The 72,089-nt window shown below is 45.0% G+C and overlaps 3 protein-coding genes across 3 annotated transcripts; all 3 read left to right on the top strand.

Annotated features, from left to right (window-relative positions):
- The first annotated feature begins 15,968 nt into the window (after positions 1-15,968).
- On the top strand, positions 15,969-51,406 carry LOC119379232 (succinate--CoA ligase [ADP/GDP-forming] subunit alpha, mitochondrial-like). Its single transcript, XM_037648465.2, is given in 9 exon segments — positions 15,969-16,140; positions 17,237-17,337; positions 20,702-20,818; positions 22,554-22,766; positions 26,512-26,583; positions 26,585-26,732; positions 32,912-32,985; positions 37,271-37,459; positions 51,268-51,406. Coding segments are annotated over 9 exon segments (978 nt in total). The 5' UTR covers positions 15,969-16,103; the 3' UTR covers positions 51,295-51,406.
- An 8,759-nt stretch (positions 51,407-60,165) lies between these two features.
- On the top strand, positions 60,166-62,709 carry LOC119379231 (proline-rich protein 36). The gene has a single exon (XM_037648464.2). It carries the CDS (start codon positions 60,697-60,699, stop codon positions 62,620-62,622), a length of 1,926 nt encoding a protein of 641 aa, XP_037504392.1. The 5' UTR covers positions 60,166-60,696; the 3' UTR covers positions 62,623-62,709.
- A 460-nt stretch (positions 62,710-63,169) lies between these two features.
- Positions 63,170-69,376, top strand: LOC119379230 (DENN domain-containing protein 10). The gene is made up of 7 exons (XM_037648463.2): positions 63,170-63,331; positions 63,564-63,769; positions 63,832-64,060; positions 64,128-64,239; positions 66,767-66,975; positions 67,089-67,183; positions 69,096-69,376. The coding sequence occupies exons 1-7, from the start codon at positions 63,292-63,294 to the stop codon at positions 69,267-69,269; spliced, it is 1,065 nt and encodes a 354-aa protein (XP_037504391.1). The 5' UTR covers positions 63,170-63,291; the 3' UTR covers positions 69,270-69,376.
- Positions 69,377-72,089: the final 2,713 nt, after the last annotated feature.

Raw genomic sequence — 72,089 nt, 5'->3', positions numbered from 1 at the left:
ATCTAGTGATGAAAAGAAATGCCTACCACTCCATTATGGCTTGCCCGGGCTTGCAGGAATGTATGCTCCTATCTTGTACTGCAATCTGTCCTCTGTGTTGGTGCCATGAACAGCTCTCATCGCTGATACATGCATAATAGATACCACAAGGAAATGTTGATTTTCACTCAAGACAAACCCAACCACACACAGATAGTGAGTACCAAACATGTCTTCAGGCAAGTCTATATTCATATATTAAAGAGATCGATCCTTGAATGAAGGGATCAGGGTGCAATAAGAACAGGTATTAGTGGACCAGCCACTTGCAGACTATTGAAAGAGTGCCATTGCGTGTTCAACATTCACACATGTACACAGTAAGCAATCAGTCATGGGCACGTTACCAGTAAAATGTAACAGTGTTACAGTTACCTAAGCCAAAAAAGTGGGATAGGTTTTTATCGAAGGCACCTTGTCATCCTTGGCGTGTTAGTTTTAAAGGGTTAGTGTTGACATCATGTCTAGCGGTGGTGCTTGTCGCTGTTGGTAATTGCTGCCTGGAAAGAGGAAAACTAGAGAGAGGAGTGTAGCCCTTGCCACATCATTTCAAGAAAGTTTGCAACGGCGCTCAGGCCTCTCATCTCAGAAGTAAGGGAGCTGCAAAGAAGGAAAAAAAAAGCAAGAAAAAGGAGAGAAAAAAAAGAAAAAAAATGGAAAAGGGGGGGGGGGGGTCTACTGAGCGAGAGCCGTCAAAGGCAAAAAAAAAGAGTGAGTATGAAAGCCACTTGGAAAGGCTGCAGAAGGGCGGCACGTCTAGCCCTCACAAAGGGCTGCAGAAGATGGTGGGTAAGGCAACTACAGGCGGGGAAAGCGGGCGGCGTACTTTTAAAAGACCACATGTGGAATTTAAGTGATATTGAGAGGGGTGTCTGAAAAACACGTGCTTGATGGGTGAAGTCATTGCTCTGTTAAAGTAACTGTTACAGTTACAGTTACAGAGTTTCCAAAAGTAACCTGTTACAGTTACAGTTACTGTGACAAGTAACGTCGTTACTTTGTTGTAGTTACTGTGACGAAGTAACGTCGCTACTTTTCCGCTACTGTATAAAATAAATAATAGATTACAAACCAAACGATAGAATTCATTTATTAAATATGTACGAAGGCATGCGGGCAGTCAAAATTGCACGTGGTAAAACCCTAGACGAAGTAAACCTAATAGGGGGCCAAACACAAGCATTTGTTGTGTACACCTCATTTGTTGCATCAATTTTGTTGTTCATGCACCGTTGGTGAAAAAGGGAATTTATTTGCAAATAATAATAACAAATGTCCTCTGATACTCAAAATGGAAAATGTGGTTGATGCACTAGAACGACAGCAGTATCGTAGGATGTTTATTAACGACACCCAGAAGCGCATGCGAATAGCAACGGAGAGTGTGTGACGAATGAAGACGACGTCCATTGTGTCTGTTCCATATATATGTTCAAGGTGTATCAGACCCTGTTCGGTTAGCTTTGCGTCCGCTGGGCATACAAACCGTTTCTAAGTCCCGTTATACTCTGGGGCATGTGTTCGCGAAACCCAAAGATTGCACACCTGCAGACGATCAGAGTAGGGTGATATACAAGCCGATGCGGGCATTGCGACGCAACTTGCATCGGCGAAACGGGAAGGAAAGAATCAACGAGGCTTAAAGAAGGCAAACGGGATGTTGTTAAAGCAACTCATGCAACGCATTCTAAGATGGAGCTTGTTTAACACTTCCGGAGAACAGGGCATAGCTTTGACGTAAACACTGTGACGACGCTGGCTCATGAACGAAGGTGGAGGGGAAGAAACTCCTGGAATCGCGGTTCATTCGCCGCGACGCGTCGCCTTGCAATATAGTTACTGTATATGGCACCTTTAGGAGCCATGTCGTAGCATATACAGTAACTATAGTCGGATACAACTTAAGAAGTCAGGAGAGACTAAAGAAAAGAAATAGTCCCGCTCATGCACGCGCCAATGTTCTCCAAAGGCGAAGCCACCGCCATCCCGCTCATGATGTCCGTCCCGAGTGCGCGCCCATTGGTGCAGGCTTGTGTTCATCTGCCTTTGAGGAGAAAATGCCGCTGACTTCTAAAGTTGTATCCGACTATAACATGCAACAACCACATTCCCCTACTGGTTTACACGGACGTATGGGACACTGGTCGATCTCCGCCAATTTTTTTTTCTTTCCTTTTCTTTTTCTTGTTGCCAGTGTATACTGAGGATGTCACATGCCTAGGAGGCGAAACGTCCATGTGATTTTGTTAATAATTGTTGTATTAAGTTGGAGTAAACCTTTTACAATTAGTTTCAAAGAGGTTTGAAAAATTACTTAGTTCACGGTATTTGTGCCTCTCAACCGTTTCGCGCTCTGCTGCTTTCTAGCCGTCAGTCAAACACGATTATTGCGCAGCCTCGGACGAAGGAGAATATAAACTTGGCGTCGTGATGTTCCACCGGTACACCAAGAACCGAGCTAGAAGCTCAAGTGACAAAAAGGATATATATACGCCGGAAAAAAAAAACTACTTGAATTTAGCAAGTTGTTCAGTTCCAACATGATTGACTTACGACATGTAGTTTACAAGTAAACTTAAGTTGTGTTAAAGACTGACTGCTGACCTCGGTCTTCTGCAGGGTAGATAATTCTCTAAGCGACCTCCACCCCTAAATTGGTAGGGGAGCCGTGCTGTGGAAAGATGAAAGGTGGAGAGGATATGGGAAAGTAACTGTAACGGTATTTCCCATTACAGTTACTCTGTAAAAAAGTAACAGTGTTACCGTTACAAGTTCCTATAAATTAAAAGTAACTAGTTACAGTTACAAGTTACCGAAAAAAGTAACTAGTTACCGGTAACGCATTACTAGTAACTAGTTATTGCCCAAGACTGTAAGGAATACCCGAAATATGCACATAGCCCTATGGGCGATCCACATGAAAATAACGATATGCACACTTTTATCGAAATATAAAAAAATGAAAGAGTGTGCGTGGTCCATGTGCACTTGGTGTGAGGTGGGAATGAGCCATGCATATTGTATTGCATCATGAATGTAAGCCATTCAGGGAACAAACTTTGGTTCTCTAAAGCGAATTCCCGTGTAGTTTGTCTTGTAGAGTTGAGCTGTCAATTTGATTTCATTTTAAGTTATGTAAGGCCTTCACAAAACCGATAATATTTTCCAACTTTCTGTGAACTTCTGGAAACATATATGAGAATTGAGATCTTTTTCTTTTAATTTATGACCTTACAAAGCTCAATAAACCCTAAATCACTGCATACTAAACCTTGGTTATGCATTTAAGTAAGAGGGCAATATTGGTACTATGCTGAGTAAAAAAAAAGCGTGAAAATACAATAACTTAAAGCACCACACAATAAAGCAACATTCTTGCAACATGAGCACAATCTAAGTTATTTGTGATAGAGAACCTCGTGTGCTTAAAGATGCTAAGAAAAAATATATAATGGCAGAACACGAGCTCACGCATATTTTCTCAAACACACAATATTGAAACAAAGAGTAGCATGTGTTAGCTTAATTAACCTCATTGAATTGACATATTCGTCTACTAACACTATTTGATATAAACATGTGCTTCTTCACATTAAGTACACATTTGTTGGAGTGTGCACTTAGTACCAGTACGTAACATAATTCACTCAAATACATTACTTCGAGTGAGCTCCTTTAAAACATTTATGAGGCAGCTAGGTTAAAATCCTAACCACAAAACAACTGCATGGATTTCCGGCGAAAAGCTCGGGGACGCAACCACGAAAAACATATCCATCATCGTGTGCGCGTGTCAGGGCTGTGTGTTTTGCTATCACGTCAGGGGCGTAGCCAGAAATTTTTTTCGGGGGGGGGGGGGGTTCAACCATACTTTATTTATGTTCGTGCGTGCGTTTGTATGTGTGCGTGCCTATATACGCAAGCAAAACTGAAAAATTTCGGAAGGGGGGGGGTTGAACCCCCCCAACCCCCCCTTGGCTACGCCCCTGTATCACGTCCCCAGTCTTGTGATAATTTTGCGTGTTATTGCCGAGTTTGGTGAACTCTCGCATCACCACAGTGAAAACATTATGGACGACCCCATGTGTTTAAAAGCACACACTTTCTAACGGCGACAAGGGATTCTAGAAACACTCTCAAGCGATGATCTCGTACAGTAAACAGTCAAGGAATAACAGCACAACGACACGAGGCCTGCATGATCGAAGCATAAGATTGCGTAGCGCAATGCGCATCCTTCAAACATGTCATTTATGGTGGTGTATACAAGTGCACCCAAAGCACAAAACATACCTGCCTATCGGGTATCTGTTGATCATCCTCGCTGTGCCAACACGACGGTTCCTGCAAACAGTTTTCATGCAATGAAGTAACAAAGTTACGTAGTTCAGCGACCTTCTTCAACTTACCCAAGTTTGGCATTGGCACTGTTCACAGTCGCTCGTCAAAAGGCTCAAGCTTCCGCTCCTGTGGAACCGCGGTCGCCGCTTGTCAAAACACTCGGACGCGGATTGTCTTCGGAAGTACACTCGATCACTCGATCAACGTGAGTAATCGATGAACGAAGCAAGAAAGCACTTTTGAGCGCGGACACAAAGCTGTGCGTCCCGTGAGGCTGTGTTGAGTGGCAACGAACAACGACCATCATCCGCCACTGGATCAAGGCAGGAGAACGCCCCAACACGCGGAAAGTGCCCAGTCGACGAATGTCGCGTACGATGAGCACGCAATAAACGCACACAATACACGATAAACATGTAAGCGCGGCACACATGTGAAGCTGGCGGCGGCGCTCCGACAGTACAACGAGACCTGTTGCAACTGTTAGTGCTGTTAGCTTACAGTCTAAACCAAAAAGAATGTAGGTGGCAGCAGAGTCGTCATATGCTACAGGTCATATTTTTTATTAAAAATTTGTGGCTTTTCACACAGGCCAAAGTCAGGGAGGCGCGGCTGTATCTTGAATTCACCGGCCGCATTCGTCGCCAGCACAGGAAACACTACGCGACGTCCAACGTGGACTTCGAACTTTGAGCACGCTCGCTCGGCGCTGTTGCTAGAAGTTTCTCTCTCGCTTCTCGCCGCGGCGCCGATTTCAATTCCTGCATAAAACAACGGACTCTGTATATATAAACGTTGCGTTCGCTCGAGCCATTTTCGCGTCGGGCTCCATATAAGCGTTGCGTCCGCTCGAGCCATTTTCGCGTCGGGCTCCATATAAGCGTTGCGTCCGCTCGCGGCCGCATATAGCGGGCCCAATCCGTCACCGCAAAATTTGTCACGCTTAATGGCGATTGAAGGGCCGCTTATATGCAGTACCTTGTGGTGGAATAAAAATGGGCCGTTTATGTGCCGGACGTTATACGGTACTTGAATAAGAGTGTAGGATGTAACCAGTCTTACGCTTTGACCTGCAAGGTGGTGCCGGTGGGAGATTTTTCCTGTGCGTTGTTGAACAATAAAAAATTCGCAGCGTTAGCTAAAAGCCGACTTCTTCTGTCTCTCATTCCCATTAGCAGCCATTCTTTACCTCCAAGGTAGTGCCTGGTGAGATTTCTCCTGTGCGTGATTAACAATAAAATTTTGTTCAAAACGCCGTTGATTGGTGAAATAAACCAACAAAAGACGCCAGATGTTTTGTAAAAGCAAAACGAAAGAACGCAGATGTTTTCTAAAGCAAAACGAAAAGACGCCAGCTGCGTAACGAAAGACGCCAGATGTTTTCTAAGCAATGGTTTTCTAAACAATGAAAATTCACAGCGTACATGTAAAATTAAAGTGCGCTGCAAGTCGTCATAACTCATCGAACCTTTAGTATAACGCGCCCGATCTCACGTCGGTGATGATGTACTGGGCAGAATTCACGGAAGATTCACGGTTTACCGATGAACCTCCGCAGCTTTCGCCCACTCATCATCATTCACTCCGTGGATATGCTGTGATTTTTTTGCAAACGCACCACATGAATATCTGCAGAAGCATGTCGAAAACGCATCCAAATGTTTACAAAAAATTAGCGAACAATGGGTGGTGCGTAAGAATATTTTAGCAATGAATAACTATTCTTCAGCTGTAAGGAACAAAATCCGTTTTTGTTTCATAAAATTAGTTAAGTATTACGATAGTTATGAACATTTCTTGATATGTCGAGTACTTTTCCCCCCACCCCGCATTTTTGTCTCACGGACGAGTGGGCCTGATCCACACATAACGCTATCGCATTAAAACACCAGTCTAAATATCGGCACAAAGGTGAACATTTGACAGCGTTCTGTCTGGTTGGGAAGAATATCCTTGAAAAAGTTACACCAACCAACGAATTATAAAAGTAAAACTTCTTTTACTTAAAGAACCCGACGTTTCGGATCCAACTCGGATCCTTCCTCAGGGGTGACCGTGGGGCGCCAGAGAGCAACAGAGTTTAAAAGGAAGGAAAGAGCCTTCCTCTCTTTAGGTCGGGGGGTCACGCTTGGTTTGAATGACGTGCCGTAGTCCATTGAAATACACACTCGGCAGCGCACCTGCAGACCGGTTCACGTTGCCGGGTGTTGCCTGAATGTGCCAGGATTCCACAAAAAGTCGTTTGAGATAATTTGCCTCGAAGTCGACGACGCGGGAGTTGTCAAAGGCGATGCGGTGGTCGTTCACCTCGCTATGCTCAGCTAGCGCACTCCTTTGTCTGTCGAACTTGCCGACGTCGTTTCTGTGTTGTCGCAGCCTTTCTGGGAAGTTCTTCGTTTCCCCCACGTATGAAGCGCCACAATCCGCACAAGGAATAGAATAAATCACTCCTTGCGCTTTTTCCTTGGGCGGTCTGTCTTTTGGGCGCGGGAAGAAGCGGCCGAGTGTGGAAGTTGGCCTGTGCGCAACTTTTATGCCCTGCTCCGACTAAACGCGTGTGAGCGCTTCGCTGGTGCCCTTAACGTAGGGAATGCAGACGCGGACAGGCCTGAGAAGCGACGAGTCAGAGTCCTCTTGAAGGGGTCTGCGGGGGCGGGCGTGGCGGCGTGCAACCCTCTCAATGAAGCTTTGGAGTAGCCGTTCTTTAGAAGGTCGCATCTGATCTTCCGTTCTTTATCCATCCGCTTATCGTCCGACGAACAAACCCTCCGTGCACGTGTGAGTAGTGACGATACCACCGCTGATTTATGGTGGAAAGGGTGGTTGGAGCCAGCGTCGAGGTAGCGACCGGTGTGGGTTGGCTTTCGGTATACCGAGAATTGCAGCAAACCACCCATCTTTTCCACGAGGACATCGAGGAATGGCAAGCAGTTGTTTTTTTCCCGTTCCACGATGAACTGGATGGCCGGCTCAATAGAGTTCAGATGGGCTGTGAAGGCGTCTACGGCAGACGTTTTTAGTATACAGAAACAGTACTCGACATACCGCAAAAATATTTTTGGGGTGATGCCGGCCGTCTGCAGTGCTCTTCCCTCCACTGCCTCCATCACGAGGTTTGCTGCCGTTACAGACACAGATGCGCCCATTGCAGTACCAGTTAGCTGTTTGTAGTATTCTCCGTAGACGGAGAAGTACGTGCTGCTGAGACAACAGTTCAAAAGGCGGCTCAGCTCGTCGACGCTGAGGCCTGTTTTTGCCTCGAGGTTTTCGTCACACTCCAGCACTTCACGCGCTGTGGTCACTGCTAATTGGACAGGTATACTTGTGAAGAGGGAGACTACGTCGAATGACACGAGGCATTCATCTTCGCAAATCGGTATCGGGGAAAGAAGCTAAACAAACTGGCTGCTATTTTCACGTGCGTCGGCGTGTTTTCCTACGAGAGGGGCCAGAATCCTGTCTAAGAAGCTCGACAGGGCTCGAAGTGGCGAAGATGTGAAATCCACAATCGGCCTCAAGGGAAAACCGGGCTTGTGGGTCTTGAGACTCTCCCACTACTCCTTTTCCTCCTCCTCACTATCACTTGTCTTCCCACCACGTTGCTATACTATACTATACCAGGCTATCCTATGCTCTGCTAGCGCACCTGGATAGCCGAGTGGTTAGGACGCTCGCCATCGAATCGTGGGCACGCGGGTTCAAGTCCCGCCTGACCAAGAATTTTTTTTGCCAAGAATTTCTATCTTTCTCTTTCTTTTTCTCTCTGAACTCGTTCTCTCACCCATCACAGTTGTTCCATACTGCTCCGGAGAAATCGGCGTACGTGTTTTTGGAGCGGAGCAGAAGATGAGGAAGAGGACTGAGAAGAAGAAGAGGACAAAGAGAGCGTGCTACCATTCCCACTACGAGGTGAGACGACGTCAATACAAATTTAGACGTGATCGATTCAGTTAGCTGAATTATCGCTACTTTCAGGGAAGCCGAGGACCACACGCAAAGTCGAGCCGTAGTACCCTTTAAGCTTTCATAATGGCCCGGTATAATTACCTATAGGTAATTATATTGAGTGGCAAGGAAATAAGCGCGCCGTACTTTTCATTACGAGAGCACGTTGTTTCTTCCGGCCGTCCTTCAATCTTACTTTATATTCGCACGTTAACCGTGGGTGACACACCGGCTTCGGTTGGACTGCGAAGCCCTGTTACTCTTCATCCGCCTCGGTCTGACATCCCGTTCGGAAGAGAACATGACAGTTTGATTCTCCCGCTCAGCCAGTGTCACCAGCGCATGCCGCTTGTCCCACACTTTTCGAAGCAAGAGCGACTTTCTCCTTATTTCTTCATGCACCGTGACAGCCTCAAAACCCCGAACGACGTGGTAGCGGAAGCGTAACCTTGGCAGAGGTTTGATCGCGAAACCAAGTGCGTAATGCGAAAACGCAGTCCTGTTTCGTTGAACTAGCGTCACGGTACGCATGCGCTTGGCAGCACTGGCACCAACAACCTCTTCCTCGTGCGGTGGTCCTGCTCAAGTATACCGCTTGTTAATTGACCAAGATATTGACGTGTTAGCCGTCCAGGAGACAAAGGTGGAAGGGGAGGAGGAGACCCGGAGCATGATGCTGCGTTTTACGTCGAAATATTATGCCGTTGTTAGTCACGCAAAGGGAGCTTCCGCTGGTTGTGTGCTTTTTGTTAAAAAGGTTCCGGGGTTGATCGTGCAAAACTACTTTTCTTGTGACTCGGGCAGAATAGGTCATTTGTGATTTCATGACCAGCGAAATTGAATGGCGCGTCATCTGTGTCTATGCGCCGAACGTTGAGGCAGATCGAGAAAATTTCTTTGCGATGATTAAGCAACATCTACGTGCACCAAAACAGCTTGTTCTATTGGGTGATTTCAATTGTGTATTGAGCGCGAAGGATAGAATTAATAACCGCCCTGTTCGAGAGAGAAGCGTTGAAATACTCTATGAATTGCTGAATGAATCCAACTTAGATGACGTAGCTGAGTGCCTCGAAGCAGGACGTGAAGTTCGTTTTACGCATTTTCAGGGAACCAGTCATGCACGTCTCGATAGGATATACATGGCAGGGGAGACGATAGCTAAAAGCAATAGTTACGCAGTGGTACCTGTTTCTTTCTCGGATCATTGTCTTGTACAGTGTAACGTTGGACTGAAACAAAAGCACAGCAAATTTAATTGGGAATTATGGAAATTTAACGCTAAATTACTTAGTGATGACACTTTCAATAACTACGTCAGTGAGGGCATTAGGAATATCAAATTGATCAGTGGACTGTAATATTGGCGAGCAATGGGAACTGTTTAAGCAATACGTTAAAATGAAAGCCATTTCGAGATCTAGTGCTTTAAAACATGAAGAAAAAATGAAAGAAAGTGAACTTAAAGCGACGCTTCAGAACTTGATAGCACTAGAAAGTAAAGAGCCCGGTGCATTTAAAGAAGATATACGAGCGATAAAACGGAAAATTGAGCTATTTGAACAGGAACGCTACAGAGAGCCCTTCTTCGTGCAAGAGCAGAGGCGTGGGCGATGGGGGAGACACCCACAAAGCGCGCGCTTGGAATCGAGAAATCACATGCGCGTCGTAACCAGATAGAAGTAATAGAGGAAAATGACATCCAACTAAATACTAACAGTACTATTGCAGATGCGTTCTTCCGGTACTACAAGGGTCTCTTTGCCGCTGCATTAGTTAACGTAGAAGAGTTCAAGAACACTTTCCTAAGCCGGATGCCGCAGTTATCTCATGAAACAAAGGAGGCCTTAGAGGCGCCTATAACAGTTTCCGAAATTGAAAAGGCAATAGACAATCTCGCTCCTGGAAAGTCACCTGGGCCAGATGGTCTAGGTGCGATGTGGTATAAAGCGTTCAAAACAGAACTGTCGTCAGTCTTACAAGCTGTCTTCAAGGAAGCTTATACAACCAAAGCTTTGCCTCCGTCATTCGCCGAGACGCACACTATTCTAATACCAAAAACCGACGAAAAAGCAAAATTAAAATTAGTTACTTCATATAGGCCCATTTCGCTAACCAACACTGACTATAAAATACTAATGAAAGTATTGGCAGGCAGATTACAGTCAGTCATTACAGAATTAGTTGGTGAGCACCAAACATGTGGCATCAAGGGGCGCTCAATATTAACGAACACACACACGATGCGCTGTGTCCTTGAGTGTTGTGATGCTTTTCGTTCTGCTGTTGCAATCCTCCAGCTTGATTTAGAGAAGGCTTTTGACTGTGTACCGCACGATGTGTTATTCGCTATACTCGAACATGTTAATGTTGGATCGGTGATTACCGAAGGAGTAGTCCTGGCGTATAAGAACTGTACTACGCGGTTAATTATTAACAAGATCCCGGGGTCTCCGATTAAGCTGGAACGTTCTGTACGCCAGGGCTGCCCAGCAAGCCCACTCTTGTTTGCACTGTACATTGAGAGCTTATGCTTGGCCATAATACATAACAATGCCATTCGCGGTTTTAGACTACTTGATACAGAAGTAAAAGTTTTGGCATATGCTGACGATGTAGCAGTGTGTTGTGCTACCAGAGAAAGTGTACAAGAGACAGTTGCCGTTGTTAAGAAGTTTGGAGAAATTACAGGAAGTCGGGTGAATTGGGGAAAGTGTCTCGGACTATGGCACGGAGAATGGTCATCAACCCCAGATATTTATGCTAACGTTCGGTGGTTTAAACATCCAGTAAAGTACCTAGGTGTGCCTTTCGAACACTACAAAGACACCAATGAATACTGGACTGAACAAATAAGACAAACGCGTGAAAGAACAGCGCAATGGAACGGCACCTGTCTCTCAATGTTTGCTAGAGCCACTGTGTGCAACATATTTTTCATGAGCAAATTATGGTATGTGATGCAGGTGTTGTATTGTACACGAGTGAAGGTGCAAAAGCTTCATAGGATATTCGCTGTGTTTGTATGGGGCTCCTCTTGGGAAAGGTGTAGTAGGACGACTCTGTTCAGAATAGTAAAAGAGGGTGGACTCAGCCTGTCGCATCTATTTGTGCGGCAACTTGTTAATCGCTTTATTTTCTTTCGGGATGTTCGAGACCCCTTCTTCAGAACAGTATGCCAGTTGCGCCTTTGTCGTGTGTTGCCTAACTTTGTTGTTAGCACCGCAAGCATGCCCGGAGTCACGCGAGGTTTCTTTAAGGAAGTTGTGGACAGTGTCCGCTTTTTGTCAGTTAGGTTTTCAAGTGAATACCTGTTTTCAGTCGGTCGAAAGAAACTGCATAAAGACATATGCGACATGATTTTTCCGGTACCTATGTATAGGGTAATAAATAGTGGGGGCAAGGGTAACGATGTTCTCAAACGTGTTAAGAAAATGCAAATTCAGGCAAGCGCAAAAACCTTTTTCTTTAAGTTACATTCGGGCACCCTGCCGGTTCGGACCTTCTTAGAAGAGCGAGGTGTTTATATGCCGTGGGGTTCCGACTGTTTTATCTGCAGAAAGCCAGAAACAATAGATCATGTATTTTTGCATTGTTGGGAAGGGGTTTATTTCTGGGACGTTTTACAGAGAACGCTCAAAAAAGAACTTCCCTTGCATTCACTTGGAATAAGATTTTTACCAATAGAAAATGAGGATGGACTGCCTTTCGATCTAATAATGCTTCTTGGCCTCCATTGTCAATGGCGGGCTAGGATGGCCGGTTTCCACTGCGACCCTGACAGGAGACCTGCACGCGTGCTTTTTCGCGAAAGCATTTGTCAATATGTTGATGTACTCAAACAACAAGACTTTGTCCCTGACTGGCTTTCCAGGGTTGAGCCCCTGGCTTATCTAAAGGAATTTTAGGCATGTAACTAATCATAGGTGTGCACTGCTTTGACATTGCTTCAGTCGTGTCTATTGTTGTATTTTCTGCTGTTATTCCTGTGTCGTGTTATGAAACCGGTAATAAAAAAAAAAAAACCGGCATGGCTCAGAGGTTGAATACTGGGCTCCCACGCAGAGGGCCCAGGTTCGAGCCTCGTTCCATCCTGGAATTCTTTTCTTATTTCGTTTTTTTTTATTTCGAGCGATACTGGTTACGGACACCGGCGGCGGCGGCGGCGGACAACTACGGCGCCAAAAACGGCCGCTGAAATGATCTCATAACAGCTTTCGCTGTAAAAAAATTTCGGTGGGGGGGCACGCGCCCGGTGTGTTTCATCCTCGGAACGTGTTCATCCTCTGCATGTTCAGATTTACTATTTGTTCAATAGTAAACCGATGTTTTCTTAAAATGTACTGATGGGCTAGTTGGTGAGCCATGATCGATTCTCGAAGACGCAAACACAAGCGCTGTACAACAGTTCTTGTGTTTGCGCCTTTTTTGTGTACGTGTTCGTTGCCCTTTTGTGCGCTGCCTGTTCGATGTTTTCTATATGAAAACTGGATATATGTGGTGTGCTGAAGTAGTTTTCCCGGCACATGGCAGTGGCACATGGCACGTCGACTATTTATAAATGCCACAGTGAGGACATTGCTGGATCAACAGGTATGTTAGTGATGTTGCTCGATTGGTCACCTGCACGGCGACTGACATAGGAAATGGAAAAAAAAAAAAACAGGAAAGAGCTCCCGCGGGAGCTTTTTTCAGTCCCTGTATTATCTAAATTCCTATGGTAGCCGTCAGGCTGCCGACCAAACATGCTGCAATGACAGTTATAGTAACTTTTAGCGTAACATTAGCACGGCTATCCGACGGTCGGATTGTCGTCTGCGGCTACAGATTGTCTTGACCAAGACACCTATTAGCCCTTTCAGCTATCCGATCAAGACGTTTTTGTAGCGTTAGCCACACTGGCCGAGGCGGAGCAGGTTCGCGTGCCAGTATGAGAGCCGTGCTGCGCATGCGCAAGGAGCAGTGACGTCACACCGGAGCCGCCACCGCCTCGCCGGTCTGCGATTCCAGAGGAGTGACGTCATAGCCGTGGCAGACGCATTGGCGCCGGCGCGCACCCAGCTGTGTGCCTCCGCTGCGCAGTGGCCATCTGACGCTGCGCCGGAGCCGCTTGATAGCGCCTCTCATTTTGCGTGTATACACAGACGTATCAGTTGGGGTATACATATAGCGGGGAGGACGAGGAGGAAAAGAAAAACGGAAGGACAGGGAGGTTAGCCATTTGTCAGACCTGCTGGCTGGCGTTTGCCAGTGTGGTATACCACACTAGCCATGGAGAAGGAGAAAGTGAGTGTTGCTAAGCGGCGCAGAAAAGCGGAGAAGCTTGACAACCAGGAAAGCTAAGAATAATCAGCTGAACATTCTTGGAAACATTTCGGCGCGCACACAAAAGACGAAAACGAAAGGCGAGAAGACAAACGGGCGCTTTCGTTTTCGTCTTTTGTGCGCGCGCCGAAATGTTTCCAAGAATGTCCTCAAACCAACTCGCCCAGCTCTCCATACTGTTAACCGTGCTGCGCATGCGCGTGAATTAGGGGTGTCACACAGGGGTTCCGGAAAAAACGTCCCCGGAATAAATGTCCCCGGAAGAAACGTCCCCTGAATAAACGTCCCCGGAAAAAATGTCCCTGGAAAAAATGTCCCCATTTGCATTGTCGGAAAAAACGTCCCCATACGGGGGCCCTCAAACGTTGCGCCTTTAAGACGCCAAGTGTTCATTTCTCACTGAAAAAAAAAAAAAAAAAAAAAGAAAAGAAAGATCCGCGCGAAGATTGCAGTTCAATGAAATTCAAGTTTACTGCTATGTGGAACGCCTACTCGGCCACTGTTGATGGAGGACACAGGACGAAAAATCATGCGGAGGCCTGGAACAGAAGGCTGGGAAGCATCGCGCACCACAGCCGCCCAACAGTGTGGAGGGCCTCCCCTTACAAAAACAGATTTAGACAGTCTATAGATGGTCTAAAAATGTGTTTAGTCTATAGAGTGTCTAAATGTATTTTTGTAAGGGTCTGGCGCCTTGCGCTCGGAAGTAGCCACCGTAACAATAAAAAGAAAGATGACCCAGTCTCCAGTTGGTGCACTCCCACAGAAGAAGCGCAAATCAGCGGTCATGGCCATGCAGCAGTGTGTTCGCAACCTGTGTGAGGACTATACTGCCGGGACTACGAAAATTGAAGATTTCCTGAGGGCTATTTTACATACGATTCGGTATTATATTCATTCTTTTTCGAACACAATGTGGCCGAAAATTTGCGAAAGGTCGAATAAAGAATGCAGTGTTTTGTCAAGTGAGTTCGCACAGGATTCGTTTTTCGGTAAATTTTTCACTTGGGGACTTTTTTTCCTAGAGAGCCATGCCAGCGGGGACGTTTCTTCCGGGGACGTACCTTCCGGGGACGTATATTCCGGGGACGTTTTTTCCTACACCCGTCACACAGCTCGGTCACCGGAGCTGGCATCTCACGCGCTCTCTGACACCGCCGCGCGCGGCTCGCCGCTGCTTGTCTGCGCGTTCAGGAGGAGTGGCGTCGTAGCCGCGGCTGTCAAACTGGCGCCGGCGCGCACGCAGACTCCGCCACCGCTGCGCGCGACTCGCCGCCGCCGGTCTGCGCTTTTAAGAGTGACGTCGTAGCCTTGGCAGACGTAGCACGCGCGCAGCTATTCGCCTTCGCTGTGCAGTCGCCGTCTGGCACTGTGCTGCAGCGGAGCCGCTTGGTAGCGCCTCTGACTGGCGTTTGCAGGTGGGTAACGCCATGGAGAAGGAGAGTGCAAATGCTGCGCAACGGCGCAGAAGAGCCGAGAAGCTTATCTCGTCGGATCCTGAAGTAGCTGCCTGGCAATAAGCGGTTCAGCGTACGAAAAATGAACAGAAGAAGGCTAATAATCCTAGACAATCTGGAAAGCTAAGCATAATCAGCTGAACCTTTGGCTAACGCTACGTATATCCTGGCATAGCCGAGCTAAGCCACTGCAATTTTTTTTAGACGTGAAATAGGTTCTTTTGCAGGGGCGTAGCCAGGGGGGGGGGGTTGGGGGGGTTGAACCCCCCCCCCCCGAAATTTTTCGATATTGCATGTGGATATACACACACACATACAAACGCACGCACGAACATACAAAAAGGATGGTTGAACCACCCCCCCCCCCCCCCCGAAAAAAATTTCTGGACGCCTCTGTTCTTTTGTGTTTCATGGGAGGCTTGCCTCATAAAGCCACATCGTGCTTCTGGCACGTGAAACAGCAAGGTTTAATTTAGTTAATTTTACGCACTGTATCTCTCATACATTCGAAATTTGGCGGAAAGATCTCCGTTTTTCCGGTCGACGTCGGGCACGACCGGTGTTCGCCGCCTCAAAGCCAGGCCCGGCCCGAAACCTGGACGTTCCAAGCCCACCGAAAAAAAAAAAAAAACTTTACCAGCTCGGGCTGGCCCACGGGCTAGGCGGGGACCGGGCTTTCGCGTAGGTCTGAACCCCTAACTATGGCTTGTAGAGAACAGGCTTGCCTCATAAAACCACATCGTGCTTCTGGCACGTGAAACAGCAAGGTTTAATTTAGTTAATTTTACGCACTGTATCTCATACATTCGAAATATGGCGGGAAGATCTCCGTTTTCCCGGTCGCGACCTCGAGCGCGCACGTTCGCGTGCGTGTTTTGGAGCGCTTTTGCGATTTTGTCCCATCCACGGACTTTCTCCTTTGGCCGCCTTCCAGCCTTCGCGATCTGGCCTCTGATCTGGCCACCATGGGCAGACCTCTCCGGGACGAAGGTAGTCATGGCATGCTGCAGGTTTGTCTCCAGGGCGTCTGCAAGTAAGTTATTGTGTGTGCTTCTTCATTCGTCCGCATTGCTTCGCGGATAAATTCGGGTTTTATTCTCACCGTATTGTGTAGCTACTTGAGTTAAAACACTTATTCTTCGCGAAGCACGGGTTATCGCCGATACATGTGTGTCTTGGTGAACCGTGCTCACCGATTTCGATAATTGCGTAGTTTTTAACTGCCTCTGCGGAAAAAGAATATTTGTGAGACTTACCGGCAACGCGAAAAGGCCCGTGTTTCGTAAGATAAATCTGTGCAACGTTAACACGTGGAAGCCCGATGACCGGGCGCTCAGGGCAAATACAGTTGCCCGCTAGTACCCAATATTAGATATGTGACTCTTATCAGGCTTTCGCCACCGAATGTGTTAAGCCGTAGCGTTACTACAGGGCTGAAAGTTGAGGCACCATGCTATAGCTGTTGCACGTTTTCGTATCGATCACATTCGCGCAAGCAACGATACATTTGACCTCTCTGCATTCGTGGAGCATACCTTGCCGCTGTTTTAAAGCGAAGCAGGACATATTAATTATTTTTACTGCAAGATTAATTAAGACCAACTTCACGGCTTCGTTGTCACTTGTATGAAGTGACGACAGGACTGATTAAAAAGTTATTTCAGGTGTGACTATATGTGTAATTAAAATCTGATTAAAACGTATGTCCGCGTTGCTGTGCGTCCGGTTTCAGGATGTCAACTACGGTGATCCGAACAGTTGAGAAATGTTACATTTTTCACTTTTTAATGGGTTAACTTTGTTGAAAAGTTGGCATTGTGACCTCATTATTGCTGGGAGGTCAAGAGGCCGGACAGATGCTGCCATAAACGCTTGGGCGGTGTTATCTTTGTCGCCGGGTGACGTGATACTTCTGTGCTGACGAACATTGCAGCCTTGTCATGAATAGAGCAGATATAAGTGCACTGTCGATCGGCAGGACTGTCTTTAAAGTACTTAATAATTTGCCTTTCTTTGATCTTGTCTTGGTGATCATTGTTCTCCACAAGCTCTTTCTCATGTTACTTGTCAAAATCGTAGTCATATTCTGCTGAGAGAGCTAACAGTAATGGGTTTTCCCTCTATTACAGCGTTCCCCTTAGGTGTTCGAACTTGCTATACAAATACACGGAATGCCTTAAAAATCAACAAAGATACTAAGGTTATATGTCAAGGCTTTACTGGCAAACAGGTAAGCTTGGCCAGATGGGCGCACATCCTTTCCTGCACGGTGAAATGTACTGTAATATGTGTAAAACACTTATCTGTGTTCCACTTGTACGACACTCATGTTCTTTGTGTGTTGTGTGTGTGCGTACATACGATTCATATTTGGTAACAGTGCCCTCCTGTAGTATACAAGCTCGATGATGCCATTGCATTTTTGGTGAACTGAAGATGCAGTGATCGAGTAAATCCTGTAGGGCTGGAACAAATCTTTACAGCTGCTGGAGCTGTGGCAGCCTTTTAGCAGCAGTTTTTGCATGGATTGCTTGCATTAATGCATGACTGATGTGAAACTGTCTAGGCATATTTTAGGTTTATATCAAAATCTCGGCTGGCATAGACATTTAGTCCCGCTGACACAACTGACATTTAAGGTTGTTTCACATGGTGCAGTGTTACACTGTATAGTTAGCAGCTGCAATTTTTACAGATGCAAAATTCGTAGTCATGTTTCACATGGATTCACGGAAGTTGTGATTTTTACATACTCATAGGACATGTTTTATGGACTGGAACATTTTTAGTGTACACAATTACAATTTGCTAATACATGACACAGTGACAATTGTAAACTACATAATTAACTTCCTTTTCACTTCTTTAAGAATGTCTGATACCTCAGGCCACAGATGACCCCGAAAGTTGGAGACATGGTACTTTTCCAGAGACATGTTCCACAGAATTCTTCCACTAATGAACAAAGCAGATGTGCAAAAGTGAACAGAGCAGAAGCAGTGTGTTGATGTTCGTGACTACAGTGCTGCCATGTTGATTGAAAATATTTGCCACATGATGACGTACAACAAGCCGCATCCTACTGGTAGTTTATTCACTATACAGGGGGCGTTTTCGCACAGCGAACATGGAAGAATCATAAAGCATGGAGGACCCGACAACCCATTTGACTCACGTTTGAACTCTCAGGCAAAATAGCACCATGTGAAATGACCTTTAATTGTCCCTTGATTACAAAGCAGTGACATGTTAGTGTGCTTCATGTGTGGAGCTGAGCAAGCAGCATATTATACCTCTCTTTGTGCGACGCTGTTACCTGCATACCTCTAGTTCTTGTGAATATTGAACATGGCTTTTTAGTCACAGTAACCTACTGTGGTAGCCTATGGCCCTCTGCTGCTGAGCTTAATGTCACAGGCTCAGTCCCAGTTATGGTAGCTGCATTTCAAGGCGGTAAAATGCAAGACTTCCAGTGTGTTTAGATTCAGGTGCATCTTAAAGAACCCCCAGCTGGTAAAAATTAATAATCAGAGTTGCCCTAGAATGTGCCTCATATATAGATCGTGGTTTTGTGTCGTAATACCCTGGATCTCTCCTTCTCTTTTTATGTAAGCATTATGTTGACATATGTAGTGTCCACAACTAAGCTCCTCCAGAAGAATGCATTATCATGGGCGAAATAGAAATAATTCAAGAAACATTTGTCCCACTTTTCCTTTTCTTTTTTTAAACAGCAAGGAGCAGTCCTTGCTGTTTGATTGCCTCTTTTGTTAAATCTTTGAGCATCACCGTGAATGAACTTTACTTGTTGAGCCATCTCTTTGGCATCAATATCATTCTTTTCACTTGCGTTCACTTTACTTTGTCTTTTCCTTTTGGCCCTATTTCTCTTTTGTTCCACACAATGTTTCTCTGTCATATGCATTGGTCATCGGGAATAGCAGCATGAGCTATGATGTGTGAACTGTGCACGTTGCCTGAGTTGCCTCTTAAATACAGCTATGTGCCTTGTTAATTGGACATTACCACTATGGATGTATGCAGTTACTGATGAGTCTTGTGGGCACTGAACTTTTCTGATGCATTTGCGCCTTCTTAATGTGGACACTCGCTGTATGCACAGTAGGCAAAGTGGAAATGTGCTAGCCCTGTAGAGAATCATGTAGTTTGTCTTGTCAGTATTGACAGAATCTGTGTGAATAGGGTGTTCTTCAAGCAAAACCAAAAGCCTCGCCATTCACTGGTGGTGAAGTACGGGCAGCATGTCACTTTTGCCACAGCACCACTGGCCAACGTCTTCAGTCATGCCACTCACATCATAGCTTTAATACCCACATGTTCCTTGTTGCTTATGCACTGAGACAAAGACTGAAATTTCCACATTATCAAGTTGTTCTGGTATCTCATGTAAAAAAGCCGGGGAAGACAGAGTAACTTTTTCTTTTGCGTTCTAGCTTTGTCAACAAACTTGTAGCTCTCAGTCCCCTTCTGTTGGATTCACAGTGAGTCAGAGATCCATTGCTGGGAATTCCGTAAATGCAAAGCTTGCCGCCATATTGCTCATTGCCTGCTAGGTGCTTTAAACAGCATTGCAATTTTGGAAGAAATAGTGATGACTACAATAATGCATTTCATGTTGCCTTGGTTATGTAACCTTTCAATTCAAGTGCGCAGTGCAGTGCACAGAAACCAACTTCAAATACATTGTTGCTCCTCAATAAACATTCTTCTTTTTCTTTTTTCTTTTTTGCAATCAAGGTTAGCTATCACAGGTGACTCACTTCACATACAGTATGTGAAGTTAGTCACCTTATTGGTTTATTGGTGAAGGCATGTGTGGCACTGATTTTTGCTTTCTTTTACCTTGCTAGCTCCCTTACTTCTCTGTTGTGAGTTATGGATGGATTCGTTTGGATTATTTTTTGTGTTGTAGAACAGGAACACTATAATGTGTAAACATCTCCAGCAGTGCTACTCTTGTAGACCTCACTTTGTAGCCAAGAAAATGTGTCCGTGAGTGTAGTCAGTCAGTTAGGTTCCACTGGAGATGTGGCATGTGCACTATCTTATTGACGAGCTTAGGGTTTTGGGTTTCTTGAAAGCAACTGTGATGAGAAAAATGCATAACAGAGCCACGGTGGTTTACTGAACCAAGTGCCAGGGAGATTCACATATTGGCACTGATCAGATGAGGACAGGTGATTGTTAGATCACAATATTAATAAATGAACAGCATTCAACCTGTAAACTTGCAGCTTTATTTACCTGCAGAAGAGGAAACAGCTATATGAAAAGACGAATATTTTTATTGTTGGCAACGAATTTGTCGCCGTCATATTATGAGTGCGGTAAAAATTGAAAAAGGATAGTTCTAACTTTAAATTCAGCTTCTTCAGCTATTTATAACGCCCTTTTCTTTTTCTGGTTATAAAAAAAGATATTGAGTTTATTTTCAACAGAATAATGTCACAGCATTTCGGTTTTTCTGCTTAGTCCTTTTTTTTTTCTCTAGAAAAATGTGACATTGTTCTAAAAATAGAATTGAATTAGTGGACTGACATATTGTTGGCTTTCTGTTTCTGTGAAAATTGCAGGGTACATTCCACAGTAAGCAGGCACTAGAGTATGGCACACGGCTTGTTGCCGGCGTGTCCCCTGGAAAAGGTGGCCAGACTCATTTGGGCCTCCCAGTCTTCAACACTGTCGAAGAGGTAAGTTGTGTGGCATAGATTCAGAAGAAAAGAGCTGAATATGCCATGGTTGTTTTCCACTGATGTTCTGTATTATATCCAGCAGTAGTGCAAGAGATGAGGACAAACAAAGGAAAGCATTGGAGCCAGTATTTAATTAGCAAGGGGTATATGATTAGTGAAGGTATTTACAAAATAAGAGCATTCATAAGATGTGAGCTTTGCATGTTGAGGTGAATACTGAACATTTGTCTATTTTTCTTAGCCAAAGAGGGGCAGAGTGGGCCAAAGAGGGACAAAAGGCAATAAAAATTGAAAATGTGTTTATATTCTTTAAAGGGGTCCTGAACCGCTTTTCCAAGTAATCATAAAATGATCTCAGTATTAGAGTTTTGTTGCCTCATGAATTAATTGCCAAAAAGTTTCTCCAACCTGTCAAGAACAAGCGGAGTTGCAGGGATTTGTCACACGCTTTAGATATTTTCTCTCTTCTCGTCCTGACGAGCGCGCTGGAAGCTATGCATTAAGGGGTGGCACAGGGGAAAGAAGCTACATCAGTGCGCGTAATGACCTTGAGCATGCATGATGAAACACGATCGCAATCTCCTGTTTTGATTCCTGTGGGCGCTAGTGTGGCTACTATGTAATGTTAGCAGACTATGGAGTGCGGTGCCGGCATGTGGCAGCACCCCGTGGAAAGAAGCACACCTGATCCAAATGCTGCTCTTGATTTATATTGGCTTTTGGCCAATAGCATGCTATCTGTTGTTTGACGTCAAACAACAGGCATTGGCAGCTCTGAAGGGAGTGAGCAAATTTTTCTGTATGAAAAGACGCCGCCTGAGAATATGGCGACTTCGTGCTCCGCTTGTAAACTCTCCTTGCCGCGCACAACTGCAATATTTGGCTGAGCTGTTCATAGCAGTGTCTGCTTTCCACAGGATGTGTGTTTTCACCAAGTACGAGGGCTGGTTCACGACCCCTTTGGATCACATGCGAGCACTGGCGCGTGTGTGCTATCTCGGCAGACATCAGTAGACAGCTCATATACCCTTGTACCTGCTGTGCTCTCATCACTTACTTCGCGTTGAGACAAAAGACAGCACATAACCCCTTCGCTACCTGGAGCGGCCGTATATCCTTACACCAGCATTATGTAGAGTTGCGTGAGATCAGATCCAAATGAGTTAGCTGCTAGTCTTACTTTGTATAACATTCCAATTTGTTGCTGTCGGATTCATTGCTTGGCCCTTGCAGCTAAAAGCAAGAAAGTAACGAAGTAAATCAGCATATCACAGTAATCTGGAATGAGAACTGTATGCAGTAAAACAAGAATGGATGTTCTAAACCCATATGAACAAAAGTTATGATATGTTGAACATTCCCAAGTGAGCCATTGTCAAGCTGGGATTTCCCTCATAGTGTGAAGTGTCAGTGCGAAGTGTGACTTCACTTCGCACTACTATCAGCTTTTAGAAAGAGGTGCCTCTTCTGGGTTATATAGTTTTCAAACTTTTAGCAGCTGCCTATCACACAGATGTGGAATTGTCTTCATTTGAATAAATTTATTTGTGCCTCATTAGGTAGTGTCTGAGAAAGAAAACGAACCGCTCAATCCATTCTCCTTCTTTCTTTGTGCAGAAAAGATCAGTTGTCATTTGGCATTAATACCAATCTATATTAAATGAAAATTTAGCTTGTATGAGAAACATTTTGCTTACTGTAGACTAATTGGTGTTGCATAATACAATTGTAGGCTCGGGCACAAACGGGTGCTGAGGCAAGTGTCATCTATGTGCCTGCCCCTGGCGCCGCCAAGGCGATCTTAGAAGCCATGGAAGCTGAGATCCCATTGGTGGTATGTATCACTGAGGGAATCCCTCAACAGGACATGGTGCGGGTCAAGAACCAGCTTATTCAACAAAGCAAGACGCGCCTTGTTGGGCCAAACTGTCCCGGCATCATAAAGGTAAGCTTAGGCGCACCAGTGTTGAAATTGAACAACTAAGAGCACATGCAGAGTAGTAGTTCTTAGGAGCAGCGTTCTGTGCTCTAGGACGTTATTTCTAGTGTTTCTAGCGCTTTCAAGAGAACCAACAGACAATCAAGCCAAGGAAAGTGTAGGGGACATTATTTGTTGTAATTATGATATAAATGTGAACAAAGTAAAGTGGACGAAAAGAGAAGTGAGTTGGGCTAGTTGGTGCGTATTAACTGTGGACATATCTACTAGCGCGAAAAACACAAAGGACGAGGTAAAGACGCTGTGTCCTGTCTGCCGTCTTTACCTCGTCCTTAGCGCTGTGTCCTGTCTGCCGTCTTTACCTCGTCCTTTGTGTTTTTCGCGCTAGTAGATATGGACGAAAAGACAGCTTGCCGCCGGCAGGGACTGAACCTACAACCTTCGAATAATGCTTCCGATGCTCTATCAATTGAGCTACGGCGGCGGTCGTCCTCCCGCCCACTTTATCGGGTATATCTGTGCATTTAAACCTGCATTTAAATAAGACCCTCACTATGAATGAACCGAAGAAAGGGAGGTAGTACACAAGGGATTATTGGTCAGCTGCTAGATAATAAAAAGATCACATACTACGTGACGCCAGCAGGCAAAAAAAAAAAAAAGGTGTTCCACACTCGCAGTCCGTGGCTACAAGTGGCACTGACTAACACACTCAGGTTTAAATGCAAAGATATATCTGATAAAGGAGACAAGAGGACTACCGCCTCCGTAGCTTAATTGGTAGATCATCGGGACGCATTATTTGAAGGTTGCAGGCTTGGTCCCTGCCGGCGGCAAGTTGTCTTCTCGTCCACTTTAATTTCTTCACATTTATATCATAATTAATACAAATAACGTCCCCTATACTTTCCTTGGCTTTATTGTCTGTTGGTGCTCATTAAAGCTGTGTCATAACAAGGAGAAAACGAGCCCTTCAATTCCAATTTTTTCGTTCCTTAGCGCTTTCAAGGGAGGCTGGTGGTGACATGGTGTTGTTTCTGCCTCAATACATATTCCATGCCATCTGAGCTTTGTGCCTTACATTTACCTTCTGGGCCAAAGGCCATTGATGAAAAGCCTACATCCAACAAGTAGTTTACAGCATGTTGCCTTATGCGTAGCATATAAATGTATGAAGCAGCCTGTCCTGAGGACACATTTGCTCCTAATGGCTGGCTGGCTGTCTGCGAGAAGTTGTCTTACTGATTGCATAGGCCAGAAATCTCATAAGTCCCAAGATCTCAAATCCCAGTCCAAGTCCAAGTAGAGCATATAACTAGCCACAGGCCATACTGTGACATGTTCAGGGGTTAGGGCACAAGAAAATGCTTGATTGAAAGCAAGTGTGCAGTAGTGTCAGAGTCTTCAGTCTGAGTCCTCACTGGCAGTTTGTCAATGCTGTACCACTATAGCAATATGAGTTGCTGAGAGCTGGGTAAGGGTTGGTGTTGGGCTAGTTGGCAATTCGTCATATTGAAGAAGCTTGGCGCAACTTGGCATTCGCTCACTGACGCACACCTTCACGCACGCATACAAGGGGTGTGTTTTTGCGTGAATGTGTGTGTGAATGAGGGAATGCTAAGTAGCACCAAGCTTCTTCAGTGTGATGGGTAGGGGGTTGCAGAGTGGTAGGGGTCAGCTAGGCTAGCACTGACAAAGTATTCATGATCTATTGATGTAATCTGCACGTTGGAAGGAGCGTGGGAGGTGCTCTTTGAAAAAGCAGCAGAGTGTTTGCACATAAATAATGCCATCACGAATATAGCGTGAGGGGGTACTTTCGGTCTCTGAAAAAGCAAGAAATATGTACATATTATCATTATAAAGTGAAGTGGTGCAACTGAAAACAGCAATAAATATGTGGATGCCCACAGGACTCTATTGTTGCAGGCATAAAAGAAAATAATAGAACATAAGTGCATGCTCAGTTACTCATCATCGCTTCTCATGTATTTGTCGCTCGTGGCAAAAAATGTGTTGTCATCTGTGCTATCAAGATTATTGTGTAGGCAGCAGTTCAGAAACGCCTGCAACATTGTCGAAGATGATACAGCCTCCCACACATAGCTGATACATCGCATAACTTCATAGGCTGATTCTCGCTTGATGCAACGTGATGACATCACTTGACAGTTGTTTTCAGGCCGCTGTTTGAACTTCCTTTGTACGCCATCTTTAATGTTCACAGAAACATGACCATCAGGCTGCATTGGCAGTCTTTAAAGGGCCCCTCACCAGGTTTGACAATTTTGAGCTGACAAGCGCAATGTATACACTGGGCGTTCACGATCACGTCTGCCGAAATTTGCAACGCTACGCGCCGCAGAAGTGGCTCAAATTTCAAGCTGAACGCTGCTTGCCCTTCTTCTCGCGGCCGCGCGCCCAGAGAATGAGGGGATTACGTACTTGGTAGGATGGCCCTACGTAGATGGTAGTGCTGTGACGTCGGTCCTGTTTGTAGACGACTGTGCTCTGACGTCGCCAACAGTAGCACGTGACACTGCGATAAATATTTGACACGACGTGTATTTTGTGTAATTTGTTGCTTGAATAGATGAATAAACTTGAGAGTAATAATAAAACACACAAACGGAATGTGTGCGTTTTTGTTTTTAATTTTTACTGCGAATCGCAGCGAGATTAAAGACTAGTCTGCCTCCGTTTCGCACGCGTTCGTGTTCTCGCGCTTTGCGCATCGTGCAGACGCCACCCTTTACCAGGAAACTAATTTTCTACCGCGTGCCAGCGCTCATTAGGCTGCAGAAGAGTTGAGATCTGGGCCAGTTGGTTCATGATACTTGACGAAAGCCAGCAAAAGAACGGGACACGAGAAAAGGCAGACACACACACCGCTCATTAGGCTCATTTATCCTCCCGCGTCTAACTAGGTGTTCATGCGGCACACCGCTAGTGTCGCGTCCGTACAAATGTCGCAGCTTTCGTGCTCAGTAATAGGTTGAAAGCCAAGTGATCGGCGAGGGCGTATTCGGCATAACTTGCAGAGATGAAACGCAAAGAACGCCGCCACAACACCGCTCGCGTCTCGGGGGCTCGGGCTGGTTCGGGCACGTCATGCGCTCATGACATTGTGTGCGCATGACGTGTTCATGCGTAGGCGTTATGTGATCTTCCTGCTCGCGTGCCGAAGAGGGCAGGGAAGGGATTTGGCTTGCGAAGGCTACACGGGGCGAGTGGCAAGGGTTTTCAGCTCGCCTCCTCTCATCATGGTTTCGCGCCGCTACAAATTATTCTTTTTCTCGGCTTCTAACGGACCGATTAGAAAAATTCTTGTGGCATAATGCTCCTTATTGGGCTCACAACAACTTCCATTGTCTAACTAAAATTCGATATGTTACCTGGTGAGGGGCCCTTTAAGAACATAATATACCAGATAAACCAAGAGTTGACTATGAGCCAAAAGCCATGTGTAATACAATATAGAACCCTGTGATTGCATTGCACATTGTATGTGCCCTGTTTGCACTAATGAGTAATGAGTTTTTATTTGCAAACAAGAAATATACAAAGGTCTCAGAATACCAGAATGTTATTTTTAATAAGCTGCATAGTATATTTTGCACATTACAGTTTTCACCAAGATTTTTGCCTTTGTGTGGAATGTAAAGTGATGTGATAAGACTGCTTCCACAGCTCATTACGAAAAGCTTCATTTTTTGGGTATGTTTAACACATGCTGTTGGTGGTGTTCCAGCCTGAGGAGTGCAAGATTGGCATCATGCCCGGCCACATTCACCAGAAGGGCAAGATTGGCATTGTGTCAAGGATCAGGCACTTTGACCTATGAGGCGGTGCACCAGACAACACAAGTGGGCCTTGGGCAGTCACTGTGTGTGGGAATTGGTGGAGACCCCTTTAATGGGACCAACTTCATTGACTGCATTGACATCTTCTTGAATGACCCAGATACAAAAGGTCAGTGGTGACCAGCAGTTTTCAAATGGTGTTCCTAAATAGGGATTTTGTACGACAGCATTGAGTGCTTCTTTAAACCATACTTACCGAATGCATTTTATTTTTGAATTTTTGGTGCTAAAGTGATTGTGGCAGGTGTTGGTGAAACCCCAGATGGAAGCATAATGCTCATTACCAGTGATAAAGGGACCCTGAAATGCCTCTTCGAGCAATCATAGTCATTCTATAATGACTTCACTATTGAAAGAGTTTGCTTCACGAATCTCCTGCTACAAAAGTATTTTGAATCCTTCAAGCATTAGCACAGTTAAAGGTAGTTATTGCGCATTTACACAGCTTTCAGTCTTCTTTTGCCTCTTCGAGAGCATTGGAAGCCTTCACAGGGTGGATGGGAAGGTGGCAAGGTCCTGCTCTAAAGTTACATCTGTGCACATGTCTACCTTGAACATTAATACATTTTTTTTTTCCGATGTGTGGACCACTACTTATGCGGCACTCAGAGTGCCTCACATTGCCACACACGTGGAGGTACGTCAGCAACAGAGACCAATCAGAGCCCACGGTTGTCAGAGTATTTTGCCACTGAGGGGGCTTGTCATAGCACCTAATGGCAGCTGCAGCATCTATGCCATGCAGAAGTAGTAGTATGTGCAACTGTTGTACGTATAGTCACCGGGCGGCCTTCGTAAGGCGCCAGCAGCACCCCTCCTGAACAGCGCCGCAAGTGGCAGCAGAGACAGCACTGGCATGTGAAGCAGATGATGCGGAGAAGGCTCTGTTACGTTGGGGACCATATTCGAAGAGTAGCAGCGGCGTTTCTTTTTGAACCATCCGAAGCTGTACGCTGTTGCGTTTGCTGTTTGGCACCCAAGGCAAAGAGAAGTGGCAGCAACAGTGTTCTTTTGAACAATGCACGTAGCGTTAGACTGTCGAACATGTGTGCAGATAACGGGGTCCGTCGTTGGGCGTCTGGGAGACTCCCCCGTGCAGTCGTTTGCGGTCGTGGGCGCGTTTAGTGGTCACTAAGTCATCTAGAAAAGATGACGTTTCTCTTTCATGTCTTCCCACCGAGGAGCGCCGTCAGAACATCAGAGTCAGGTTCTTGTGGGGCGTGCTGTGCTTTTAGGCGTTTGTTTTCGTTCAGAGGCGGACCAGATGATGCCGTCCTCCCTTTTGGGACTGCAAATTAGACAGGCCTGATTGGCGACATGTTGTAAAATAATCATTTTTGCATTCTAACTACCGAACTCACTGTTCCTCACTGTTGTTTTGAGGGCCCCTGGCGTGAAGGCAAGTCCTGACAGTGCAAGTGCATCCATGGCGCTGCCAATTATTTCGCATTGCGGTTTTAAAGGCTTGACCAGCTGGCGTACATGCGTGTCTGGTCTAGAGAAGGGTCACCGCTTGCACGAAGCAGGTCATGTGCACGCCATCACTGAGTATAAAGGTGACAAAGAGCGCAGATTGTGTTGCAAGTTTGCCCCGCAGACAAAGCTTAATGCTATAAACTACAGTGTGGAGCTAGATATAAGTAGCACCTTTTCTATTTTTCTAATACTTTGTTATTGCGTCTACATGTTAACATTGCCTCCTAACATTTAAAAAGGAGAGTGTACGCCTCCCATTTGCTTTTCGTCTCTTAACGCGATGCTTCTCCGGTTGCACATGTTGTTCCTCAGTTGTACTTCTTGCACACTCCTGTTCCCGTATTGTTTTCCTTTTCTTTTTGATGCTTCGCCGATCCTAATATTTTAACGGCTGTGGTAATCTTCAGTCTGTGTATTTCACATAGCTTGACGCAACGAGGGCCGTCGACGCCGGCCTTGCGCATGCACCGGCCACCAACGACGGCGATTGCAGACGGGAAGCAGTGTAACTGGATGTACTCAGCTTTATCTATGTTTGCATAGCTGTTTGTGCAGCCTACAGTGCAACATGTCTGCTGGGACTTGGTTCCCTGAGGCATTTCGGCAGTGCAGGACACAAGCGACGAGAGCACAATGAAGCGCAGCCAACATCCAGCCCCGCATCGTCACAGCAAGCGCCTGCCTCTTTCCGGCACCCACATGCCATTAGTGTCGCACTTCCACCAAAAGAGGCGCCACCAGTCCAAAGCTCACCCCGCGCCCGGTGCCTGCAAGATGCTTTACAATTCCATAACAGGGATAGAGTGCGAGCTTGTGCTCGTGCGCTGTGGTGTGGCCAAGCTAAATGTGTACAAAATGTGTGCACTGACTTCGTTCTGTGCAAGCTTGACCAACAAATAGTAGCAATCTGCAACCGAAAATTCAAATTTTTTTTTTTTATTACAGCATACCGTGGTGCTTAACCACACTGCAAGCTGAACTTTAATGTTACAAAAAAGTGATGGCGCTCTTTTGAGTTGTATTCTATTCGCTCAGTGGTGTACTCTTTCACCCACTAGCTACATTTCCACATGAAAAGCGGCCTGCAAAAAAATGATTCTCTCTTGGCTGATGTTTACTGGTGTATGCATGCAAAAGAAAGACCAGCATGCATGCAATGCGTGAGGATTTCATTGAATCGAAACTGGTACAGGAAGTTATTTTGCTAAATCACAAGAAAAAAAAAATACATGGCTTTCAGTGGTGCTAAAACTGGGAAATTGAAATATTTTGTTACATTGCGAATTTCGTTATATCAAGGGTTGACTGTATTAGGTAATTAGTGTTAAACAATGATAAAAATTTTAATGGTTACATTAATCAATTGCATTTTCTTCCACAGACAACATATATGCAATAATTAATCATTCCTGATACATGCTACTTGAATATCGATTAGCATACCTTTTAGTAACATTGCATTCCAGTGATGCATAGTTGAAGCATAACGAAGTCTTTCAGCACCAGCTGGTAATCTTTAATGTGGCATCTATGTACCAACGTCCTTTCCAAGCATTGCGATGCCAAAATAGCTGACCACCTGGCTGGGAATGTACTTACACTAGGCTTGTGCGAATAGTAAATTTTAGGTTGAAAGCGAATTCGAAGTGAATAGTGATTTGGTCGAATAATTTCGAATCAAATTTGAATAGTATATATCACATATTATAAAAAAAATGAGCATATTTGTCATGACCAGCTGACCTGCATAATATTTTTTTAAATTGAAACAAGGCATGTGCAAATGTCATTCTTTTTGGTTCAAATTGAAGTGGAAGTAACTTTGAATAGTAACAGGATTTGACTTTCGGTAGAATGCAAGTGTTAACCTGTAAAATATGTTATGTTTTAAAATTTACTAAGAGCATATAAGCTGGTATAACAAGCTTTTAAACTTAAAAAATTATGAATTGATGTGAGGTTAATATGTACGTTTAACCTTACAACTCGTTGCTCTTACCGGACGGTATCCTGAGGAGCTTCTTGTCTTCGCTAGACTTGTTCTGACAGCAGAAGGTGCAGCAGCCGCCCATGGCAACCAACAGCGACGTCCATCTTGTGTGAAAAATATTTCACTTAATAAAGTGGCTGACTGGGCTAGTTGGTTGTACATACCTAAGGTTAACACCGCTAAAAGAACACACGGCGGACAGGAAAAAAGACGGGACAAGCGCTGACTTCCAACTGAATTTTTATTGACAAGAATGCTCTTATATATACCCGGGTGAACAGAAGACAATCGGTAACAGAAGGTGAAAACATGAGCAAAGATATGAAACAACTATACATCAACTATCACTGAGCCTGCTACGCCGACTCGCACATCCCAAAAAACAGAGCTCCCTGTCTGACAATGCAACTGATGGCTTGCTTATGCACGTGCCCCTTTCACGCGCCATCTGAGCTGCCTCACAGATTATACACTCATGCTCTTCTTTAATCTTATCCAGAACTGTGGTCCTTTCAAACTACGGAGTGCACCCACACGTGCTCACGTGAAGCGCCAGGAAGCCATCTTTGCCATTATGAACGTTATTGGCGTGTTCCCGTAAGCGCTCGTTCAGGCATCTGCCTTGTCTTGCGGTGCGTGCTACGTGGGCCAGACGGGTAGATGCACATGCGCTGCGCACCAGCGAGTCCATGCTTCACGGGCAAAGATGGCAGTCGAGAGCGACTGTAAACAAACGAACGCTGTGCGCTGTCCCACGTGACGGCAGTTGGCCAATGCCGACGCGGCGTCAGCCTCAGAGGTGGCGGAGGAGGGAGAGAAGAGAGGAGGCACGCTTTTATGCACGTATGTCGCTACTTTATGAAGTTTCAGGGGCTTTAGCTTGAAGCGCGCGTCGGCGCCACCAACTTCAGGTAACGACTGCTTTCCGTGCTTGGCCGCTGCATCCCGGGCCCGTACATCTTCGAGGTTCTCTTGCCGCCGCTTCCGCGCTGCTAGGGCTTCGCGGGCTTGTATCTCGGGGTCCGCACGACGCTGATGTCTCTCTGCGACCTCGCGAGCTCTCACTGCAGGGTTTTGGCGGCGAGCCCGCGCTGCTGCTTTGCGAGCCCTCCGCTCCGGCCCCTTGTCTTTTTCGTTGTAGTTATTAGTATCGAAGTGCACTGCCGGAGTGGAGGAAGCGCCGCGTGCTACAGTTGGCTATGCTATGTGTGGTTTTGCCTGCATTATTATCATCATCAAGGCGCTCGAAGAACAAGAGGAAGAAGACTTGTCTTTCGCGCGAGCGTGCGCATGCTACAGTTGGCTATGCTATATGTGGTTTTGCCTGCATTAATATCATCATCAAGGCGCTCGAAGAACAAGAGGAAGAAGACTTCTCTTTTGTGCGAGCTGCGCCTGTAGCGGTCGCCTCTGGAACTAAGGTTACGCTTACGGTGTAGGACTTTGCCGCAGCTTAAGAACCTGGCGAGCCAGCTCCTAAAAGATAAACACGAATCACCTCCGATGCCGATCATACGATCGAGCCCGGGTGCGCTTGGTGCCTCACCGGCAGAAGGAACTCTCTAATCATCTTCACCTCATCACTGCCTAAATCCAATCGAATATCACGATTCTCAAAAGCAAAAAGAAAATGAAGCGCTATGGCATGTGAACATCAGCATCGTTTTTATGCACCAGCTCTCGTTTCGTCCAGACTGGTAGGCAATAAATGAGAGAGTAATAAGCGGTCACTTAGAAGTTGAGAAACAAGATAGACAGCAGTTTGTGAGCAACAAACAGATGCCGTCTGCGCCACGAAATCAAGACCGCGCTCATGCACGACCGCATGTACTTGCGGTAGTCGGTTCGGCGCAGCATAAACAAACCATGAACGAAAATAACTAGGACATTACAGACCAACAACAAAAAGTCATTATATCACCGAAGTGCTAGCACTTGCTTGCCCAGCTAGAACGAGTCGAAATATTTGCGCGGTTTTCCGACAGACAGTGCTGAAAATATATGACATTGACCACTTGCGACACGTTCGCGCCACCGTACATTAACATCATTGACCCTCAATGTATGAAACCTTTTCAGGATGTTTCACAGATTCATTTCCTACCTAAACTGCATCACTTGATACGAAATTCAGCACGCCAGAGCGAAAACAACTGACTGCAACTGCAACCGCACGCATACCTTCCATACAAACGCGGAGCTTCGCACATGCCAGTGGGTTGCCAGACCAGAGACGGCGCCATGCGCTAGGCAATATGGCGGCGCCCATGAAAAAAAGGTGTATAGGAGGCCAAAAAATTATCCAGTGTCGGGCTTGCCAGTCTGGAGGTTCTACAGGCTGCCACCCACATGTACCAATAAAAAAAATCCTGGCTTGGGTGCTGGAAGCAACAGCAGCTGGCTGTCGCTTCCAGCACCTGCGGCCATTCATGCAGTAGTTTTGCATATGATCCATAAATTGTATAATAAAAAAACAGCTCTTCTCGTGAATCTTGCTCTCTCATACAAATGAGAGCACTAATGCGGTCAGGTAGAACTGGGAAAGGGAGCTGTTAGTATATCATAGTGGAAAGAAGGGGCATTGACATTCCTCTCTTGCACTATCAGATGTACTGAACAGCAAAGAGCTGGTGCTTGCATGTTAACAAAGATTTGAGCAGCAGGCAGTACAGTATTGCAGATGTAGGAATTTGCAGGTACTACTGTGTTATGTTTATGCTTCGAAAGTTATGTTACATGTGAAATGCATATAATTGTGTATACAGAGCTGTTTGTAATAATATTTACCTTAACTTTGTTTTCACTGTTCTTTTGAATTATAGGCATTATACTCATAGGAGAAATTGGTGGGAATGCCGAGGAAAGTGCTGCGGAATATCTTGAAAAACACAATTCGGTAAGTAATCATGATTTATTTTCACCAAATTTCAGGAACTACTTCTGTCGCTGTTTCTTGTTCAATAAAGTTTCCCTCAACCGCAATAACTGTGATTCAATTAGCCTTTGAAAGCGACCACACGCTTGGATGGGATGATCCTTGGAGGTGTTGGTGATTGATTCAGCAATGACGGCCGTCAGTGAGTCTTTCAGTTACTTGGCTGATGTTAGACTCCCTCGCAATGATGCCCGTACGTAGTAGTCCAACGGATTTATGTCTGGAGAGCTAGGAGGCCACAGGTCGGGAGTATGTGGTCGTGGAGGTTTCTGGCTAGCCATTTCTTGGTGACAAGGGTGGTGTGGGCGAGAGCCAAACTTTGTTAAAATACATAAGGCCTTTCTTTTGACACACCACACATCAAGGGCTTCACAACTCCACCATGCACCCCACGTATGTAGCCGCATTAATGTGCTTGTTCTTGTTGAAAGAAGTGTGGTGGCATGGCGTTGTCCTCGTTGCTTATGATGGCCAACATCATCACAGACAGTGGAAATTTCATGCATGTCACTGTTTGGAGCTCATCAAGGCTTGCACAAAGCCACCTGTCGTTGTGCGGGTTAGCTTCTTGGTCCTGCTCAAAGTTCTTTTTGCCTGCAAAAAAAAGGTAATAATAATAAAAAAAAGGAAAGAAAGGGAGCATTTAGTGCTCCCCAGGGTGCTTCAGCATATTCAGAAGCTGCTTAGACCGGAGCAGTCGATTCTGCAGAGTTCTGTCAGATATGACTTGCCTTCTCCTCTTGACAAAAAAAAAAAAAGGTACCTCAAGTCTTCGTTCACAACAAGCTTGACAATTGACTCTACAACCTGGAGCTCCTTCACAATGATCCTCATTGACTTTCCTCAGCCATCACTCTTAATGGCTTCATGAACAAAATCTGAAGTTTTAATGATACCTGACTATTGACTGTGCTTTTTCCTCTTCACTACAAATGTCATGTCACCATCACTATACTACTTGAGTTCCTTCTGAATCTTGTAAACGAAATACCTTGTCGCATTCACGAGGTGGCAATTTCTGAGGCACTGTGGTAAGCAGCTAGGATGACTAGCACTGCATGACTCATTTCCTGCATTAAGCCGTACGCTGCCATCATCTAAAGAATGCAGCTGGTCACTGGTATAGGACTCAATATAACTGAAGCTACGCACCTAGATAGATACATTGAGACTACTGACATCTATGGTGATTGCGAATAGTGTTCTCAAATAGCTCACACACCCAGTATATTTCAGAACATCCAGTGAAATTCTAATGTAAAATGTTTGAGATGTAAGGTTTTTTTTTTTTTTTCAAAGTATTTCTCACACTAGGTTGACATCAACTGTTAATGTTAATGCCTTGTTGTGCCATGGGGTAATAACTCCTTTTCCCCCTTTTTCCACGACATAGCACACATTACTACGAACTGTAATAATCAAACAAGAGACTTCTGTTACATTTGAAGACCATTCTTTCTAAATTGGGGCTGCAGTATGCTGTGAAATGGTAGAAATTTGCATACCACCTTCTACTAGTATTTCATTGTTTGAACACAAAGGCACCTAAAAATATTAGGGGTGTGCAAATATTTGAAATTTCGAATATTTTTCAAATAGTGTTTGCTATTCGATTCGATTCGCACTGGAATTTTACTATTCGAACTATTTGAAGTTCCCAAAAACAAATACAGTCAACGTCCGATTGAAAGTGACCCCGTCAGATTTTCAATATGCTTCACCTCATTACACTCTCGTATTGTGGCAAACGCTGCCTTTAAAGCTCTGGTAGAACTTTACCAAGAGACAGTCAACGTCCGATTGGAAGCGGTCCCTACATTTTCAACATGCCTCACCTCATCACACCCCGGTATTGCGGCAAAGCTGCCTTTCAAGCTCTGCTACGGTCGCAAATGCTGGTTCTAACATAGAGATGAAAGATGTGGCAGAGGTGGGGGCTCAATTAATGCTGTTTTTGACCTGAAATTTGGGCAGAAAGTCCGAAAAAACGGAAGCTGAAGCTTTTTAGCATCCAAAGTTTCAGATGTTCTTATATATTGACGTCTACGAGGCAGATTTGGAACTCTGGACTTGAAGGGAGCACACCCTTGTCTGCCACATCAGTTGGGCTTCCACGGAAGTTGAAAGAGGAGGAGAGGCTGAGCAAATCGCATCTTTGCCTATCACATGTAAAGTGTTGTCGGCAACACTTTGGTTGCACCAAATCATGTACATAAATAGAATTTGGCCTCTACATTGCCTCATTCTAGATAAGACAAATATGAAGCACCACCCTGCCAGTGCTTCGTCAACCTAACAAAAGAAACACTTTCATGTTGCTATCTCATAAGAATATGCTTAGGAATCATCTCTAACTGCAATTTCGCTTCGAAGTATTTGAAAAATATTCTAGAAATATTAGAGAAATATTCGAAAAATATTCGATTCGATTCGCACTCACACTTCAATATTCGAGTTCGCTTCGTGCCCACAATTTTGCTATTCGCACATCTCTAAAAAATATACAAGAACTATGGAACAAGATTAAAACGTATTTAGACACAAATCGAATTTTAGTAATGGTATGAGTACACTAATTGTACGGAAGATGCTAGCTGTAAAAAAAATTGAGTTCCCCAGGGTTTTCTCTCCCAACAGAGGTGCTTTCTGTCTGAGAAGGAAGAAGTTCAAGTGATATTTTTGCCATTGCAACTGGCTCCCAGCTGTGTGCCCACACCCAAAAAACATCTTCTAGGATTTGTTTTTCATGTAAAATAATGGTCAATAGAATAAATTATTCACCTTATTTTTGTCTTTTGTGACAAGCGGTGTAACCACTGTCAGCCCCCAAGCACGAATGAGAACTGTCACGTGGGCTAAGTTGAACTTCGAGTTCACATCAGGCCACCACTCAGGCCACCACTCCTGTGCATGCAAGAAAGCAATGTCTAAAAGCTTCACAGCCAGGACACAGTGAACAGCAGCATGGTATCTTCTTTTTTGTGTGAATTGATGTGATAGAACTTAAGGAGCTCTAAAAGCAACGCATATTGTGATCATTGGTTGTTGCTTTTGTAGTGCACTACACTGCAGCTTCAAAGTGGGGCCCTGTGGCACTCTCTTGACACCTGCTCAGCAGCAAGCCAACTGCGGTGGGCAGTTGTGAACAGCTTGTGTCATCACCTCTCAAATGTGGCCATTTGGGGAGGCATCATATGGCATGCCATATCAATAAGCTTGCTACTAGTGTGTCTGTTTCTTAAAAGAAAGTGAATATGTAGGTATTTTTAGCTGGTGACCAAAGAAAGCTGAAGTTCACTGCAGTGCTTTGGGGGGAAGCCGCGTTCAACACACTGCTTTTGTTGAAGTAGCACAGCTCACCTGCTGCGTATTGTATATATGCAGTAAAATTTTGTTAATAATAATACCCTTTTTAAATGTACTAATGGCTAAAATGTAGTTGAGACTAGTGTATTCGCTGACCACTTGAGCTGTACTGGTTCATTCTGTAGAGGTTAACAGTGCCCCCTAACTCACAGTGAGGCCAACCACACATGTTGTGCAAAAGTCCTTCTCCTCTTTGTAAAATGCAGACTGGTCGACTAATGATTTTGACTTCAGTGTCAGTGTGGTGTCCCTTTAGTGGCATAAAAAGTGTAGGTTCTTTTCTCGTAATCTGCTCCAAACTTGGATTTTCCTGCTCCGAAAGTTGCTCCAAGTCCTATTTTGGCTGTTACACCCCTGCATTCTTCCGTGTGGAGAGAAAGCCTAATTGATGGCTTCTCTCTTTTTGTCTTCTCTCCTTGTTTACATTAGAGCAGCATTTCTTATTTGCACACTAATAAGAATGTGCACCAAGACTAGACTTACTGTTGTACTGCTAAAAGTGATGCCAAAACTCTGTTCTGTCTGTTCCAAAAAACGATTTATCAGCTCCATACCTGCTCCAAAACAGCGTTTTTCTTGCTCCAAAAATTGTTTCAATTCCTAAACTAGCTCGACCACCACTAAAAACAAACATGAAGGTAATGGATTTCTTGACTGATTAAAAGTATGTTGATATGTTGATACAGAAAAGATTTTTTTTTTCTTTCTCAACCCATTTGACAATTTGACATTCAGTCAAGTTAGACATCTTTTTCGAGTAGTGAAATCAAACGAACAAGATTATACAACATATATACTCTTTTTTGAAAATATTTGATGTAAATGAGCAGCTTTTTTTTTTGTAGTTGAACATGTAGTTCAGGTGTTGTGACGTGTGCAGGGTGCGAATGCCAAGCCTGTGGTGTCGTTCATTGCGGGACTGACAGCGCCACCAGGTCGGCGAATGGGGCATGCAGGTGCCATCATAGCCGGTGGCAAAGGAGGTGCAAAGGAAAAAATAGAAGCCCTCAAGGCAGCTGGTGTCACCGTCACCAAATCACCTGCCCAGATGGGGGCTGCCATGCTGCAGGTATGCATGTTCTTATACGCGTGGCAGGTTTACAGATAGGTGCGTGTGTAACTTGGCCACGAAGAAAGAATAGACAGGAGGGGAAACTCGGCTGCTTTCCGTGCCGTCATAGCGTCACCCCGTAGAATGGTGGCGGACGTCGTGACAGCGCCACCTGCAGAACGACGGCCAAACTACAGCGCCAGAGCGGCAGATGCGGGAGGCGTGGAGCCCACTCTTGTCGCCTGCCTGCGCGCCGCTGCTTGGTGCTTGAGTGCCACCCTTGCATATCACGGAACTGACCACATTTAATAGCTAGGGTGGTTCACTTTAATTTATTCACCAATTCTTCCGCATTTTGCGTGCGCTTTTAGTTTTCTTCAATTCATTCACCTTCGCATGCTAGGGCAAAAATTTTATTTGTGGGAAACTGGCGTGCTATATGCGCTAATAACGAAACAAATGGGGTGGGGCCTGCCTGCAGAAACGTGAATAATTGAAGTTGATACATATTTAAGAAAAAGAAAAAGTCATTCTCAACTGTCTACGCTTTTCTGGCACGTGTTTTGTTTTGGGACTTCATGATAGCGATTATTCAACGTAGAGTTACAAGAAACAAATACGAAAACTTATAACACCGCAGTTATATCGGAATTTATTCTGAAGGGCTAGTCAAGACCGTGCATTCGTTTCTCTATCAGTTCCCTTGTTTCTTCAAAGATAGTGCGAATACACGGCGCTTTCCAAGAAGCCTAGACTTTGCAAAGCCTGGAGAGTTTTTTCTTTAATGATGCCGTGTTGTCCTTATCACGCGCTTCGTTCACACAGTGCTGTCGCATTTACATACTGCCGTAGTAAAAAAGGATTCTTGCAAGTGCGTCATTCTTGTGTAGATCACAGGGAAACGGGAGCTTCAAGTTATCCAAAACGTGGTCGATTGTAGCCTAGATGTCAGGGTTTTCCATATGATTTGCAAAGTAGTCCTCAGTGCAGCGAAGTATCCGGAACAAACGTTTGTTGGGGTGAATGGGCCACCTCTCGTTTTGCAGATGGTGAGGGAGGCTTCTTTCGTGCTTGGAGCGCCTACAGTCATAGACTGCCTGCATTTTTCACAAGGACACATTCTTGTCAATTTTTGCGTTAAGAAGCCAGTGACGTAGTACAAAACTGCATCCACAACCTCAACACTGTTCCTGCTCTCTTGCCCGAGGTCTTCGCAGTCGTTGCATTCCCAGTCTTCGGTTTCCACCAATTCATCAAGCTTCCTTTTCATCTTGATGAGGTGCGACTTGCCGGAGTCTTTTGTCATAAAGAGAGCCCGGAAGGAAGAAAGATCAAGCGCTGAGTCTTGTTCTCGTACCTCACAGTTTCCCAGTTTTGGTGGCTTCAACAAGCTGTACGCTGTGAGCATCCGGTACACCTGCAGAAACAACGGCACATCCAGATGGTTGTTCTTACAGCCAGCCTGTCGAGCTTTACCAAAGAATTTTTCAAGCGGGTCTTGATTCATCTTGCCGGTTAGGATGTACTTGAATCCACACTGGTTCAGTAGGTACTTCAAGAGTTCTAGCATCGACAGCATGGTGACTCGGAGGCCTTCTGCAGTTGGTGGAGCCAAAAACATGTCTTTGGAAATAGCTCCACTGCAAACTTCCTACTCCCAGTCACCGGGCCACTTCAGGGAATTCTTGATGCACTGTAAACCTCTACATCCCATGCGCAGACCTTCTTTAGGATGGTGCCTATTCATCGCGTCAAAGACATCGTTCATCTGCTCGATGAACACAGTAGTGCCTTCGGTAGTGTCTGTTTGCATTACACCCACTTCAGTGTAGTATTTCAGTGCAGAGGCCATAGATTGGCTGAATATTTGAGTGGCTAGTTTGACAAGCATGAGCTCCTTATGCGATGGGTACCATATTTACTTGAATCTAGGCCGCCCTCGATTGTAGGCCGACCCCTGAAATTCACAAGGCCAGAGAAAAAAAACTTAATCATTGTACTCGAATTTAAGCCGACACCCCCCCCCACACACACACACACGCACACACTTTCGCACATCGTTTTTTCGAAAAAAACATAGGCTTAGATTCCAGTAAATACGGTATATATGGTGATGTGTTACTTTAGGGCAAACCTTCAAGCCTCCTGCATTCTTGCAATCCTCTTTGTAGACAGCGACGTAGCAAGACCAGTGCGCCCACTTACCATTCACTTTCAGGGAGCGCTGTTTCAGGAGCCTGTTACGAACGCACTCCACAAGGTGTGGTACGTCTGAGAAGGCATACACCTTCCTAGCGTTGTTCATTGGGTGTTCAAAGGAGTTTGCACCGAGTTAGCCCTTTATGCCGACTTCCATACACATCCTCCTGTTTGTGCTCGCTCCATCGCAAACAATTCCATCAACGAGCGCACCTGCCTTCTCAAGCAGTATGGTGGCCTGCAGCACGGACTGGCCTAACACTGTTCCCTTCGTTGGGCCTCGTGTGGCAAACACGCAGACTGGTTGAGTGTAGCTTTCCCCGAACAGAATAAACATAAAGACAAGCGCATGATTGGCCAGGCCAGTAGCACTACTTTCAGCATGGTTTTCTCCCTGACCATGGTCAACAAATCCGGCGTATGTAAGTGTTTTGGAATTGACACACTTCTGTTCTCGGACCTGCATCTCGTCGAAAAGGAGCATTCCATGCTTTCGAAAGTTCTGTTTGGGCTCCAGTTTTTCTTTCAGCGTGGCGAAAAAATGTTCGTCGAAAGCCACATTTCATTCCTACAATGGAAATGTATTTCCTGATAATCTTAACGCAGGGCAATGGTAGTATATTGTCTTTCAGAAATCTGTAACCAGATGGTGTGTGGATATGTAGAAGCAGGCAGAGCAGAAGCCAGTCATCCGTGTAACGTCTTCCCTGTTTCGTCAGGACCTTTGCGGCTGCTAAACACTCCGTCAAAAGTACACAGTGATTCTCTGGAAAGCCAGCTTTTTTCGCAAGTGTCGGCAAGGGATTTTGTACTTGCCCCCTTCAAGCGAGGCTTTCAGTATTTTGTTTCTTTTCATGAGTCTTTTCTTCTTGTGGTACAGGGCAGCACGTTGTTTCCTAATACCTCTACTATCGGCCTGTATGGCACACTGGGGCCACTGATACGAGACCTAACAGCTATCTTGACTCTTTTGCTTTCTTTTCGCTTCTTGTGACTGCGTAGCGTGTTAGATAGTGCTTTGCATTGTGAGCATTGCCTCAGTGCACCGTCAAGAATAACAGGACAGCTATTGTGTCTCCAGAGTCCTGTCTTGTCACGTGAGGCACATTCTAACTGTACGTCTGGGAACTTTTCTCTCACAGGGCCTCCACGACAAACAACTTGGTTATCGAATTCCCATAGCATGTCAATAATACCTCTTGTCTGCTGGGCTTCACTCGGTACTTCAACTACACAGCTCACTTTGTGATCCAGAGCACACTTTGTTGCTTTATATCCCTCGCGGCATGCCATCAATTCCAGGATTTTAAGAACTAATGCGGGAGATGATGCTGATGCTTTCACCATTTCAACAAAAAGGCATTCCACACCATCAGCGTTTATATAGTGGTGGTTCCACGCAGGGCCTGGCATCGGTATCTGCTGTTCACAGGACAGCTGCTTGAGCCAGCTTGCTGTGGTGGACGAAGCTCCTGCCTCTGTTCTCTGAATCGGCATATCTTCGTGAGCAGAATTACTTGCACCATAGCTTAGCTGCGGTGGGGAGTTCATGTGCAAATAACTCGAACGCTGAGATGTGAACACCTCTTTGGCAACAGAGCTCACCTTGAAGTTCGTATCAGTTTGGAGGCTATTACTTTGGTTGCCGAAGGCTACTGACTCGTGATGAATACTATCCACTTTCGTTCTTTTGGCGCTGCTTTCATTGACAATTTGAAGTATGACCCGGCCGGCTCTTGCTTTCTTCACTGGATGCAAGTGAGGGGAAACTTCCGGGAAAATGCAAGGCTCTGCCCCAGGGAGCAACAACGACTTCTTCGGTTGGTCAATAATGACCGTGCCTCCAAGCTCAGCGTAGTATTTGCGCCTGCTCACCATTTCGCTGGGGAAATGCTTTTCACAGACGTAGTGGCATGCTGTGAGATTGCGATCCACTCTGCCTATAGCTCTCACCCATTCCTGCAAGCGTTCAGGGTCAGCTGGTGCTTCGAAAGTGCGAACTTTTTCAGCGCAGGACTTATATCCACTGTTGGAGTTCGGGACAAAGCATCGGCGCCCCATGTCAACTATCAGTGACCTCTTACACAGTCAGCACTTACATTGTGAATCAGCAGCGCAGGAACTACCAAACTTACATGTCGATTCTTGAAGCAACGCAGACATTGCTCCCTCTGTTTATGTCTGCCCAAACGGGATGCAGAAATGTGATTAAATTTTCTACACCCCCCACAGCAGTTCTGTATCGCACGCTCTGGTCAGCATTTTTTTATGGCGCATGTTAATAAACTAGAACAAACTGTCGTCTCTTGTTATGTCACAAAATTTACAAAACACCAAGCCACACCATTCGTGGTTTTCTATACGTGCCTGCTACGATTGCAGATCGTCTGCTTTCTGAAGTGTGTCAGCTTGTTCCTATTGTTGGCGTTTGAAAAGTATCTGATGCAAAATATAAATAACAAGAAAGATTGGCATTAAGGCGCTCTACATGTGCTTTATTTTTTAAGGACAATTCACTCTGGCAAAAACTTTTTTTTTTTTTGGCGGCACATGGCAATGTAGCGCAAGTGGCCAATAGAAGGTGTAGCGTAGCAGACGACGCCTGGGCGCCGTTGGAAACTGCGGGTGCGCGCGCTCTCCTACCGCAGCGGAAAACGAATAGTTCTGTGCGTCGCCGCGAGGAGCGCTGTACGCACGTTAACCAACCTCGTCTCCCAGGGTGTTGTTATCGCGGCGCACGCTTGCCCTGGCGCCGGCCCGGAGTTTCCCTTCCTGTCTATTCTTTCTCCATGAACTTGGCTAACTGAAGTGTAAAAGCAGAGTGGGCTGAATATTAGCTTATGTATAAAAGCATATGCTTGAGTAGAAAATGAACTCTGCGCTGTCATGGCCTCTGTTCTTTGTGGTTGCTGGTTTCATCACAGCAGCTCTCACTAACAAACACAGCGTTGGTCTAGAAAATGCGCTACATTTTTCTGACATAATCTTGATTCAGAGAGTATTGAATAACAGTATAAAGAGCTGAACTTAAGCATTGTATTTTTGACAAATTAAGGCATTCATTATACACTCATGTACAAGTTGTGTAGAGGGACTGGAGTGGTTAGAACAAGTATGTCTAAAAAAAGGTGAACACAAAATTAAGCACTGCTATAGGCCATTTTAGAAATGCCCGTGCCACCTGTTGCACCTAGTGAATTATAAGAGCTTTGAGAGCCGGTTTCCAGATTACACAGTTCTGGTAGCACGAGTTCTTTTGGGAGCTAGTAGGGGAAGAGGACGGGTGTGCGAACGAGAGACATGTAGGTTCTGCCCCTCTTGCGGTATTGCTAATGTACACTTGGATGTTGTCAAGAAGTACAAGGTGAACATCTTTAGATTACCCAACTTTGTTTTACGCAAATATTGTCAGTAAATGCATATCTGTGCCACTAACAAGCACTTCAGAACGATGCGACGGCCACTGACTGCTGGTGAGAAGGTTGATAGGCCTACCTCACTGGATGCCGTGGCACCTGCGATCTAGCTAGTCGTAGAGCTTTTTCCAGGATGATTGCTATGTGCACAATTATGTTGCATGTAAATAAATCCTATCAGTTTTCATGACAACACCGGTTCAAAAAGCAAACGCGCAAGTCAAGTGGCTTTTTGATACGGTTGACGTGGTGCTGCCCGCCTCCGAAATGTCCTTGCATTATGGTTTCAGATAACACTGATATTTTACTGCTGCTTCACAGAACAGGTTTGCTTTCGACATAACTTTAGTTAATTAGTTGTGTGCCAGCAACAAATTGTAACCAATCTTTATTCTTCTGTGAGTAGTGATAGAAGCTAACACTTTGGTCAGGGTGACTGGACCAGAAAGAAATCAGCATGCCAGTGGGTTGCGGGCATTTTAACACACAATCACTACTGCAATTTACTGTGGCCGTGAGGTCGTGCGGGCTGTCGTACGGTAAGAAATCCAGGCAGTTGTTTGTAAGGCAGCGTATGTGACTTTGTGCTGTAGAGACTGCTTGGAAATCGTCAGTGGGTGTTTATTGGTATATAAAACAGATTCTGGCTCGTACCGTGTCTCTTATACGCTTGCAACATGCTTGTAATGGCGGCTGCTAGTTGCATGCAGAGTCAAGCTTGTACATCCTTAAAGGGGTGGTGCCATGAAATTTCGAGGCTATAAGAAGCCTGTTGTGGGTTTCCTTTGTATGCAAGGACATTCCACACGAAGGGTCGGACACAGCAAACGTTTAGAATATATTTTAATTCACTTCCAAAGTGTACCTAAATGCTCATTCTCCCGATCGAAACCCATCGCTAGCGCGCCAACACTGACGTAGATCTGTAGGATGGGCAACGAAAGTTGTAGTGACGTCACACCAAATCTGCTGTAGTAACGTGAGTGAGCTCTGGACCTCCGCCACTTCCGCAACGTACGTACCGGCTGTAGTGAACTAGAATATATTCTAGTTCACTATAGTACCGGCAAAGCATCAGTTGCTACATCACTCGCCGAGTTTCAATCGCTTCCTGGCTATGTGCGTCACAGCCTTGTGTGGTCACGTGACCACGCCTCCTACACTTTTACGTCACTGCCCAACCTCGGCGCCCAGAAACCGAAACCGAAAGTTGTCCAAATCAAAAGGCGATGTTAAATTATTTAGCGAGAATACATGAATATTGGTGCGTGCGTCATGCTTCCTGTAGCTATAGGAAACGCTTACAGCAAAGAACACGCAAGCCACAAATTTGGTGGCACCACCCCTTTAAAGGACCCCTGACAGCGAAATTTTTGTTGGTGACTTTTTTGCTGTAATTTGTAGCTTTGCGTCTGGTAATCTCTAAATTAAATCGTAAATGATCTAGCGTATCGTACAACTAATTCTAGCGCAGTTAATTGTGACCATTTTAGCATCACTTCAAAACGCCCGCCTAAAAACCACAAGAAACTGGCGCCCCATGCGAGGGAGCGTCAAAGACCACGTGCACTCAAGCTGTGGTGACGTTGACAGCGCGGTTTTCAAATCGGGGCCCCGCGCGCGGTAGAGATTGAAAGTATGTGCGTGGGTATGGGTTAAACCTGTTAAGCGCGTGTCCCCTCACGAAAACTACCTCCAGAGCAGCCGGACAACAGAGCCAGAGGGGTGCGGAACAATAGGCCTCGCTGGGTGACAGTGGTCGTATTGTGCACGCAAACCTTCTGTGACGTCCACAATACTTGCTTTACTCGTGGAACGTCACACGGGGCCTCTATCTACGTCATACCAGCATGTCGCAAGGTGCAGCCAACTCAAGTGAGCACTCCACGCTTACTTTAAAACCAAATTAAGATATCTTAAAGGCAACGTTCGTCACTAATAATCGGTCAGATGTGCCCCCGTATACAGGAAAGTCAAAGAACACAAAGATCTCGAGGTTTCAATTTTGGTGTCAGGGGTCCTTTAAGGTGCTGTTTCATGCAAAAACCCATGTAAAGATGGTTGCTGATGTTTAGCTTTATGATGCAACTTTTTGAGGATAGTGTGAGTTGAAAGCCTGAAGGGTGCAGGAATGTGTCGAAAGTATGCTTGTGCAAATATTCAAGCACTTCGAATATTCGAACGAATATTACAGTCGAATATTCAAACGAATATTACAGTATTCGAATTCGCTTCGAAACGAACTTAAATTATTCTAAATTTTGAAGTATTCGAAATAAATCCACACTGTGTCGTGAAGTCTCACTTCAGGGCTAAATGAACGTACAGTAAAAGCTCGTTAATTCAAACTCAGTTAATTCGAACTTACAGTTAATTCGAACTGACACCCTGGTCGCGGCACAGCCCTGTGTACAGTAGACTCTCAGTAAACGGAAATCTGTTAAACGGAACTGCTGCTTAAACGGAACAACTACCTGTGGCATGATTGGTTTCGTGCTTGTATTCTGCAGCCCTGCTCCTCTCTCAGTAAACGGAACTCCTGTTAAATGGAACACATTTTCTTGGTCCCTTCATGTTCCGTTTAACGGGAGTCTACTGTATTTCTATGGAGGAAAACTCCCGTTTATTCAAACTCGTCGGTAATCACAATGGTTAATTCGAACTGGGAGCGGCTGGTTTTTATCGCTCCTCGCAGGAGTCGTCTGAAAGTGATCACAATGTGTTGCAAAACCAAAGCAAATCAAATTTACTAGACATTCAAAACAAAGAAACAGCTGCATTTCTCAGCAGACGAGAATTCGGATGCTGCGCTGGAGCTACTGGGCAAGCTGCAAACAGTGCTCGTGGAGTCGCGACAGAAGAAACGCAAGCAAGAGAACTCATAATTGCGTTCACTCTTTGATGTAAATGAACGTGTTTTGTAGCGTAACTATCGACAATAAGGCTCACTGCTCACATGAATGCATGTTTCTGTCGTATCACTGACTTTTCAATTAATTATGTTCGCTGTTAGAGCTCCATGAACTTAATTTACGAAATCTGCCACGAAGGTGTAGTAGTGCCTAATTCGCAATAACGAGTGCAGAGGTGATTTCCGTTCATTCTAGCGCCCTCCCGCTAATTCGAACTCCGCTTAATTGGAACAATTTTATAGTCCCCTTCGAGTTCGAACTAACGAGCTTTTACTGTATTACGCTCACAGCTCACATCGATTCATCATTTTTTATGTTTAAAAGATTGTTATACCAGCTTATATGCTCTAAGTATAGTGAATTTTAAAACTTAATGTATTTTACAGGTTATCACTAGCATTCTACCAAAAGTCAAATCCTGCTACTATTCAAAGTTGCATCCACTTCCCCTTGAACCAAAAAGAATGACATTTGCACATGCCTTGTTTCAATAAAAAAGAAATATTGTGCAGGTTAATTGAGTCACGACAAATATGCTAAATTTTCTTTATGATATGTGACGTGTACTGCCGTCGACATACTGAGGCACTTGCGGCGACACTGTGGCGCCTAGGCTTCGCCCAGCCCAAAGCTTGCCACCACTCTCTATGATCACATGACAATTGGCACAGCAGCTGCAAGGCTGCCTCCGAGCACTGTGTGTCAGGGCGCCTCCCGCGTGCTTATGTGGGGCGGCCGCGACAGAGGAAGTTTCCGTGGCCCAGCAAGGACTCTAAAATGAACATATGAAAACTATGTTGACGTGCAACTCTGCTTCTGATAACCTCACCATAACATCAGGTATCTTGACGCCACGAATATGACTGATTTGCAAAATGCCATCGACATTACTGTAGTCTAGGTCACACGTGTACGTTTAAATTTGTTAACTAATGCAAGAACGGACCTCCTAGCCCCGCAAGACGCTCTTTGCTGCGGTATGAAAATGCGTGGAGTAAAAGTACAAATCGTTACGGTAAATCCTCGCACATAAATTTGCCGGGTTAGTTGCTCATTCAAACGTGAAGGGCGATCTCGGTGACACTTTAATGGGCGATACAGCTGCGATAACGTATTAAACAATAACTACGTGCCATGGACAAGGCTGCTGCATATCTGTCAGGTTCGCCATGGCGAACCTGACAGATATGTAGATATGCAACCGCGGCTCGCGGCCCTGCCCGCATGCTGAAGTTGAGACCGCGAAGACCTCCAGCCCGTAAACAGACTGAACATTTCACACTTGCAGTTTGCCTGTGGCGTCTAACAGACATGGAAATGTCCTAATGCGTGTCGCAGCCAAAACAGCCGTGTCCAATGCACTTGTGTTGCGTGTGTCATCGCAGCCTCACACAACTTGGAAAAGTATAGCTGAAGTCTTACTTTCATTCGTTGCTGCGTGAATGAACTGAGCCACTCCTTTAGTTCACGCGGATACTACAAAATCTTTTTGACCCCATCTGACTTACACATTTTTCAGTCGTGATGAATTCTCTGCATATTACAAAGCTATGCACACCGCTTACATATTTGTACTCTGGGGTAAAAATGCTTCCAATGGCTCCATGCAAGGCTTATGCCAAAAAATTTGCAGGACATTACAATGACACACTTTTCATAAAGCTAATCGTTTTCTTTACATAAAACGAGCCGCGCAAACCGCTCAATTTTTTCACATAACCGATGAGCCGGCGTTGCAGGCGAGTTCTCATGTTTAAAGGGACCGACAACCAATTTTTATGGTACTGATTTTTTTTAGCTCAACGGAAAGCTTACTGGTCAGAGTGCCTAATCAAGGAATGGTAACGTAGAAAACGCCGTGAAACATTTGTAATCAGAATTTTTCTATTTGGGGTGAATATGAAGTCGTATATACACGTGACAACACATGCGGGAAACAATGAGCGCAAGAGCGGTTCGTGTTCGAGCACGGCGGTTTACTGCGCGTGCGTGCATCCCCGCGCATGCGCCACGGCTCGACATGGTTTACTGGCTGCCGCGAAGGCAGCACTGCTTCTCACCATGCAACTCCTTTTGCCACGTAAGCAGCACAGAATAGAGCGGGGGTAGATAATAATATACATACTCCAATTTTGCGGACCAATTATGGCACGCATGACAGCATCAGACTAGTACATGACTACGTACAGCAAAGTGATCGACTCCATAACCGAGCTTGAAGGCTCTTCCAATGGGCTGCGCGACATACAAGTTTTTGTTACCTTAAATGCGATTTAAAAATATATAGTGCCCTTCTCACAACGCGAAAAGCATGCTGGAATTCGTCACTATATTTCACGGTCTTTTCATTTCTACCAGGATCTAATTACACGTTCTGGCCAGTTGTCGGTCCCTTTAACAGCTGCGGTCAATTTCTTGAGACGGTTTTTGTTAAAAGAAAGCAGACAGAAACTTATTCCACCTATTTTGTGCCTTCCTGCTTAAGTAACCGCAACGCATCTCGTCGGTACACCGTTTTTTCTTCGTTGCACGACGGCAAACAGCACACGCACCAGCGAAAACACGGCAGCAACTGCGATAGGCACAGCGTCTTTTGCCTACCGCGCGAAACTAAACGCCCGACAACAGCTCCGCCGCATTTTCGTGATGTATGTCCAGTGGAATTAGTCTATAAGAGTATAAATTGCTTGCGATTCAAAGTATTCTGGTTTTGAGAATGGTCTGTTCAAACGTTAAAGCAAGCTAGTCGAAATTTCAAATTCAGGGCTCAAATACTTACACTACTGTACTTGAGAAGACCCTTTACTTCTTTCTTTAGAGATTCTTGGAAAATGAAAACGTTGGACCTTGTAAGTATATAAAGCTGGTTGCATGCCACTGAATTGGTCTGCTTGGGAGCTGCATTGAAGGAGGACTCTGCACTATCGTAGGATGTGTTGTGCAATTTTTTGTTTGTTCTGCTGATGTGATAGTACTGTCAAAAAAAAAAGGCCTCCATATTCTTTTGTCTACATAATATGTATAAGAAGTACCTCACTGTGCCGCTAAGCAAGCTTCTTCAATGCCTTAAACGGCTTCACTATGATGCATAATTGCCTTAAGGTACGTCCTCGCTAGCCACAAAAACTTGCCCGACACGCTGTGCATGGAGAGTGATGCTGTCGTGAGTGGCAGGAGTCACAAAAAGCGGCAGAAATGCGCAGAAAATGCTCAAATGGGTGTGAGATCAATTTTTCACTGCAATCTGCAAAATAAGAACCATTCAGAAGTGAGCCACATAGTTGTGGTGCCACCTGTCCTGCACGCAAATCATTGTGCACGGCCTCAGAGTCCGAACAGTGACATGCACACCATAAAATCTCTGAAGTTTTGTCCAGCCAATAAGGCTATTTTTGAGACGCCACAAAGGAGCTTGTCACACACTTCAATGCAGGCTTCCACTTTACGCTTCGGCCTATTAAATAGGCTTTAGTACTCCCGCTCTACACCTTCCTTTTGTTTTTATTTTTCTTATCGTGCGCCTGCTCTTCTCTCCACTTGCCTTTGCATCTTTCTTTCCCTTTCCCCCTCCCCTTAGTGTAGGGTAGCGAACCGAATGCTACAATTCTGGTTGACCTCCCTGCCTTTCTCTCGTTTTATTATCTCTCTCTCTCTCGGCCAGCGGTACCTGCGAAGCTTCATAGCGGTATATTTCGAATTTTAGTTGGCTGGCCGACCCGTGCAGGGTGCATAAACAGTATTCAGGATGACTGAAGAACTCAAGAGCAGACACAGATGTTAGCTTATGGAACCAGAAAACAAGTATTTAGTTACGAATGTGGCATGGGAAAATACACAAATGAACTAAGGGGGCAAATGTGTGACAAACACCGGCCATGAAATGGTTCTCCCCGGTGCAGTGTGTCCATTCCAAGAAAGGGCTATCACACTAGGCAAGGAAATGGGGTGTGTACCATGCCCTCAGTGTACCACCATACCCTCACAGTGCTTTTTTACCGGCAGGTCGTGCGCACCCAGAAACAGATACCTGACGCAAGACGAAATTGGCTGAACAGAGCGCGCATTTTCACGAGAAGTATCGAATGGAACAAGACAACTCGGGACTTGCTGCTGCAACCCGCAAAACACATACTGCACAACGCTATTGTGGACGTGCTCACACGTGCCATGAACAAGTTCACCGCGTGCGGCGTGTCGTGCATATTTTTGCCACTAGTGCAGACGTGCCCTTATACATAGCAGCAAGCACATAGCACAAACACACACTGACAGACAGCAAAAAAGAAGAAGATGATGAAAGGTTTCCACTTGTGCAGAGATGTGTAGGGTGTCAAAAAAAAAAAATCCTAATAATTTTTTGTTTCTAAATATAACGTACAGTACTCACAGATTGAAACAAGACAATTTAGGGCAAAGCAACGCTCATACTTGCATTTCCAACGTCTGCAATTGGGGTCGTGTCGGCGTAATTTCGACTCAAGTGCATAGCTCAGAGCCAACATCGTTTCTAGAGACCAGATTCGTCGTGACATGACGTGGTTATCTTGTGCAACTACACATACCAGTCGTTATACTTAAAAATTTGATGTCACGTTTCAATCCGTGAGTATTGTACTTGCTGAACAGATATTTTTCCTTACTGTTCCTGCATCTATTTTGCTATTACACTTCTTTATTTGAAGAAACAAACTCAAAGCTTTATGAAGCAGTTTGCTGACATTTCATAATCAATTCCAACCGATCGTGTTTTACTGCACCAGAAGAAACATTTTGATTTGTGCCATGTACCACATACACTCACATCATTATAACAGTCACATCTGCCACGAAAATAACTTCGTTATATACGAAAATTCGTTATAAACGTTTATTTGTAACACTGTGTATCTATGACAAGACTATTCTTCACTTACTTCGTTATAACCGATAATTCGTTATATCGAGGTTCGAGTGTATTGGTCCTGGCTGCATAAGTTTAGAACATGCAAGGTCACTTTCAGTCAACACATCGTAGAACTGAAAAGTGCAGCTTGTAATTCTTTGCTAGAGCACTGCACTGCATAATTCCAGGCTGCCAGTTTGTGTCAAATATTACCACATGTCCACTTAGTGGCATCACACCACCTTTACCACCAGTCTTTGGGCCACCAGTGTGGTGAAGAACCACGCTTTCTTGTTTTCCTATCTTTTATGCCTTTTTGCTGGAATTGCAGCAGCATTTTCCACTGGCATAATTGTTGGCTATTTATTTGTTCATCTAATGCAACCATGTGACACTTACCTTTCTGTTTTTTTACAGGAGATGCAGAAGCGCGGTCTGGCATAGTCTCCAACTAAAAACACGTAGATGTAGGTAGCACTGGTGTTAACATTTTATTGTACAGGTTGGCTTTGCCATTGTTTCTGCCATGTGAAATAATAAAGGCTTGTTCCATGGATACAGTACAATGACATTCTTTTATTGAATTTTATCCTGAGCAACTGCAACCTTTCTGTTTTGTACTGCCTCCAAAATACGTGAGAAACTTAGTTTTTTTTGCTCTTTACAATAATCCTTGGCTGAAATCTGCTTCTCAAGCTTGTAGTGCTGCCACTAAGCCACCCGACTAAAACTAAGTGCAGTGACATTCCTTCATATTTATGCCATTCTTCCAGTTAGGGCGGTTGATGAGGTCTGCACGTCCCTGTTGGTGTAGCAGTCGCGTGGCGGCACTCGCGTCGTCTGGACAAAAACAAGTGCGCGAACGTCTTTGCCCAGCCGACCCTTTGTTTTCTCAATTTATTTTTCTGTTTAGTTGTGTCAGTGCAATAACACTTGCTCTTAGCCACTGTCCTGTGCTGCCTACTGCAATGCGTGCGGTATCTTTTGCGCAAATTCTGATGCCGCTATAGTGTCATTATGGAAGCTTCTCTTGCGGGGTACTTCGTTACGAAATCTGAAAATAGTAAAAATGGGGTTGCTTTGTGTCTCGTGGCTTTCACACATCAGCGATTTGAAGGATTTCGTGGATGTAAGTTTGACTTACATTCAATGAGATTGACCTATATGCAAATAAGATTCTAACAATAGCACCACCGGTACCGATGCTAGATCTATAGAGCAAGCATTTGCCTAACTGAAGATATCTTGGCATACTGTATCTTTTTCTTCCTGCTATCTTTGTCCGAAGAGTTTTTAAAATCATAATTTTTTAACAATTAAGAAAGCACAAGTGCTTTCTCAGCTGTCCTTTTGCATCCCATACATTATACCAGCTCTCTGAACTGTCTATTTTTTTTCCGGTCTGGTTACTGAAATGTGTGTTTTGTAATGTGCTGCCAAAATAACCTCTCCGCTTCACTCTTACTTTTAACTGTCTGCATCATTTCTACTACTCTTTACACTTTTACATTGCACTTCGTGGTGCAACAGTCAACTTCGTGGTGCAACAGCTTACAGTTATGCCAAGGCGATCATGGAGACAAATCTATAATAATCTGGGCGTGCCTAGAGTATACAGTACCAAGCATTCTGCTTACTACTTAGTAAAATAGCGAAGTTGAGTTTTCATTAAAATAATGGAAATTATTAGGAGCCATCTTAAAGGCCAACTCCGGCGATTTTTTGGCCATGTCAAAGTAATTGTGCTTTTATGTTCCTGAGACGCTCCTGTTACGGGCCCGATAGCAGAAATACTCGGCAATTTTAAATAAGCAAAAAAGCGCAACACCGAAACCGAAACCCAACCGCGTGTACAGTCTCCGTATGACGTAGTAGTCGTTATGAACCGGAAGTCGTGCAAGGCATGCCGGTCACGCCGGCGCGGAGTATGAAAACTGTGACAGCCGGGACGAGCAGGCGCACAGTGGAGAGGTGAGCACGCCGCGCATCAGCTGTAATGTCTGCGACTGACAGTGTCGCGTCTGATACTGACAGTGCCTCGGTCAGCACACTAGACGCTCGCTGTAGCGGCCGAAGTTAGCAGTGCCCTCGGCTGCGTCACTTCCGCTGCCTTCCCAATACTGACGTCACAGACGCAGAGTGGCCAATAATTGTGGGAAGCCAGGAGGGCGTTTGCAAACAATCTTTAAAATTCATTTGCAAACAATCTGCGCATGTCTCAAGCCTGTAATTTGGCATAAATGACGGAAACGTGCAAAGGAACGTACCCAGCGAATTTCATTGAGATCCATCGACCTCGAAAAATCGCCAGAGTTGGCCTTTAATTATGTTACGAAGGTGATCCGAAAAATGTACAAAATGCTCTAGTTTTCTCATGAGCATCCCAGTGAGCCGTATTAGGTTATTTTCCATATGCACTGAATTTTCTATTGTCTTATACCCCGGTCACACTGGCAAGTTTAGTGTCATTTTGAGCGAGTGCACTTACGCCCCCAGAATGGCACTTTGGCAGCGCGCTGCTGCATGAGAAAGGGAAGTGCACTGTGGAAATTATTGCAATGGCAATGGGTACTTAATGAGAACTAACAGACAATAACGCCAAGGAAAGTACAGGGGGTGTTATCTGTAGTATTTAGAATATAAATGTGAAGAAAGTAAAGTGGACGAAAAGATGACTTGCCGCCGGCAGGGACCGAACCTGCGACCTTCGAATAACGCGTCCGATGCTCTACCACTGAGCTACGGCGGCGGTCATCCTCCCGTCCACTTTTTGGGGTATATATGTTGATTTAAACCTGGGAGTGTTAGTCAGCGCCAGTCGCAGCCATGGCGGCGAGTGTGGAACACTCTTTTTTTGCCTGTTGGCGTCACGTAGCACGTGATCTTTTTTTACGAGCTGGCAGCTGACCAATAATCCCTCGCATACTACCTGAAGGCATTAAGTCTGCCAGAACGAGACCCTCGCTATGAATGAAGGAAAGCAGATGATTTTTCAAGGGCTCGTTTATCTTTGTTAGACACAATATTAATGAGAACTAACAGACAATAACGCCAAGGAAAGTACAGGGGGTGTTATCTGTAGTATTTAGAATATAAATGTGAAGAAAGTAAAGTGGACGAAAAGATGACTTGCCGCCGGCAGGGACCGAACCTGCGACCTTCGAATAACGCGTCCGATGCTCTACCACTGAGCTACGGCGGCGGTCATCCTCCCGTCCACTTTTTGGGGTATATATGTTGATTTAAACCTGGGAGTGTTAGTCAGCGCCAGTCGCAGCCATGGCGGCGAGTGTGGAACACTCTTTTTTTGCCTGTTGGCGTCACGTGGCACGTGATCTTTTTTTACGAGCTGGCAGCTGACCAATAATCCCTCGCATACTACCTGAAGGCATTAAGTCTGCCAGAACGAGACCCTCGCTATGAATGAAGGAAAGCAGATGATTTTTGAAGGGCTCGTTTATCTTTGTTAGACACAATATTAATGAGAACTATTAATGAGAATTGTGCTACTTAAGTAGCACAATAGGTATTTGTTATTTCAGGCAATGTTTCTTAATTAATACTGTGTTACAGCTATAACCAGCCCTTAAAATAAAATTTACATACAAACGCGGCGGCTGCAGTCATTGCACGGCGTGCGCTGGGCATGCCCCTGGCGGTCAGGGCTGTAAACTGCCCGAGAACGAGAATAGCAAAGTAGTTTTTTGTATTATATTATGTTTTAATGCATAAGAATATTTCTAATAAAGAAAACGATAGTTCAAAAATGCTATGAACTCGGCTTTGGATAATAACCTATTTATTTTCGAGCCACTGCTATCGAGGCTAGACACTCCGTCTCGGCGAAGTGAGTTTGGCGAACGCACTCGCCGGCAAGTGCGCTTTGCAGCGAGTGTCACTAAACGTTCCCGTGTGACAGCGTGCGAATGGCACTAGCGGCGAAGTGCACTCCCTCAAAGTGCACTTAAGTTGCCCCGTGTGACAGGGGTATTACCTTAACACGTAAGGTGACGATACTTTACGGGTGCCGCCTGTATTGTGTTTATATACTTATTCAATGTGAGTGTTTGATACAGAACCGCTTTCTGTTGTACTTAGATAGTTGTTTTCCCTTTTTAGGCCTTCCTAAACTTTTTTTACTTTAACTAATCGCCAAGTAGTCAGAGCAATATAAGTGGCAATAGTGCGAAAAGCGGTGTTGTCCTGTGACACACTTCGTGCAATCATACAATATGTCTGAGACGTTCCTGGGTTGCACATGTTCTCTTGTAGAAAAACAAAAAGTTAAAAGATTGCACGTTAGTACGTTCACGAACGCTTTACGCCCGCAGATGAATAGAACATGAAAAGGTCATTGCAGTTTTATGTCCTCTTTATATTGTAAAGCGCAGTACTGAAATGGCAAGGACGGGACAGGGAGTAACACACATACAAGCGCTTTACAATATGAATATGTCGCACCAACAGAGCCAAATATCTACCCTTGCCAAGTTTTGTCTTCTATGCATGCTCGATGCATCACAAAAGATGTCGCTAACAACGTTGCTGCTGCTGTACACGTGTCCAGTGATCCAGTATTGTGAAACAGTAATACAGTTACGGACAAGGTAAAACTCCTTGCCGGCATCTGCGCCATTGTGCAGAGGCTTCTTCATGATATTCTTGTATTTAGATGGCAACCCAAGCTGGTCAGCAAACAGAGCAGCGGCTCCCATCAATTACAAAAGTGCAAGCAAAAACCGCTGACAGCGCAGTATATAAAGAGCTGTCATGTTAAGCAGCTAAGTCGTTTCGGAATTAAATTAATGTACTTTGAGCAAGAGGTACAGCTTTTGAGATTCTAGCAGACATTTCATTCAAATGAAACAAAATTTGTCGCAGTTAAGCAATTTTCAAGCAAACATTTTTGGGCATAGGTGTTTACTGCTACATTATTTGGATCTATAATAACGAATTCGTGAATGCATCGAAGAATGTTATAAGTATTGTATCAGATACAGTGATTGCTGTAGTATCTTGTGTCTGCATCTCAAATACCGCCTCTGAGTATCTTGTATCGTATCACGATACCATTTCAATGTATATTTGCCCAGCCCTGAACGGAGTACAGTAAATGATTCATAGTGTGCATTTTTGGCCGCTAAAGCTTTCACTTGCAGTCGTGCTATGAAAAAATATGTATTCACATTGAAATGAGACATTGCCATAAAGGTGCATGCTCTATATTTACTTAGGGTACCTCAGAGGCCGAGGAAAGGGCATTGTGTGAGGGGTTGTTACACTGGTGAAAGGGATATACATGTGCTAGAGGAGCTTTAGTGCTACATGCAAGTATGATGACAGCATTTGGAAATGTGCACCATTATACATTTTTGGACATACAAACTGGGTGGTTATCATGATGAAATAATAAATGCATACAAGACGTAATTTTGCAAACGTGAAAGAAAAAGACCTCCCTTTCCTGAAAAAAAATGTCTGGCTACGCCACTGGCAGAAGCCCTTTTTCTGTATAAAGAAGTCACTGTTAACGGACCTGACAGCATTTCACAGGTAAAACTTAAGTTCCCTAAGAGAATCAACTGACTGTGTATTCATGAAGCATGTGTATTCATGAAGACTACAGTTTGGACAAGGCTACAAGCAGGTCATCATGAAGAATGGAGCAAAATAAGTCCTCAATGTCTATAAACATAGCAGCGGCGTTTTCTGATGGAGGCAAAAATGCTTAAGGCCCGTGTACTTAGATTTGGGTGCACATTAAAGAACCCCAGGTGGCCGAAATTTCCGGAGCCCTCCACTACGGCGTCTCTCATAATCATATCGTGGTTTTGGGATGTTAAACCCCAGTAATTATTATTATTATTATGTAAACATAGCAGCAATCACCCTTTGCAGTCCAAAACCTCTACTAACCTTCCGTCTGTTCCAGTCCAAAACTAAAGAATGCAAAGCACAAGTAAAAGTATACTTTTTAGGAAATGGCGCATAATGAAGTCGGAAAACATGCACCTGACTCAATGACAAAAGAACTTGTTGAACGGTGCCCGACCACGGACCACTGCAGCCATGTTGTGTTGTCGGGAGGGGCCCAATAATGGACCGCAAAGGGTTAACCATCCCACGACATCCAATGAGTTGCAGATGCCAAACAGGTTTAAAGAGGCCCTGCAACACTTTTTCAGCATGGTCAGAAAACGCTGCCGATCGGTAGTCCAAGCTCCTGAGAACACGTGGGCCAAACATTATAGCGCAGCATGCGACCTGGAATTTACAATAAATTCTCAGTCAGCTAGAAATCGCCCGCTCTTCTCTCTAGAAATGATGCCATATACCCAAATCCACGGCCATTGGCCGATTTGAGCATCCTGATCTGCATAGTTGCAGTGGCCGTCGCAGAATGCCGCCACGTGCCCGCAAATGCGCTGGCGATCACCCTGAAAGTAAAGTGCGCGTTTGAAGAAAAAAAAGAGAGTGCTCAAGGTCATGATCTGCGATGAATCCCCCTTCCTGCGTAGCTTTCGGCGCACTCGCTGGTACAAAAGGAGAGAGAAAGCACTTGAAGCAGGCAACAAGTCCCTGTAGTTCCACTCGTATTTGATGGATGCTAAAAATTTTTGCGGCAGTTGATTCATGAGGCAATAAGCTCTTTTAATGAAGCCATTCGACGATTGCTTAAAAAATTGTTGCAGGGCCCCTTTGAGGCTGGACCTTGCAACACATGCTGCAAGAAGCTACTGTCTGCCCATGACCTGCATCTGTGACGGAAGCCTGAAATGGCACCTCTGGCTTGCGAGTTTTCGCCATGAAAAATGTGTAGCAACTGCCCGTCACTCCTAACTCTCTCTCCCCTTCGATTCAACAGTCCATCACCCTCAGCGTGACGGACATGCATTCTCCCCATGTATCAGTGGACTGGTTCTCCCACTTATGGGGTCATTTAACTTACCTCTCGTCACCCTCCCTTTGTTGGGCAACGACCCCAATACTGAGACACGTCCACACGGGGAACCTGTTTTTACTTGAGAATAAAGTTCACTCTCCTCTCTGCTTTAAAGCAATGAACATGTGTAGAATATTTTCCTTGCTTTGTTACCCTGCTTTTTCTCTGTATATTGGTCACACTGTATTAATCCAAAAACTCCGGATTAATTTTGACAATCTGGGGTTCTTAAATGTGGACTTTACAAGTGTGCATGTGTTTTTTGCATTTCAACCCAATCGAATTGAACCCGCATCTTAGCAGCACAACACCTTAGCCACTATGCTACCACATCTAATAAACTAACTAATGAACTGTTATATGCTACTAAGTACAAGAAACAGCTATATGTTACACTGTTTCCATTCTGTACAGCAGCAGGCTGGCAGGACACTACGATTTTGTATTGTAAGATGGACAAGGTTGGTTTCCTGACATCGCAAAAAAAAAGGCAGGATTTACTTGTAAAAAAAAAAAATGAGGTACAGTTAGGCTACCAGTAGAGGTGTAGCATTGATGCGCATTAGAAAAAAAGATTAATGAGGAACGGGACAAGAACTTGAGCAGTATTGTAGTGCACGGTTACATAAAATCGCAGCTTGTCAAGGAATTTGGTAAATTTCAGAAAACCCAGGTGTGATGTCAATGGTGCGTTAGAATGCATACTGAATAAAATAGTTTCAGACAGGAGACACCTGAAGTCTGCTTGAATAAGCAAGGGCTTGGGAAAGTTAGGGTTTTTGAGTTTACAAACCTCTTGTACCTTTTAATATGAAGCTGTCTTTGTCATTATGGTTAAAGCAGTGCAAAAACATGGACGAAGAAGGAGACACAACTTCGTGTTTTTGCACTGCTTTAACCATAATGGAACCTTATCAACTAGCCCAATTGTCAACCTTGCTGTCTTTGTCAGCACCGCATCTATGTAATTTCAATATGGTTTGTATCTTCCTCTTTTCATTTCACTGGTCACCTCATGTAGGTGTCATACCACCTCACCCAAAGATAAACTAGCATTTTCACTCTACTGTACAACAAGTTTGCAGAGTCGGTCAGTCACTGCGGCAGTACTTGCATTAATCACAGTTAGAAGGCTGTATATAACTTTCACTTATTCTTCATATGCCTTGTGAAAGCAAGGACTTGTTGCCGAACACTGACAGCTGATTTAGCTTTACATTTTTTGATAGGCTGTACATATATGCACATGTAAACTCTAATGTTACTTGGAAATGGTTGTCAAATAGGTTGACATTTTTTTGCAAGGCCCCTAGACTCATTTATATGTATACGGCAACACCAAATATTACTATTATACTGGAGATATACAACTTGAAGGCTACAACATCTGAGCCTTTCTTGTTAATTTGTGGGTTCCGTCCAGCGCTAGGTAAATACTTGTAGCAAAACTATAATGGAAGTACTTCGTAAATATCACTACTGTACTGCGGCAAACGTAAGTGCTACCCAGGTGAAAATAGCCCAAGTGGAGAAATGATGTCAAGGAAACCATGATCTTTATCCAAGCCAAACAATGATGTCAAAGGGCACCGGGCGACATTGAGACTCCCACTAACATTAAGGAATAACACATGCATAAAATAACGCTGGTGTGAACACAGTGCGCACTTGCGTGCTTAGCTCACACTTGCAGGAGAAGAAAAAAATGAAAGAAAGCAGCACATGACTCAGGTACTGAGGCCATAACAATCTGTGCATCACAAACGCCGGTAGGACTTGCAGGCAAGTAAGCCTAGTCACACAGCAACTAACTTTTTTAAACTTGCACAGAACAAGAGTGGCAATGTGGGCTTGTCGGTATTTCATGACGGAGACACTAACTGAATGAACCAGGGAGAGACAGACAGACAGTTGGTGTCTCCCCGGTTCTTTCGTCCGTGAGCCGTTTTACTACAACCACTACAACTGCACAACGCAGACAATAACACTGTATAAATGTCGCGACTCATTACTAATCAGCAATTTCAAACGAATTCAATGCATTAAATTACGTCCACACTTGGCAGCCTCGTTTGAAAGTAGTCCGGCAACACGATATCCCGATGCGGTGCGGTCAACCGTAACTTGCGCACCATCCTGCAACCTTTTTTTTTTTTTTTTTTCGTTTAGGAACTGCCCCAGCAACGACGCTCGCTGTGACCACCCCACCACTCAAACAGCGCCATTCCGTTGTCTTGTTCACTGTAGCAGCGGGCCTCTGCGATCGGGTGGTTTGGGCAGAGAACATCTATGTTGAGTTCGGGGTGTTTGGGCACAGAGCCACAGAGCACTTGTTTGGGGCCGCTCGAAGAGATGGGAAAAGGGGGAGGGGGCATGGGGGGGGAGGTGTTTCTCTGTTCTCGCCAAATCTCGCCGGCAGCGACATTCCAGCGCCACTGCGCGGGGAGCTGAAATTCTGTCTTTCACCTCTTGTAATTTATAAACTTATCGATTGGAGAGATTTTTCCATTGGTGAGCGAATACGTGTTGTTCGTTATTCACGAGTAAACCGCGCGTGCACCAAGATCTCTTCCTGCGAGTGGCCCCAGTTGTGCTTCGCGCGCTCCAAGACGGTCAAGTGGGAGCTGTCACCCTTCACTCTGTAAGGTGTTGTGATGAATGAGAACATGCTTTCGGACTGCGATGTTCCGCAGCAAAACGATGGTCTGCCCAGCAAGCGCGGACGTATCGGTCGTAGAGACTGGCTGTGGGGTCACGTTGCTTGAAATGCTTGCAAGCAGAGCAAGCGGAGTGCTGCAGTACGAGATGGACTTGCGCCGCGAGGGTCGTGCTCCATTGTAGCGACAGCGTCCGAGTGGCCGCGCGCGCGCGCGCTTCCGCGCTCGCCTGTGCTGGCCGCCGTCATGATGGCTTGTCCGAAAGTGATCCTGGCCAAAAGCACTGCGGCCGTCGGGGGTCTGCCTGCGGGCGGCCCACTGGGGCAGCCGGCGGCTATGGCCTTACACACGTCTGCCTTCTGCCCCATCAACAACGTCGACTTGAACAGAGTGGTCGCGCCGCCGCTGACCAACTACACCATGTCCTACGTGCAGCCTACCCTGTTCAGCAGTACTCCGAGCTATCCGAGCAAGTACGACGTGTTCCAAGTCCCCGGAGGCACACTCGTGGTCCCACGAAGTGCAGATCTCACGAGCTACCTGGCACCGCCGCCTCCACCGCAGCAGCTCTTCTACTCCCCGCTGTCCTTGCAACCACAACCTTCGCACTATGCATTTTTGAGCAACACGGCTGTGCAGGCGCCGCCGTTGCTGCCCTTCAGCTTGCAGCCGCCCGAACAACCAACATTCCCATCGTTTGTGAACAACGCTTTTGTGTCTAATACGAACTACGTAAGTCCACCGGAGTCACTCCCATCTTACGGCTCGGCGCCTTCTAGCGACCTTTTCCTTACGAGTGGAACTCAGTTTCTACAGCAGCCAGAGCTATTTCCTAAAGTCTACCCAGTGCTGGAAACCAAGCAGGAACCACCTGAGCCAGCCAGCTATGCAGCACCATCAACAACGCCTTTTGAGAGCTTCCATGGGGATACCAGCACAAGCCCGGCGCCGTTCTCGACCAGTGGACCGTACACGAGCCCAAAGTCACTGCCGTTCCCCAAGACGGGCCTTCCCGCACCTCGACCTATCTTGGCGCGTGCCAAGGAGGCCGCTACCCCGGTCGCCCCTGTGCCATCGTTACCAGCAACGGGCCTACTTTCGCCGCCGAGGCCCCTGCAAAGAACGTTTGAGCCTGATGCCAGGTTTTCGTTGAGTACTCTAAGGGCAGAGCCCGAACTACCGCTCTGCCATGGTGAGGAGACGCGACTGTGTTTCGGTTCCCCGCCGTTGTCTGCTTCCTCTCTGTCCAGCTTGGACAATACCAGCACTGCGGACACTGCCCGCGTCGCGCTCACCGACTCGTCCAGCACCATTGAGTTTCCCCCTGTGGAGGTTAGTTTACCTGAAGATTCTGCGCCCCCCTCCCTTCCCACAACACCAGCCCCAGTGTCAATGCCTACAACGCCACCACCATCAACAACACCACAAGAGCTTGCAGTTGACAAAGTGCATGATGTGTATGCCTTTGAAGCTAATTCAGACGAAGAGAGTGGCGTACCAAAGTTCAAGTTTCAAAAGAGGCACGAGGTGGCAAAATACTGTTATGCGGGCAGTGCTCGCACGCAGCCTTTCAGACGCCGGAGCAGTTATGATCTGTTTGACTTTTTGGCATCAGTGCATCGCAAGGCGCCAACACCAGAGCTTCACTGCAAGGATGAAGAGACCGATGAGTGTGTTCAGAGACGTCGAAACATACAGGATAAGGAACTAGCCACAATAATCAGCTTCCACTGCCTCAAAGACAGTGCCAAGGCCACAGTGGGTGTTTACCGTTCATTAATTCATGGACGGGGGCTTTACTCCAAACGAGACATTGATGCTGGAGAAATGGTGATTGAATACGCAGGACAGGTGATCAGGTCAGTGTTGACAGACAAACGAGAACGTCTCTATGAGAGCAGAGGCATCGGCTGTTACATGTTTCGCATTGATGAGGACCAAGTAGTGGATGCCACAACCCATGGCAATGCTGCTCGTTTCATTAATCACTCCTGTGACCCCAACTGTTACTCCAAAGTGATTGCAGTGTTTGGTCAGAAGCACATCATCATATATGCGCTACGAAAAATTCACAAGGGTGAGGAACTGACTTACGACTACAAATTTCCAAAGGAAGATGTGAAGATTCCCTGTTCATGTGGTGCCCGCCGTTGCCGCAAGTTCCTCAACTGACCAAGGTGCCTTCTCCCATGTGCCCGTGTGACCATTCCTCTTGTACATACAGCTTCCATGTCAGTAAAATTTCTTCAAATATGGTTATTGGAATTGCCTTACTTTTATAAATGTTGACCCACCACAGGGAGGAACCACTGATATATAACGTTTGCTAGAAATCTGTTTTGTGTAAAGTACCAGCAATGTGCAGTACAGGTGAATTTATGTACTGCGTGCCAGTTAATAACGAACATTAGGTTCTGCATGCTACAGCAGGCATGTACCCTGCATCTCTTTACGCAAGTCTCGAGTGAGTCTTGAACCTGCTGTAGTAAGCAATGCCTCGCGCTTTATTGTAATGCCCGGGCAATATATTTTCGCGTGAGTAATATGATTTTCATTCGTCCTGTATTAAATTCTAGAAATTGTTTTATTGCTGACAAGTGGCCATAGTGGCGCGCTTTGCAGCGCCGACAGCCGCCACATGGCGCGCTACTAGACACCCTACTACAGAGCATATACCTCACTGCTAGAGTACACTCTAGAGCGACCTTATTCTGTCGGGTCACAGTAACCTGTCTATTCGTTGTAGCTGTGCAGAGATCAGAGATGGCAGAAAGCAAAATGAGATTGTAAACAAGTGTAGCAGACCGTGTTGCTGTGCACCGTGCACGCCCATCATGTGCCATGGCTGCTGTTGATGATTTAAAAGCAGTCGGAGTGATCGGTAAGTCAGAACATGCTATTCACTCCTGTGTTTATCGATAAACTGTGCACATTTACCGGTATGGTGGAAATTTCAACTTCATGCCTGCGGTGTCAGGTACCAAGGGCTTTGCCTGCTTGTTTTCCATGTTTACTAGTCAAGGAAACTATCTTGCAATTGGTTGAGATGGTGCACGTGCTTCATTCCTGCGTCTTCTCCCAAGGGCTTCGTTTTGTCGTATTGCTTCTTCCAGAGAAAGACACCAATAACGACGTGTTGTGGACGTGGTCTTACCCATCATTTACGCCGGAAGATCGTTCCCTTCTTCTGGCAAAATGCGACTTGGAGAACGACAACATGTCAAGTGAACGGCCAGTGTGGTTCCGGTACTGTCACCACCACCGGGATTGGTTTTACATGTACCAGACAGAAGTTTTTGACAGCGATAACCTGAGCCGAGTAAGTCCTTGTAATTACTATAACTTGAGATCTTCCTTCTAAGGAGCGTTTATTGCTCGTAGGTGAAACTCTTCGTCCTCGTGTTGCACGCCAAAGACTTCAGCCCCGAAAAGTACGAGACGCTATCGAGAATACTTAGCAAAGTGTACTGCAAGACCGGAGACCCTACAGCGCTGCTGCGGCTTTTTTTGTCTGTGTCCGTCAAGGGGTCGTGCACGACCGAAGAAAACGGAACTTTTCTGTTGAGCAACTTCGATCGGAAACGCAGCCTTACGCAGGTGCCAATCAAAGGTGAGATGCATGAGAACTTGTGTTTCAGCGGCTTCAACAATAAACACGAATGCCTTTCCTGCTGTAGATATCATAAAAATGTTTGGTCTGGAGACGATAATCATCTACACTGCAATCATCCTGAAAAAGAGGGTGATTGTCTACCATCATAAACTCAACATTTTGCTTAACTACGTCAGGTGAGTGAAACACTTTTGCCAGCCTTCGCATTTATACAACTTTAATGTCAAGCATGCTCGGGCACATTTCTACCTCCTTCAGAGCAACAGCAGAGAACTTATGCAGTTGTTTGAAACATGATGTCCGTGTTAGAATGCCCATCAGAAGTTTGAAGCAGGAGTAGAAACTTGCACTTCAGAAATTTAAAGAACAAAATTTTTGTGTGCATGGTTTGTGGAGTAGGAATTCTATTTGTAGAACAAAGAAAATTAGGTAGACTTGCGCAAAAGAAAATTTTGCCATATCACCGGGATAGGAGTTTTGAAATACATTGCCAGTTTACCAATATATTTGTGTTCCTCCAGTGTCCCTTGACATTGCTAAGAGAAACACGCAGGTCTAGTGCCGCATGTGTAGTGCTCAAAGGTTCCTTCTTTTTATGAGCAACCATGCCACCCCCACCCCCCTTTTTTTCTCAATCTGTTATTTTTCTTTGTTCAGCTGTTAAAACAATCATCAGTGGGTTCTGTATGGTGCTGGTGTCACACGGCTGTTTTTGATTACGGTTGAGCTCACTCTGGGCCATTTTGCTCGATTGTGATTGGCTCCTTTCTGCAGCTTGTGCAAATGATCCAGTTGTGACTGAGAAGTTAAATCCTAGTTGGGTTCCTTTGCAATCAAAAGTGCACCAATTGACAACCATCATAAATTATGATGTGGCATGCACCCTGACACTGCTGCACAGCTTCCAAATCTCCAGAATTTTTCGTAAAGTTCACTCGACTGTTTCTAGAGCTTTGCAAAGGTTGTGGCAAGTTTTATGAAAAATATACTTTAATCACAAAAAAAGTTTAGAGGGTATTGGAGTGATGCAAGGTTGCCAGAATGCATGCGAGAAAAATTATGGCACCTGTGTGTTGCTTGTCAGTTTCTGAGGTCCATATTATTTATTTATTTATTTATTTATTTATTGGTTCTGCAACCACCTACCCGGGTATTCGCAGGGTTACAATACATGAAAAAAACAAAAACATGATAAACAAAATATATGTACAGGGATGGTCAAAAGTTCTCAGGCCGCAACGCCCGGCCGCGGAGCAGCAGCTCGCTACTATCGGGGCGCTGCCATCGCAATCACGCCTTGGCGCACGCTGGCGTCCAGCGTGTGCGTGGAGGGAGGGGGTGTATCCCTCTCTCTTTGTTGCTCTCTGTCATAAGAAGCTAGGTATAAACTACTACTGTGCAGCGCTGCTTATTCCACTAAAGTGTTCCAACTAGCACAAACACGAGCTCTTCTGAATACATTTCGGGCTTCGACCATGCTCGTATGCAGCGAATTGGCCTGCGCAGACGGCTGATCGAACCACCGCAGTGCCAATGGAAAGTTAAACGCACGATATTGTTATCCACGGAGCCGAAAACCACGGTAATGTATATGGTGCCTAGCTAAATGTGGCTGCAATGATGATGCGTCAGTTTTCCGGAAGACTGCCGCCTCGTTACACGCTGCACAGTAGTGAAACATCGAAGAGCGGACAGTAAGGGAACATGACGCACCAAGTTTATACGTCGCTTTCTTATCAAGGAGAGCAAAAAAGGGAGAGCGATGCACTCCCCCCCCCCCCCCCCCCTTCATGCACACGCTCGACGCCAGCGTGCGCCAAGGAGTGATTGCGATGATAGCGCCCCGATAGCAGCGACCTGCTGCTCCTCGGCCGGGCGTTGCGGCCTGGGAACTTTTGACCACCCCTGTACATGTAGAGAGGTTATAAAAAGAAATGTGTGTAAAGGTAGTTTATTGCTAATAAAGTGCATATGTATTCCACAAAAGGTATGCAGCTGGGCCAACTTTAAAAAAGAGAGAAAGATAACTAAAATGATTGTGCTATTACTATTTCTATGTGTCTTGTTTGTGGGATTCCTAGAAATTTTAAAGTTCACTGGTTGACAGAAACGCTGTGGTGACAACAAGGTGTTGAAAAAGACTGAGATGCAGGCAAGATAAAGCAGAGATAGGTATGGCAGTGCCGCTTTAAGATAGACAAGGCTCCTTGTCAAAAAGTACCATTGTGAGGCTTCACATGCCCAGGTACTCTCGCTTGCTATATAAGCTGCAACATGTTACACGGGGTCGAAGTGGCGTGAACTAAGCACCGTTTTTATTGCTGGCATCTCGTAAGCCCATTTAGTGTTTTGCCGGTGTTGTCGTGCAGGCTTGGGATCCTTTCAACCACGGGGACTGCCTTGCAGCTCATATGGAATCCAACAGTAGATTGATAGTTATTTTGTGGCAGCAAAAGCTATTTAGGAATAAAGGTATTTTTAGATTAACGGTAAGGATTTGCTAAGCACATTTCCTTACCATGCTTCTTTCTTGGGATTCTGCTCGTAATCGATATTGGAGTCCTGTGACAAGTCTGGTTGCTGCATAGAATTTGCATGGTGGGTCAAGAGTTTATGCATGCTAGGCAGAGGTAGGCCACAAGTTGCACTTTTCGAATAGAATGCATAATGTTGAGGGGATACTTTTTATCTATTGGTTTCCAGGGCCTTGACTGCTTTGAGCACGCACAAACCACAGTGGGAGTATTTCTTTCCTTTTATGGAGCTGACTCCTGCTGAAGTGGCTGAGCTCTCGGAGATGCCACATTACTTGGCAGGATTTCGTGATGCCAGTGTTGAAGGCCGCTTAGAACTGTATGATGTCTTCGTCAACTTGGCTGCCATTGAAATTACTGTGGCACCACATTCAAAAGGTATGTGATGTGTAGAGGCTGCAGAGTGGCTATTACAGCTACATTTTCCTAGCGTTTTCACTCTGTAGGATGGCTTTCCTGTCATCGTGTGTCATTTCTGTTGTTTCCTACAGAGGCCTTCCAGATGAGCAAGATGCACAAAGAAATTGCTATGTTCATGGTGCGACAGGCAGATAATGACAATTTATCTGACCAGGATGTCGTGCAGGTAGGTAACATTATTTGTGCATGCATGCTTGTACTATACATGTCCAGAGGGTTAAAGGGGCCATGATATGGTTGCCCAAAGATTTGTGGTTTTCAGCGAAAATTGGAAGTAGAGGGTTTATTATGCCTATACAAATTTCAAAAGTGGGCCGTAAAAGAATATTTCAGTGCAAAACAAGCCCTAGAAGTCGCCGGCTGTAAACTCTGCCCCCCGCCGGCGACCGCCATTTTGTCATGGCGCGTGTGACGTCATGTGCAGCACGGAACGGAGCCGTCGTCTTCTACCAAAGTTTGAGCCGCTGCAAATCTTTTGATTTCAGTGCCAAGCTGAAGAAAGCTAAAATATCTCGATATCACATGCAGCTGACCCCGGAACAATATCGTTCGCCGCAATGCAGACGCTTGCACAGCTAGCTGCTTGTTATGTCACGGCTCGCGAGTGCACAAATGTTGCCTGACTCTCGGGCCGCTTGCGCGTTTATAAAAATATTCGATTATAAATTAAGTGCTCGACCAAATGCGCTAAAATTTCGCCAGCTTATTTGTGAATGCACAAGGATTAATCCACATAACACAGATTATGCTAAAAAATTGGGTGTCATGGCCCCTTTAATGTGAACCTTCAATTTGACATAATTCAAAAAGTTGTGTTAGCTGATTTTGGTAGATTCGGTTTTATTTAAAGCATTGTGGTGGACAGTTCTTGTGCACTGCTGAAAACTTGGATCTAATCAAAGGTTGTTGCCTGTAACGATCACTTAATTTATTTGAATGACATCGCACGTCGTTTGTAGTGTGCTTAAAACAGAGCAGGCTTGGCAACCGAACATGTGCAGCATGCTGCATACGTACATTTTGCTATAACGCAGACACGGAAGCCGAAGCCCAAACACTGAAGTTAGTGATCGAAAGTGGGCCGGCAAGTCATTTTTAGTGCACCACGGCCATAGAACAGTCAGGAAAAGAAATCCACGCCATACATGCAGATGTACAAATTCATGGCTAGCAGACGACACCAGGAGCAATCGACTTTTAACGTGCTCCTGACAGCAACTCCACTCGATTTCAGGACCATTTTGCTTGAACATTCAGTGCAAATTGTTTCATGAACTTGACTACTAATGTTTCAATAACTCGAGCAGAACAGACTGGTTGGCAGCGTCGAGCAGCCTTCATGTAGCAAGTGCGTGCACGAAGAGCAGCACCCGAGTCCTCCTGCTGATGTCACACGCGAGAGGGTGCCACTCAACGATCTCGGGGCGAATAGTGTAAAAGTGTGTTGATGTTCGCGCTTTCCAACCAGCATTTTATGCTAGTAAAAATGAAGCCTAAAATGGAAGATGTTCTGAAAGAGCATCAGTGAAATTGTTTTGTAGAGATGTTCACTGAAAGTGGCCAGGTTGCATATCGTTTAGTTTCTAAATGCAGTATAGTTTGCCTTTCGTTATTACTAATTGGAAACACTTATATCATTATTGTTAGGGGGAATATATTAGTGGAAGCTGGTTCTGTATTATTTCGAAATTGGTGGTTGGTGCCATTTTTTTTTTAACATTTACATCATTCACCCACTTACAGAAGCTCTGGTCTTTGCACTGGCGCTGCATTTGTCATTTTGGAAGCTTGACTTTCTTTCAGTGTCTCAGTAGCTTCCTTTTTAAAAGCAGATGGAGGCTCAGTAGCAACTACACTGAACTAGTAATATTTTTGTTAGAGCCTGAGGTACTCGTCTCCTTGCCAGCCTTTTAATGTAGGGGCATACTTAGTTAAGACATTGTGCACTGTACAGCAAAGCAGCTTTTGTGCCGTTGTAAATATATTCTACCAATCAGAGAGCTATTTAACACCTCTTTGCAATGCTTGATATGACATCTGTAAGAGGTGACTTACAAACAGCTGTGCAACACTTGCAGGACATTGCAGCGAAGACAGAGGAATTGTTGCTCAACATGAAGAGTGCTATGGCTCCTGGCACAAGTGGCAAGCCAGTGGTCAGCTTTGCAAAACTGCAGGGACTCAAGCTAGCGCCTGCGCTTGAAAATTTTTACTGGAACTTGGCAGTAGCTGAAGGACTGGTGGACGCATGATCAACTCTTGGAGAGGCACAGCATGCAATGACCATGCATGTGGGCTCATCGCTGATTCCTATAACATTAATCATTTATTAAATGTGCTGGTGGAGCTGTTATTCTAATTCTCTGAATATTGTCACTGTGGCATAATAGCTGTTGTACATAAGGTGCTTTTTTTAATGCTATTTATTCTAAATGAGTTAGCAACGCCTTGAAATACACAAAGATTTTGCTAGATTCTCTTTTTATCCTTGATTCATGGGTGCCGCCATCTTGTACTGTTACACGAATGATTACTCATTTTTATACCTAGTGACGTCAAATTAATGTGGCCACAAAGCTCCGAATTCATCTGCATAACTATATTTATGCATACAAATCCACTGCAGTATGATGCATTTGTTTACAGATAAACTGACGCAACTCCAATGCTTCAGTAGAAAAAAAGGTCTATCTTTGCCATCCCAGGCCACTATTGGAGCTTGAAGTGCTCATGTAGCCCCATCAAATGCTTCAACATTCACAGCCCTCACTTCTACTTTTCCGTTCTGCTGCTTTAAAGTACTTTCAGAACCCCCTCCGATTCTTCACACCTTCCATAGGACCCTAGACTCATTTATTGCTAACAGCACTCCCCAGACTGCAGTCAATCCCTGTGGTACCAAATAGAAATAAAGTCCCAGACTACCATGTATTATTATGCAAATCTTGTTCAAAATCCCCCAAATCTTTTTCAAGTCTTTTTCACTTTATGTGTACTCTTTATTGGCCTTTTTCACTGCATGCTTTCCTCCCGAACATCCATACTTGTCTGCCTGTCGTCTTCCTGCCAAAGGATAAGTAAATCACTCCTTACCGACACCTCTCAAAGTGTATTTGCGTCATAAATTAGCGATAAGTTGGATTGGTGTGCTTTTGTAATCGTGGGTTTTTCCACAGCTGGTGTGAACATGCAGGTAGGATGGAATAAGACCATTTTGTAGCTTAATGAAATTGCTCTTAGAGGAAAAGGGAAGCTTGACTGTTACTGTTCTTTTTTCGCAAGTCCACATTATAACTTATAGGACAGGTGTTAGTGAGCCAGAATTTTTTTGTGTCCAATTTCAGTGAAGGTACAGTGATGGCCGGGAAACTAGATAGTGATCTCGTGGTGCTTTTGCAATGTGTAACATTGACCGAGCTACCATACGAACATAAACACATTAGACATTCATCTGTAAGCCCATGTGTTTATGAATGCATAAATAAAGGAACTGTGGGAGTGGAAAATCTCGGTATTCCACTGATGGGCACTCACTGTGAGGCTGCCTTCATGCAAAAGTTGGGCCATTGCAGAGGCTTGCAGACAAGCTGACTTATCCTATCCAATTGTGATAAACACTTCACTGTTGTGTGAAGAATGAAAGCACCATTTTCTGCTAGAAACAGATGGAAGCTGTAAATTATTAATTTCTTAAAAGTTTACTCACTTTAATGTCCAAGTGAAGTATCCATGGCAAATAAAAAAGTTTGGTGGCACACATCTTTTAAATTTCATTAAGATGTCCTTTACCAAATTTAATGAAACTGCACAGTCTTCAGTTTTCTTAGCTGATTCCATATGTGCAAGTATTTTTAAAATATGTCAGTTAGTTTCAAAGTTAGCTAATAAATTTGAAATTTTTCTCATCGCAAAAACTACTCGCCAAAATCTTGCTTTAGGGTCATAGCTGTATACTAGGAAACATAAGCTTCACAGTGGTGGAATACCTTTTAGATATGAGAAATATTAACAATTATGCAGCACATCAAAGCTTTCTTTTCAAAACGTGCCTAGCTAATTGTTTAATGAAGTACAATAAAAAAAATTAAATACAAAAATCTGCTCCTATCACTGGACACTTTTCATGTAACTCGTCACTGCAACAAGAATTACAAATGTAGGTGCTCCGAATACTGAGAAATCACTCTGGAAAGGTTGCAAAAAGCAAAAGTTTCAGTTAATGCATTAAGCTGGGCTAGTTGGTATTGATTGTATGCTTCCATATTGCTAGCGAACACGCACAAAGGACGACATAGAGAGAGACAGGACAACCGCTAGACTTCAACTGATTTTTTAATCGACATGAAGGGCACAATACATTTGTTTACATTTGTTACACAGATGTGTAAGAAGAAACCACGTGCGAACTGGCGGTATCGATAGGCGGCGGAGAATTTCTTTTCTTTTTCTTTTGGTGGATAAACTTTATCTGTGACGTGGCACCTGCGTGTGCGCAAACAAATGTATTGTGCCCTTCATGTCGATTAAAAAATCAGTTGAAGTCTAGCGGTTGTCCCGTCTCTTTCTATGCCGTCCTTTGTGCGTGTTCGCTAGCAATATGGAAGCATACAAAAGCTTAAGGCTTTGAGAAAATGCAAACAAAAAAAAAACTAAAGCTAATATTGAACTGCATGTAACACAAGATATTGAAATGTTCTTGTTAGATTATTAGTAGCCACAAGGGATATAACCTGCATGTCTACTGCTGCAGCAAGCATCATTCAGGAGCAGCATGGCATGAAAGCGCCCATTTTTAGTGCTTTTTTTCAGTCTGAGTATAGCTTGTCTTTTGAGAAACACTATTCTAAAAAAAATTGATTTTTTTCTTCTCCTTATTGCAAGAGCCAGCATTCCTTGACCGCCCCAATTTTGGCAGCATATCGGTAGTGTTTTGCTGCAGCATGTCTTCGCTTTCTGTTTTCCTTGGAGTGGCTGGGCTAATGGTGCAAAAAACAAGTCGCAGCAGAGGGCAGCAGTTTCAGCATGAAAGATAAGTGAACACCCCAGCCAACATCTACAAAGGTTCCACAGCT

The sequence above is a fragment of the Rhipicephalus sanguineus genome, chromosome 1, assembly GCF_013339695.2.
Source record: "Rhipicephalus sanguineus isolate Rsan-2018 chromosome 1, BIME_Rsan_1.4, whole genome shotgun sequence".
Taxonomy (NCBI): Eukaryota; Metazoa; Arthropoda; class Arachnida; order Ixodida; family Ixodidae; genus Rhipicephalus; species Rhipicephalus sanguineus.
Note: the sequence above shows the minus strand (reverse complement) of the source record. Positions and strands in the feature narration are given on the sequence as shown.

What these genes read in the sequence shown, in the direction of transcription:
- LOC119379231 (XM_037648464.2), top strand. Translation starts at nt 60,697, where the DNA reads ATGATGGCTTGTCCGAAAGTGATCCTGGCCAAAAGCACTGCGGCCGTC.
- LOC119379230 (XM_037648463.2), top strand. Translation starts at nt 63,292, where the DNA reads ATGGCTGCTGTTGATGATTTAAAAGCAGTCGGAGTGATCG. An exon ending in TACGCAGGTGCCAATCAAAG is followed by an intron (nt 64,061 to 64,127) that starts GTGAGATGCATG and finishes TTCCTGCTGTAG; the next exon opens with ATATCATAAAAATGTTTGGT. An exon ending in CTGACCAGGATGTCGTGCAG is followed by an intron (nt 67,184 to 69,095) that starts GTAGGTAACATT and finishes CAACACTTGCAG; the next exon opens with GACATTGCAGCGAAGACAGA.